Genomic DNA, 65,636 nt, shown 5'->3' with positions numbered 1-65,636 from the left:
AAATAACCTGTTCACAGCCCGTTAGATAGAAATCTAGAAAGCTCAATTTTTTGAGCAGCGAGAGGAGTGGAACATATTTGATTGGTAATGAACAAAAAATCTAACTTTAAGTGCGACGTAGAACAGCCCGACAGAGAGAAAAGGGGGAGGGGGAGGCAGAAATACAGAGAGAGAAAGGGAACATAAAGAGAAGGGGAATGACCATTTTACCTTGCGAGACGAGGTTGGAGAGCAGTTTCGGGAGCGAGCGAAGAGGGAGGGTAGGGAAGAAGAAGAACAGGGAGGGAGAGAGAGAGAGAGAGATAAAGAGGGAATGTGGAGGAGACGTGGGTGAGAACAGAGAAGGAGAGAGATAAAGATAGAATGGAGGGGAGACGTGGGTAAGTGGGAAGCTTATTGTTTGGGCGGGAAGTAAATGTATTTCTACCAATGATATATACTTAGGATTGATATAGGCCGTTGATTCAAATTGTATCTCTGATACATTTTAGATATTTTCAAAATCCGTTTTGCTTTATTATATATATATATATATATAAGATCCAATTAAGGTTTTGGGAAATATTCTAGTGCGAAATGCATACCGTATAAATCTCATTACAAAATTGTATAAGTTTTCACGAATTTAAATAAATTATCTCATAAAAATATATAAGTTGAATACAAATTCACGTAATTTTGTGAAAATTTACATAATTACACTTTGTTCAAATTTGTTTGGGAGGAGATAGTCTTAGGATTAGACTAATAATTTAACAAAATGCATAGTTCAATATATAGATAAATAAATTAAAGTCCGGACTAGTAGTCTTTCTAGAATACAACATCTCCCATATAGGAATATTGAATCTCCAGAGAGGAGGGAGATACAAAATAAAAGACTAAGAGTATGTTCAAACTAATTAGTTAAATCACAAATTTGATGAGATTTTCTCAATCTATGCTTATAATTTTGACGCATTCCAAATATGGGATCAAATACACAATTTTAAAGTATTGATAATCTCATAACTATAGTCCTATGAATATTAATCTTATACAATCCAATCTGTTCCCCAAAAAAAAATTAAAAAAAAAGAAAAAGAAAAAGAAAAAATGATATACAAACTCACTTTCTAAACTCAATAATATGCAAGTGACATGATTAGTTCATAATTAGGAAGAAAAATATGAGAAAGAGTGTTTCCTTAAATATCTTAATTAATTACCACATCATTGGGTTTGAAAAGTATAAAATTTGAACTTAGGCCCATTTTGGCAAAAAAAAAAAAAAAAAAGCCACATCTTTTTTCGAATTTTTTTGTCTTTAATGATTTTTTTTTTCAAAATTATGTCAATTTTTTACTTCCGGAAGTAAAAAAATTGACCTAATTTTGGAAAAAAAAATCACTAAAGACAAAAATAAATTAAAAAAGATTGCTTCTTTTCGTTTATTTTTGTCTTTTTTGGATTTTTTTTTAAAAAAATACAATTTTCTGATTCGTCTTGTAGAGCTGAATCTAGAAATCTAAAACTTTATGAAAAATTTTAAAAACAGTTTACTAAAGACAAAAATAAGCACAAAAAAAAAGTCAAAAAAATTTATTCCCAAAACACCCTTTAAATAGCAATGTTAAAAAAAAAGGAATAGGGAGCCACTATTCTCATTTCACTTTGTTCCAAATACACTTCATTCTTTGTTTATTTGGAACAAAGTACAGTGAAAATAATAATTATATATATATATTTAAAATAAAGTAGAGTAAGAATAGCCGCGCCTAAAAAATATCACCCTTTTAGATATGAGGGAATATAAATTTAGACAATAGACTAAGAGTTCATTATTTTAATAGCCACTTTCTCTCTTGTTTTCATATCAAGTAGTCCTATGCAGCAGCCATCACGAAGAAAACTTGGTTCCTCTATCTAACTGCAATGTTCACGGCACAGTACTGTTTCTTAACTTGCTTGGCAATGAATGTTTCTAACTTCACCACCGATCAATCTACTTTTTTAGCCTTCAAAGCCCATATCACTTTTGATCATTCTCGTCACATATTGACAAATAATTGGTCCTCAGCCACCTCAATTTGTGACTGGATTGGTGTCTCTTGCGGCAAAACACCACCACAGAGTGGTGGCCTTGAATCTCCCTGACATGGGTATTGGAGGCATCATCCCAGTGAGATGGCTTGATTGCATGATTGCATCGCCTAAAAGTGGTCACTTCAAAATCAACAACTTCAATGGAAGTGTCCCGGCATGGTTTGGAAACTTACCCAAGCTTCAGTACTTGCTTCTCGCAAACAACAGTTTCAAGGGTTGGGTTCCACCTTCTTTTGGGAAGATATCAGCATTAGAGTCTATCAATTTAAGGTACAATTTTCTAGAGGGAAGAGTTCTTGAAGAGATCGGTTATCTTTCTAAACTACAACAGTTACATATGTGATTTAACCATTTTTCGGGGTCTATACTGCCAACCATCTTCAACATGTCATCACTTCAATGGATTGATTTCACTTCTACTATGATGTCTGGTAGTCTTCCGGATGATATGTATTTTAATTCCCAAACTTGAATTTATCTATCTTTCTTGGAATGAGTTTGATGTCCAAATTCCATCAGCTCTGGTTGAATGCAAAGAGCTCCAAATCATATCATTGTCTATTAATAAATTCTGTGGGATCATACCCAGAGGAATCGGAAATTTGACCATGCTCGTGGAGTTGTATCTTGGAAAGAATAACATCACAGGTATGCAAATCCACCTACTTAATTTTAAAATTAAAGCAAAATTGTACTAAATTTAAAGCAAAGTGGATTGGACCGTGCTGATCCACCACGAGTCTCATTTCGAGATATTTGAATTGTTCATTTTTGTAGACCACAACGTGTAGATTATCTATGTAAAATATCAAGTCAATCCAATAGTTGTAGGCTATGACATTTATTTGTAAATAAAATGAACGATAAATAATATTTAAAAATTAGATCATTTATTTTTCAGAAAACAAATGTAATAAATTAATGTGCTTTCTATTATCGGATCGACTTGATTTTTTATATGGATATTAACACTTTGTACTCTATAAAATGAGTTGTTTGAATTATAAAGGTGAGATTCGTGGTAGACTCCACAGGCCCAAACAACAAGGTCTAGTCCACTTGTGGACATAATCTTATTTCTTATTTTAAGGGGGTTAATATGTTGTGTGGAAAGCCCCAAGAAAACCCAATCACACTAAGATAGTTGATAGCTTCGAATATGGAGCAGAAGAGCCATATAAATTATGCAAATTCATGAGAGACAAACGATCACAAGATACCAAGATTTATGTGATTTGGCCTAAGCCTATATCTATGGGAAAAGATCAATAGCAAAGAGAGTAATTGACCCTAAGAGCTATAATTGTGATAAAGCAACCTCTCATATCACTCACTTGGCAAACCCAAAAATATATCTTTACCTCCAAAAGACAAATTCTCATAAGGAAACACCAATAAATCTAATTAAACATAACCATAGAACTAAAATAAGGAGAAACATCCTCCAATACCTCCGAAAAGGCCAATGGCATCTTTTCAAAGAGAGATCTCAAGGAACTTCCAATAGCTTAACCAAAGGAATTAAAAATTTTAACTAAATTACTAAGACTTTCCCTCTATTTATAGCTAAAGAATCATTCTTAAACTAATCCAAAACCAAATAGGTTCCTTACAATTTAATCCAAAACCAACAGCACATCCAAAGGTTTAGGTAGGTCTCTCATTAATCCAAACCAATATGGGAGTCAAAAAAAATAAAAAAAATAAATAAGTTTAACTGACTAAGACTATCCACAAATCCTATTCCAAGTTGGAAATTGAATACCAAATCCAAATTATATTAGAAACGGACATTAAGCCAATAAGAAAACAAATAATACTTGGGAATGGTTCTCAAAAGTATATTTATTGTTACTCTTTAGTCTCTAATTTTTTAATTATTTCACTTTGAACCCTAAAATAAGTGATTTGGTACACTTTAGTTCTTGACGCTGCGTTGTACAAAATCAAAAATGGAAGGAGAGTTATTTTTCAAATTTAACATGAAGTCTCAACAAAATTAAAATAACCAAATGTACCATGGTCAAGCTATGAATTTTGTAGCATTTGGTTCCCAAATTGGGCATTTTATTCATTTTCATAATTGTCAACCAAAGTAAGGCATATCAGTTAATTTTAGAAATGTAGCAGGGATCCGTGTATTTGTCCAAAATCACTGAGGAAGTTTGTGTAATTAGCCTAAATAAAAAATCAATGGTCTATAAATGTTTCGTCAATTTAAATTTTCAAATATTTTAATTGATTTTTTATTTTTATTTTGAAAAAAAATATGTTGACGCAATTTTTTACAACCATTGATCCATCATTCAATAAATAACTCTATTTCATGATTTCATCCATACAATCCAAGGAAAATTCTATTTACACACCACTAATCCTCTCAGTATACACTATTACTTAGTACACACACAGAATAATTATTTGAATTTGAAAATATCTTAGTTCACACCATCAATTTCCATTTTTAACCCTAAGTCATCACACCACTTGAGTACACAACATATAGCGATCCCGGTTTTGACCCGACTCTTGTGGTATCCCAGACTCGGGTTTAATGCTTTCATATTGTCGTTTACCCCTTGCTTCCTTTTGTATCTCTTTGAAATTTGCTTTTGGGTTGTTGCGGTTGTGTTTGGGTAGGTTGGTCGCTTGTTTTTCAAACCTTGTGTTGTCCAAAATTTTGGTCCTCCATTCAAGCGGCACTTCTTGTACTCGAGCGGGCTTTGCAAATTCTCAGTACTATTGTAGGTTTACAAAACTACTGGGAGAGTGATTTCTATGCTCGAGCGGCGTTTCCTACGATCGAGCAGGTGGACACTCGAGCGGCCTTTCTTGCGCTCGAGTGTTGGTATGTTGTCTATAAAACTACTGGATGTTTGTTTTCTACGCTCGAGCATCACTTCTTGCGCTCAAGCGGTGAGCGTCTTGTCTATTGTGTCTTGGCACTTGAGCGGCCTTTCTTGTGCTTGAGTAGAACAATTTATTGTGACTGACACTCGAGCGTCAACTCTTGCGCTCAAGCGGACTGTGCATATATCAGATCGCGAAAATGACTTTTTACATCACTTTTTCAGATCTTTTCTCCCTAAAACTTAAAGTTGGGACCTTCTCTCTCTAAAATACTCTCACTGTCTCTGTCTCTGTCTCCATATTTTCACATAGTTCTAGTGATTTCTTCATCCTAATCTCTTTGATAAAAATGTAGACCATCTCAAGATCTTTATTTTGATCTAATTAGAGTTGGATTCAGGCATCTTTAAAGTTTCACTCTTGCTTGACTCATCCTTTCTTTTTGAGGTAGAGATTTTCTACACCTTCATATGATTTTTAGCTTAGTTATTTGTCGTTGTGTAACAATAGTGGGATTTGAAGTAATTTGAACAAACCTAGGGTTTGGGTGTGAAATAAAAAGAGGGGTTTTTGGTGAATGTGAAATAAATGGGTATGGAGTTTGAATATGAGGTTATATTGTGTCAAAATTGTTGATTTTGGTACTTGGGTTGATATTTGAAAAAAGGGAAGTTTTTCCCTAATTGGATTAAATTGTTGTTTTGTATAAATAAATGAAATTGACATTGGTAATGTGCAATTGGATGATGGTTGATGTAAATGGTGGAGTTGGATACGTGTTGTCTCTCACATATGGAAATTTGAATAATTTATCTATTGAGAAGATTGTATATCTGTTTAGAAATATCTGTATTGGGCTATTGGTGAATGATAACTATGATTGTTGTAAAAAAAAGCATGAGGACTAGGTAAATTGAAATTAATCTAATTTTGGCTGTTGTTGAATATGACTATGCTTTTAAATACATTGTATATGTATATTGTTTGGAAGGAGAAATGGGATGTACTCCATTGTAATTAAGTTGGCCGGAGTGTCCAGGATGAAAGTCCCGAAATCGTGTGTATACATGGGTGCCGATCCCGTGGACGAAATTTCTGTAAAATGGCATATTTGAAGTGTTTGCGTGGTAGTGTATTGAATTGGAAAATAATTGAGTTGTAGTCTCAGTTGAGTTGTAGAAAGATAATGAAATTGACTCATGAATAAAGAAGAACAAAGGAACTTGAAATGATTTGAAGGAATAAGAATTGAAATATGAACTTTGGTGCTTTACGGTTATATAAAATGTAGATATTTTGTCACCAGCATTGTGTATGCACATTGTACTTATATCTTTGTTAAATTTCATATATTGTGTTAGATTGTTCCTACTGGGCTTTGGCTCACCCTATTTGGGAGAAACATTTTCAGGTGCTAGTGATATGCCTCTGCCAAGGCAATAGCTTAGAGGGACTTTTGGGAGCAAGAGCTTCTTTATTTTGTTATATTCTTTTGTATAGCCAAGAGCTTAAATTGTATTGAGCTAGGCTCACTTTTGTGTAACCAAGCAATGACTTGGAAAGATGTAAGCCTATAGGGCATATGACTGTATGTTTAGTTTTAATTCTCTTAACATTGCAACACATGCTGTAGATTCAAGATGAACATTTGTAAATGTATATCACATGTGTTAATTGTTGTAAGAGAACTCTGATGAATGAAAGTATCTCATTTCTATTATTCTTCTGCTTGAAGGATTGGATTTACTGTAATAATTTGGGGGCGTTACGACTTGGTATCAGAGCATACGGGGTTTGAATAGTTTGGGTACGTGGGAAGTGGTTAGTATCACAATGGGTTTGTCTCACTTGTTTGAGACGTTAGAATGTATTATATACTTATGTGATAACATGCTTATATGATTATATGGGTATGAGATTTAGTTCTTAAGATACTGATTGGGTCTATGGGTTTCTGGAAATCCTTATTAGAAAAGCACTTGATTATTGCTGTTTCTAATTGGAACTCTAGCAACGCTGCGGGACAGTCATTATCTGGGAAGGAAATTCGTATGTGTTTATGTGATTACGTGCTTATATGGAGTGATCTACTGTTGTTCATCGCATTAGGACATGAGTGAGTAAGTTTCGGCACAATTGTAAATGTGCTAATATCCTTTTGTTACCTTTATTAGGATGTCAAGACGTGGATGTGGTGGTGGTACGCGTGGTAGGCCTAGAAGGCATGAGATGCCTCTACCGGATGATATTCCGGCACAGGAAGAAGGGGTTCGCCAGGCAATGTGGCTGAACCAGTTGGTTAACAGGCCATGGACGCCTTAGCTTGCGAAATGGCCGGAGCTTTGCAGGAATCTATGGACATTCTCAGGGTTGAGAATCAAGTCCAGGCCTAAGTTGCTGAGGCAAGGCCATCTTTTCTGAAGAGGGAGTTTTTTCGGTCGAATTCGGATGAGTTTTTGGGAGATCCCAAGGAGCCACTAAAAGTGGATGAGTGGCTAGAGCAGATAGTGAAGACATTTGAGATGCTCAACATCGAAGATGGGGGTTTGAGAGTGACCTTGGCGTCCTTCCAACTGAAGGGAGATGCGGGTTAATGGTGGAAGTATGCGCTAGGGTGCATTGGAGGGACTTGGGAGGCTTTTGTTGACGTCTTCCAGGACAAGTTTTTGCCTCCCACTGTTAGGGAGAAGTTGAGAGACCAGTTCTCTAAGTTGGCACAGCTAAACACACCAGTGGCTGAGTTTGAGGCCACGTTTACTAGTTTGTCAAGGTTTGCACCGGAACTTGTGGCAACTGAAGAGCGATGTTGTCTAGAGTTTGAGAAGCGGTTGAGGATCAGGCTTATGTTCTGAAGTGGTCGGGTCCATGATTAGAGAGTATGGACGCCTTATGCAGGTGGTGGCCCATTTTGAGACTATCATGTAGGTAGAGGAAGAGAGGATGGGGGGTTCTAGGAGGAGCCAGGACAGTCAAGGGGACAGTAAGAGGCAGAGGGGTTCTAACCCTTAGTCGTCCCAGGGAGCTCAGTTAAGGTCCACTTTTCTAGTGCCGAGTTCGGGTTCTAGGAGGTGTAGTCAAGGAGATTTTACTTGCTTCAAATGTGGTCAGTTAGGCCACAAGTCTCGAGCTTGCTCGCAGAGAGGAGGAGGGCAGCGAGCAGCATCGTCTTCGGCTCGTTCTCAGGGCTAGAATCAAGGGAGAGGCCAGCTACTCACTTGTTAACAGTGTGGGTATACGGGGCACATGAAGAGGTTTTGCCCTCAGTTGGGTGGCATATCTGGTGCGTCTGGTTCGATGCAGACACAGAGCCACTAGCTTGAGCGGTTAGCACAGGCCTTGAGGGCCAATTAGGGAGCCTCTTCGGCCCAGTCAGTGCATCAGGCTTATGCTCCGAGGGCTAAGCAGGTCAAGCAGAGACCTACAGGGCGTGTGTATGCTGTTACAGCACCAGATCTTGTATCTGCTCCTTCTGTAGTGAGAGGTATCTTCTTGTTTTGCAATTCAGTTGCTAATGTATTGATTGATACGGGTGCATCCCATTCTTTTATCTCGTCTGCATTTGTATTGGTTTTGGGGTTGGAGTTGGCACAATTAGCATCTCCTATTTGTGTAGAGTCACCTATTGGTGGTGAGGTTATCTTGAAACAGGGGTGTCGGGGTTGTGACATTGAGGTTGCCGGTCGCTGATTACTTTTTGCATTTGTTTTATTTGATATGTCTAGTTTTGATGTCATCTTGGGTATGGGCTGTTTATTGTCATACTAGGCTGTTATAGATTGCTATCGTCAGAGAGTTACTGTGTATACCTTGAGCGGTGATTGTTTTTATTTCTTGGGGGATCGGGTGGATAGAGTCTTATCACCGGTATATGATCCGCGTGGGCGGAGTGAACTTAGTTGCCTTCTTGCTAGCTTCTTGAGTGGTGAGTGTGATGAAGTTTGGGTTGAGTTGCCAAGGGTGGTTTGTGAATACCCCAATGTCTTTCCTGAGGATCTTACTAGTTTACCATCTCACCGAGAGATCGAATTATATATTGATTAGTGCCTGGCACGGTACCGATTTCTATGGCTTCGTATAGGTTTGCACTTGCTGAATTGAGTGAGTTGAAGATTCAATCCCAAGAATTGTTATATAAGGGTTTTATTCGCCTTAGTACTTCACCTTGGGGAGCACCGGCTCTCTTTGCTAAAAAGAAAGATGGAGCATTGCGACTTTGTATCGATTACTAGAAGTTGAACGGGGTGACTGTTAAAAATAAGCACCCAATGCCTTGTATAGATGATCTGTTCGATTAGTTGAAGGGGTCTTGTTGATTCTCTAAGATAGACTTGAGATCGGGTTATCACCACTTGAGGGTAAGGGAGGAGGATATCCTGAAGACGGCATTCCGTGCGCGGTATGGCCATTATGAGTTTCTAGTAATGCCTTTTGGGTTGACCGATGCACCGCCTATATTTATGGATTTGATGAATCGGATCTTCCGTGAGTTCTTTGATCATTTTGTGGTCGTCTTTGTGAACGATATTTTGATTTACTCACCCTCTAAGGAGGAGCACGAGGAACACTTGCGAGTGGTGCTTGAATTGCTTAGAGCTCACAAGCTGTATGCTAAGTTTAGGAAATGTGAGTTTTAGCTTAAAGAGGTTAAGTTCTTAGGCCATGTGGTATCCGGGGAAGGGGTGACTGTAGATTCATCCAAGATAGAGGCAGTGCGAGATTGGGTGCAACCTAAGAATGCTTTTGAGATTTGTAGTTTCCTGGGGTTGGCCGGGTATTATTGGAGATTTGTGAGGGATTTCTCTAGATTAGCTTCACCGTTAACTAGACTGACGAGGAAGGGAGTTAAGTTTATGTGGAATGAGACATGTGAGAAATCATTTCAAGAGCTTAAGGTTGGACTTACCACTGCTCTAGTCTTGATTATTTCGGAGAGGTGTTTGGGTTATTCAATTTATTGTGATGCTTCAAGAGAATGTTTAGGTTGCGTTTTGATGCAAGAGGGGAAGGTAGTAGGTAGCCTATGGCTCACGGCAGTTGAAAACACATGAGAGAAATTACTCTACTCACGACCTAGAGTTAGCGGTGGTGATCTTTGCCTTGAAAATTTGGAGACACTATCTGTATGGTGCGAGGTTTGAGGTGTTCTTCGATCACAAGAGTCTAAAATATATGTTTACACAAAAAGATTTGAATTTGAGGCAGAGGAGGTGGATGGAGTTCATTGAGAATTATGATTTTGAGTTGCATTATCACCTGGGAAAGGCCAATGTTGTAGCTGACGCATTGAGTAGGAAATCTATTAGCAGTTTGGCTAGTATTGCCATTTGGGAGTGGGAGATGTTAGGTGCTCTTGGGGAGTTTGACATGCATCTTGGCAAGTTCGTTGAATCTGCGGCTTTGTTTTCGGTAGTTGCCCAACCTACACTTGTGAACCGAGTGATGGAGGCACAGAGGGGTGACCTTGAGGTGGAATCCCTTTGGGAGAAGATCTCCAATGGGAAAGTGGAGAGGGGCTTGGATGTGTATCCCGACCAGGGTATGAGATACCGAGACCGTTTGTTTTTGCTAAAGTCTTACCGAGAGGAAGTACTCCGAGAATTTCATCATTCGCGCCTTGCGGTGCATCTGAGAGGCACAAAGATATATCATGACCTGAGTCGCCAGTTTTGGTGGGGAGGTATGAAAAAGGATGTGGCTGTGTTTGTGTCAAAGTGCCTTCCTTGTCAACAAGTGAAGGCCGCATACCAGAGGCCAGTGGGTTTGTTGCAACCCTTGCCTATAGCCGAGTGGAAGTGGGAACATGTCACAATGGATTTTGCTGTGGGTCTTTCGAGGACTCAATGGAGTAGTGATGCCATTTGGGTGGTAGTTGGCCGGTTAATCAAGTCTACGCATTTTATACCAAGTCTGGTAGATGGAATAGTTCATTGTTTGGTTCAGAAATTTTGCATCGGACTGTGAGTCCATCCGGACTAATAGTCCCCCATATATGGGACAACTCTATCCCAAGGGGGTGGGACAGAAAGCTCAGGATAAGCTCAGGATTGAGATTATCCTGAGTTTATTAAAATAAAATTAAAATCTCAATTAAAATAAAAAATAAAATTAAAATTTTTATAATTTTAGTAAATTAAAAATAAAAATAAAATTTTAATTTATTTAATTAAAAATAAAATTAAAAGTTCAATTTATCTAATTAAAAATAAAATTAAAAGTTCAATTTATTTAATTAAAAATAAAATTAAAAGTTCAATTTATTTAAAAGTTCAAATTAAAATAAAACTAAAAAATCTCAACTAAAAATTAAAATAAATTTATATAACTTTTATTGATGCTCCATTTATTTAATTTTTTAAAAGTTCTAGTAAAAAAATTAAATAAAATAGGATGCACATCAGATTCAATAGAATAATCCAATTCAAACATCTAATTCTATGACTAAACAAATAAATGATTCAATAGAATAGCTCAATCCCGACATCTAATCCCATGACTAAACAAATATAGGATATAAATCTAATCCAACAAAATAGTCCGGGGACAATATATCTTAGTACTAACAATCCGATAGATTAAAAAAAAAAAAGTTATAACTAAACATCATATGAGGTATAACTAAACAATTCTTGAATCATACTCAAAATTTTATCATAATCAACATCACAATATATTATAAAATTTTCTCAATTTCAATATTTCTTATGGTATTAACATTTGGGGATAATTACATTTAACTGAGAAGCGGAGAAATTTTTTTTTTTTTTATACTACAAACCATTGGACAATCCACTTTAAATGTAATAGGGGCGAGAGGAATGAAGCGGATTACAAATCAGTCAAATTTACCCATTGAATTGACCGAACTACCCCCTCAATAGCGTCCCCGCCACTACCAAGCCCTCCCCTTCATTCTCATGCCCTGGTCTCCCAATCACTTCTGCCACCCCCAACCTTTCTCTAATCCTTCCTCGCCTTCCACATTGACCACTGAAGATGCTCTCGTTTATTTTCAAAAGTAGAATGAAAATGATTCATTGTGAGAGAATTAATAGTAAGAGAATTGTTAGTAAGAAGATTAAGTAAAATTGTGTTTGTTTTGATAATAGTTGTTAATGTAAAGATTGATAAATTATTTTTATATAAAATAATAAAACAAATAAAAAATTACAAAAACATTAAAACATTAATGTTAAAAAAAATGCCAAATATGTAAAAAAAAAATTAAAAAATTTCTAGAAAAAAATAAAACAAATAAAATAATAATTTTTACCTAACAAAAAATAAAAAAAATTAAACATTAATGTAAAAAAAAATGCCCAACACGTAAAAAATAAAAAATTAAAAAATAGACTGGCAGACTAATTGCTAATACCAAATCCCACGAGCCCATCCTAATCCCCTCCTCAAAGGGATTCGTAGTCCGGAGGGGATTACGAATCCCCTTTCCATCTCTCAAAACAAACATAATATTAGTGGGTCCCACCTCACTATGAATCCCAATTCTCTTCTTATAACCCAAAACAAACGGACCTAAAAGTGTTGGTTACTAAAACTTTTGACCAGTTTTTCACACCTATTTTATTAGATAAAATACACACTTCAATTGGTATGCATCATGCCATTTTCCCCCCCCATTAATTCCCATTTTCATTTAGTAATGGTCACATCTAATAACTTTAATAACTATTAAATAATTTTTCTTATTCATCAAAATATTTAAATTGTTAATTAATTTTCTTCATTCATCAAACTATTCAACAATTTTAATATAAAATTGCAAATGTGATGTGCCTAACCATATTGCTATTATATACATATAGAATGGATTGGGTTAGTCTCTAGTCCACGGCTCAATCCAAACCGTTGGACCCATCAAAATTTTTAATGATTATCCGATCTATTCATTTTGTAAGTTTGTGTTAAATTATTTAAAAAAAAATAAAATAAAACAAATTGATCCATAAAACGTAACCACACGATTTTACCACATTTATGTTATTTTGAAATAAATTGTTTTTATTTTTAAACAAACATGATGAAACCACGTGATTACATTTATCAAATCAATATGATTTTTGTATAAATTATACTTTACCCTCTTAAGTTTTAAAATTTTTCACTTTAGCCCTAAAAATATTTTTTTCTCAACGTTGGCTCTTACATTTGAATTTTTTCTCAATTTACTCCCACACCAAACTTCATTCTAATTTTGGATGGAATTCCACATTAGCAACCATGTGTCGCCATGTGAACAGCCATGTGGCACTAAATGGATAGTGTCATGATCTGAACCCGTCCCTATGGATTAAGGTCATAACCGGCCAATAATCATTGGATTACCTACGACCTCATTCCTTTTTAAACATGTTTCAGAAGAAATAAAGGGACCAAAACGGAAGCAGACTTAAAAATTTTGTCCAATGAGCTGTGCTTATATGGCATAGCAAGATTATTCCAAAAACATTTTATAATAACTCACACATATAGGCAGACTTAACATTTTGCACATGCAGAAACTTCAAACATGTAGTCAGCCAAACAAAAGCTTATATACATGGGTGATCCAACATATTCAAAAAAGTAGCAAGAACAGTAAACAAAAGAACAAAAATAAAGTCTCGTGCGTGAGATGTTCGGGCTGACTCCACAAAACTTGACTTCCTCTCACATTCTTCACTGAGGTTGGGTTTGGACATCTCTTTGCTCACCTACATACATATAAGTGAGAGTGAGCGAAAGCCCAGTGAATAATATCAAAATAAAGAAGTCACATGAATGAAATTCGTAACAGATATATCAAACGGCCTTAGGCCCATTCATATTTCTATCTAATACATCAAACGGCCTCAATCCTAAACATATCAAATGGCCTTTGGCCCATTATATCAAACGGCCTTGGGCCCAATTTGTAACGCCCCAAAAAATATTGATATCTGACATATCTAGATTAACTCATAGGCATAATCTAAATCTCAGTACTTTCCATTATTACATACAAGAACATTGAATAATATGGACATTTCAATAGTCAACATTCATACTAAATCACCATTTTTCTATTGACAATATCCAACATGAAATTTCACAAAAGAGAGACCACTAGCATTAATACATTCATCATCCTTAAGATATGAGTTTATAGCATGTGATAATAACAAATTAAAGCAACAAAATACAAATTTATACCTTAACGGCTACAAGTTCCAAGGCTTTGCCCGGTTACAACAAAATGGTTTTCAAACCCATACATAGATAGCCCTTGGCTTGCAAAGAAAGAAAACAAATAAATAATTGAGCCATATGCTCCAAAAGATCCTCCACGCCTTCACTTTGGTGGAGGCACACCACAATCACCTGAAAAATGGTTTCCACTAAGGAATGAGCATAAAGCCCAGCAGAGATAATCTAAATAAAGTGCACGCCATTTAATAATATCATGAGGTGCAATGCATATGAGATGCTAATGCCAAAAATCATAGGTTTTCTCATTTCGAAATGCTCATGCCATGCACTTGGTCAAAAACATAACCAATTCAATTATCCATTTCATAGAACAAGAGGCGGTAAATACGGCACTGGTAATCCCTAGGCTGGTGTCTGCAAGTAGGCATAACTAGCACTACCAAAACCCCACTTTACCAGTGACTAACCGGAAGGGACGTGGTCCTCATTCGCGCGTGTTTTCGGTCTTTCACCCCCCGGACACTTAGGCCAACTTAATCAATTCCAAACATATTTACCCCATAATTCAACACATTTCAAATATTCCCAATGAATCAATTTGAAACAAAACCAATTTCTCAAATCCAATGCGAGAATTTAATCATCAGATTATGTAATGTTCAATGCCATGCATGAATTTGAAAATATTTCAATTTACCTATTCCACATGCAACTTCTATAATAGTCGATACAACCTTCCACGGTTGCCTAAACAATTGTCTCTATACAAAATATAAATTTCAAGAGATAAATATAATTCATAATCTCATATTTTCAATCATTTCAACATAGGAGTAACAATCACATGTTCAATCTCCTCTTTTCCAACTCCGTCAAGAATCATAATATTCTTAAAAAAAAAAAAAAAAAAAAAATCATTAATCTTCTATTTTTATTCAAACTCAAGAATTCATCAAAATTTTTTGTAATGCCAAAAATAACATACGTTTCTTTCAACAATTCTCAATACCTCAACATAATAATATTTTCATCTTTCTCAAAAGTTCAATATTTTCAAATTTAACAATTTTCATAAGAAACCTCAATGGTTTTCAATATTCCCAACAACATTCTCATAAATCCCATCCCTATAAACATCCATTTTCAAATTCTCATTTGTTTAAATGAACATATATTTTTAACTCTTGTAAGCTTTTCACAAACTCATCCCAAAAATCTAAATCTCAACATTTAAATTTCTAGGTTTTATGAAAATTTGGGGATTTCTCAAAAATAAAATAAAATACATTCCTTAACATCCATGAGTCATAAAAAAAAAAAAAAACATCAACTAGCAATTGATTTTCAAAAAAAGTTGAGAACTTCCCAATTTTTATACATTTAATATACCATTAATAAAACCCTAATCTTTTCAAATATCACACTATCAAAATAACACATAATAAAGCTAAAATACAGACACAATGTTTAGAAAATCCCTACCTCAAAACTTAGGAGAGAAAATGAATTGAAACTCCAAAATTCGACGTTGCTGAAATTCAATCTCCACCGATCAAAACAAAATCCTTGAAGTGTTCTTCAATTTGACCTTAAGAACTACGGTCAAATACTCAATGGATCTTGCTAGATCAAGAAAAAAATTAAGGGTTTGTGGTAGTGTTTAGAGAAAGATGAGAGAAATGAGGGAGCAGAAAGAAAGAGAGAGAGAGAGAGAGAGAGAGAGAGAGAGAGAGAGAGAGAGAGAGAGAGAGACATGTTCTCTGCCAAAAAAAAGAAACAAATAAAAGTAAGGGAAGGGGGAGCTCCCCCCCCACCCCCCCACCCCCACGTGGCTGCTCCAACTTTTTTTTTTTAATTTTTAAAATCAATACATTTCTATCTATGCATATACATCTAGATATATATATATATATATATCAATTAAAAATACATTTCAACATCATTATAATATTTTGTAATATAAATGACAACATTGATGTAGTATTTTATCACCACAAAATATATTTCGTTTGATGATACACACTATAAATATTTGTAACTCTCTTAAGATTATAAAATAAATAATAATAATAACAACAATAATACATGGTCACAAACGGGTCATGATTCAATCAATTGGGTCCAAAATGAATGGAGTTTAATAATTTAAAATAAATCTCCAACTAAGATTAAAGTATAAATCAATTTTAAAAGACTTAAAATGGTCCCCACCATTCACATAATTAAGTATGAACAAAAATGATTAAGTATGGGCTAATCGAATGAATCCCAAAAATTAAATTTATATCTCATTTATTACTCAAGACCCAAGAATTACTGTAACTAAATCTAAAAATATTTGCCAAACGAGCCTTACAAAGTCGAAATCAAGAAATAATATAATTTATTTTCACCAATTTAAATAGAGTGGTTCACGACAACACAACTATAATAATAATAACTAAACAATCAAACGATTTGGAAATCCATACCAATCCAACTCCAATCAATACCCGAACCCATAAACATATTAAAAAAAAATTTACTAAACAGATATTGAAAGGAATAATAAACAAATAAATTCAATTGATTCAACTCGTTACACAATTCATTCTCATCAAACGGCCTTGGGCCCAATTCATTCATGTCAAATGGCCTCGGGCCCAATTCATTCATGTCAAACGATCTTTGGCCCAATCATTCATGTTAAACGGCCTTGGGGCCTAATTCATTCATCTCAAACGGCCTTTGGCCCAATCATTCATGTCAAACGGCCTCGGGCCCAATTCATTCATGTCAAACGATCTTTGGCTCAATCATTCATGTTAAACGGCCTCGGGGCCTAATTCATTCATCTCAAACGGCCTTTGGCCTAATCATTCATGTCAAACGGCCTTGGGCCCAATTCATTCATTTTAGATGGCCTTTGGCCCAATCATTCATCTCAAACGGCCTTAGGCCCCATTCATTCATGTCATATGGCCTCAGGCACAATTCATTCATGTTTATGCGTATTTCATACTTGAGATCATAATTATATCACAATCGCCAATGACTTTATTCAATCATTGGCATAACGAATATTCGTTCAAAATTCAAATTAACAAATCTGTGAACCTTATACAGAAGTGAGCATTTGGAAAGTAGCATACTTAAAATATCCTTACTAAGATATTACTCATAGTGTCCTGCTGATGGATTTGCCCTTGCGCTTGACCCTACACATTTCATAACATATTGGGTCACAAGCGATTCAATCCGTTCTTAACTTATTTATTTCTCTTAGGCCTCTTTCTTATCCTTGAGTTCATTTATATTACTCAATGCATGTTTAAGAGTGCTTAGAAATGAAAGAGAACGAAAAACAAAACATAAAACAACTTTGCAAGATTTATAAAACAAGACTCTCCACTCGAGCGTAGCTTTGGTTGCTTGAGCGGCCTACAAAGCTCTGTAAAAGTACTGGTTTCATGAATTTTACGCTCGAGCGAGATTTTTGATGCTTGAGCGAGGAGTCTTGCAAAACAGGGTTCGCTCGAGCGTAAGGTCTGCCGTTCGAGCCACTGTGCACATCTCTGCAAAACTTTTTGGAGCTAAATTTTCACGCTCGAGCGAGACTTTCCTCGCTCGAGCTGACTGGTCGAATTCTGGGTTTTCCAGCAAGCTATTTGAGCTTCAAAACACAACCCCAAATGCTCCAAAGTTTGCAAATTAATGCCAAAACATAGAAAAACATTGAGTACCATAAAAACTTAGGTAATTTGAAACCAATTATCCAAAATCGTGGTCCATCTCCAAAATCATTCCAAATTCTTCTTTGCCAATTTCAAAACTTATGCATTCAAGCTTCATACCTTCATGAATCATGCATGCATGTTAATTATTGACAACAATTCTACTTCGAATGGCACAAATGATGTTCAAAATCATGAAGCTCATCAAAATTATGCATGCATGTAAACTTTGGTGCACAAATCTTCATGTTTAACATGCCTTATGCTAGATCATGCAATTTCATGGAAATTCATGGCAATTCTATACATGCACGAACATATGGACCTCAAATTCTTCATATCGTCCTTGAATTCACTCAACTATAGATTTACACTCATGGTTTTGAGTTCAATTACTCAGTTAGAAGCTCCAATCTTCCAAATTCTAGCTAGTTCTTGAGTGAATCTTCTCAATCTCCAAGCTTCCTATTAAATTCTCATACTTTACCTCTACTCTCTCTCTGGAACCATCCCTTCCTCTCTCTAGAGTGTATTTCATATTTTGAGCTCAAAAATGGTGAGCTTAAGTGTAAATAGGCCCATATATATGCTTGCCTAATCAACCTTGATTAAGGCTAATTAATTGTGCCTATTTCAATCAATTTAATCTCATTATTTCGGTCCGAATCAATTTTTAATTAAATTTCACCATAGGCTCTAAAAATCACGCTAATCACAATGGTGCAGACAATTTCAGTTTTTTGTAACCTCTACGGTCTTCAATTTTCAAATTATAGCAGTAAGTTGAATAGATTTTCCTACGGTGAACAAGTAGAAATTCAAAAACACATATACTCATATAAATGGCACTCAAAATCATATTAAGCACCTAATCATGATCATAAGTAAGATTAATTAACATAACACAGGACATGGTTATCACAATCTTCTCCCCTTTAGGAAGTTTGGTCCTCCAAACTTATTTTACCTCCGTCCAGAAATAAATGTGGATAGTTTAGCCGTATCTCATCATCCTTTTCCCATGTAGTGTCCTTCCCATAGTGTTCTTTCCATTCTACCTTCACTATTGGGATGGCCTTCTTTCTCAATTGTTTCACTTGCCAGTTAATGATTCGTTCTGGCCATTCTTCATATTCCATATTCTCATCAAGTGCTATCTGGTGGTAGTCAATCACATGAAACGGATCTCGAAGAAAACCCCTCTACATCGATATGTGGAACACATTGTGCATTTGTTTGAATCTCGGTGGCAAAGCAACTCTATAAGCAATTAGACCAAGCCTTTCCAGAATTTGAAACGGCCCAATATAGTAGGGTGACAATTTGTCCTTTTACCAAACTCAACTGGCCTTTTATTGGAATCACACGAATAAATATGTGATCGTGAAGCTCATATTCAAGAGGTCATCTTCGAACATCCGCATAATTCTTTTGCCGGCTCTGTGCTGTCTTGAGCCTTTGTTGGATGATTTTAATTTTCTCCGAAGTGTTTTGCACAATTTCGGGCCCAAGTAAAGCTCTATCTCTGACTTCTGTCTAACAAATTGGCAATCTACACTTCCTTTCATACAACGCTTCGTATGGTGCCATACTGATGCTGGAAACTGTTATTGTAGGCAAATTTAGCTAGTGGCAAATAATCTTCCCAGCTCCCTTGAAAATCTAAAGCACACATTCTGAGCATGCCTTCCAAGGTCTGTATGGTCCGTTCTGATTGCCCGTCTGTTTGTGGATGGTATGTGGTACTGAATCTCAGTTCTGTTCCCATTGCCCTTTGTAGGATTTTCCACAATCTAGATACAAATTTCAGATCTTTATCTGATACAATAGATACCGGAACTCCGTGTAAACAAACAATCTCGTCAACATATATAGTGGCTAATCGATAAGCATCAAATGTAGTTCTAACAAGCAAAAAATGTGTAGATTTAGTCAATCTATCAATTACAATCCAAATAGAATCCATACATCTAGGAGTTTGAGGTAGACTGATAATGAAGTCTATGGTCACATGCTCCCACTTCCATTTTGGAATAGGGAGAGGTTAAAGTAGATCGCCTGGTTTCTGATGCTTAGCTTTAACTTGTTGACATTGAAGGCACTTAGACACATACTCCATGATTTCCTTCTTCGTTTTGGGCCACCAATAGCTTTGCTTCAAGTCCCAATACATTTTGTTGTTACCCGAATGCATAGCAAACATCGACTTGTGACCTTCATCTAGGATTATCGTCTTTAATTCAGGAATGTTTGGGACACACATTCGGTTTTGAAATCTCAACACTTCACCATCAATGTTGAATTCTGATTTCGGATTTGCCTCAAACTCATCAATTATTTCCTTGAGGAACTCATCCTCTTTTTGCCTTTGCTTAACTTCATTAACTATTGCTGGCTCAGCTGAAATGGCGGCTATCAACCCAGTTTGTCCGTGTAACACAACTTCAATGTTGGTTCTCTCAAAATCTTACAAGATTTCATTCTGTTCAGTAAGTAAGCAAGCTAAACTCCCTGTCGATTTTTTGCTCAAGGCATCAGCAACAGTATTGGCTTTCCTGGAGTGATACTGAATCTGAAGATCATAATCTTTTATTAGTTCAAGCCATCTTCTTTGCCGCATATTCAACTCTTTCTGAGTAAAAAAGTACTTAAAACTTTTGTGATCCATGTAGACTTCGCATTTTTCCCCATACAAGTAATGCTGCCAGATTTTCAAGGCAAATACAACTGCGGCCAGTTCCAGGTCATGTGTTGGGTAGTTCTTCTCATGTGGTCTTAATTGTCGGGAAGCATAAGCAATTACCCGTCCTTCTTGCATGAATACACATCATAGACCTTTATAAGATGCATCGCTATAAATCACAGAGTTTTCCGTACCTGTGGGCAATGTTAGCACTGGTGTAAAAGTCAATCTCGTCTTCAGTTCTTAGAAGGCAGATTGTTTTTCATTATTCCATTCAAATGGTTGTCCTTTGCGTGTCAGCTGGGTAAGAGGTACAACTATTTTTGAAAAGTCCTTCACAAACCTTCTGTAGTGCCCAGCTAAGCCCATGAAACTGTGGACTTCTGTTACATTTGTTGGTGTAGGCCAACTTACAACAACCCTTATCTTCTGTGGGTCTACCGAAATCCCATCTTTGTTGATGACATGCCCTAAGAAAACAACTTCATCCAACTAGAACTCACATTTCTTTAATTTAGCAAATAATTTCTTTCCTTAAGTGTTTGCAAGACGGTTCTCAGATGTTGTTCGTGTTCAAGTCTACTATTTGAATATATCAGAATATCATTAATAAAAATCATAACAAATTCATGGAGGTAAGGTTTAAAAATTTGATTCATAAGATCCATAAATGCTGCAGGGGCATTAGTCACTCCAAACGGCATAACAAGAAATTCATAGTGACCATACCTCGTTTTGAATGCGGTTTTCTCAACATCTTTTGCCTTTACCTTCAACTGGTGGTACTCGGATCTCAAATCAATTTTAGAAAGTACTTGTGAGCCCTGTAACTAATCAAATAGGTCGTCAATATGGGGTAAAGGGTATTTATTCTTTATCGTTACCTTGTTCAATTCACGGTAATCAATACACAAGCATAAGGTTTCATTTTTTTTTTTCACAAATAATACTAGTGCACCCCATGGTGAATTACTTGGTCGAATAAATCCTTTGTCAAGTAAGTCTTGCAATTGTTCTTTCAGTTCTTTCATTTCAGCAGTAGCCATTCTGTAGCGGGTTTTTGAGATAGGCTGAGTACCTGGTACAATATCAATGGTAAACTCTATCTCCCTGTCAACCAATTCTCCTGGCAATTCATCTGGGAATACCTTTGGAAACTTACTAACAATAGGGATACTGCTCAATTCAACATTCAGAGATTGTTTAGACAATACACAACACAAGTAACCTTGGCACCATTTCCTGATTAATTTACATGCTTTTATTGCAGATATCAAATAAGGTGGGGGCATTACCCCGTTACCCTCAAACACAATTTCTTCCTGCCTTGGTGGTCTAAATACAACTTGTTTCATTACACAATCGATGGTGGCACAGTATTTAGATAACCAGTCCATGCCCAGAATTACATCAAAATGTCTAAAGTGCAAGGGTAACAGATCTACATACAAAGTAGCATTCCCAATACGTATATCACAAAATTGACACATAGATGTACACAACACAGATTCCCCGGATCGAGCAGATACATATAACAAATATGGCAATAATTGTAGGGGTCTACTCAATCTAGATGCAAATGCATAAGTTACAAAGGAGTGCGTTGATCTGGAGTCAATTAACACAAATGCATCCTGATTACATATAGAGATAGTACCTGAGATGATGGCTTTTGCATTGCGTGTATCACCTGGAGCCAGTGCAAAGACTCTCCCCTGCCTCATGGTGTCTCCGGTGGTAGTAGCCTCGTAGTTTTCTGGGTTTTGGGATCGACGTAGTTGAGCTAGTAGCTAACTTCCCATTGTTTTGTTTACAATCCCTGGCCATATGCCCTGCTTTTTACCACACTCAAAGCAGGCCCTTGAAACACGATAGCAAATTCTGTGATGTCTTTTGCCACATTGGTTGCACATTGGACACGTATCTTTGGAAGAATTTGAAGTGCTTGAGGAGCCCATATTCTGTTTCTTTGAAAGTCTTTTCTTTGAAAAGATGCCTTGCCTCTTACTTTTCCAATCAGTTGATGATTTGCTCTGTCTGGCTATGTTAGCTTCTGATATTATGGCCCAGTCTAACACATCAATATAGGTTTCCAGCTTAAGGACATTCATCTTCTCTAAGATATCACCTCGAATACCTTCTTTAAAGTGTCTCGTTTTCTTATGGTCGGTATTGACCTTGTGTGGTGCAAATCTGGCCAATTCAGTAAACTTGGCTTCATACTCAGCTACTATCATGCTGTTTTGCTTAAGTTCCATGAATTCTGACACTTTCCTGTCACGAACACATTGTGGAAAGTATTTGTTGTAGAAAATTTCCAAGAATCATGCCCAGCCAATATCTTTATTGCTTTCACGCATCAACATCCACAACCTTCTTGCTTCATCTTTTAGTGTAGAGGTGGCTAGCAATACTTTATGCGTTTTCAGACAAGGAAACACTCCAAACAATTTCTCTACACCAAGGACCCACGCTTTAGCCTTCAATGGATCCAATCCCCCATGAAACTGTGGCAGTTTCATTTTCTTAAACTCTTTGGTGAGAGCTATTGTTTGGTTATCAGTCTGCAGATCTTGTACAGGCGGTACTGGAGGTGGAGGCGGAGGATGTGGCTATTGCCACTGTTGCTGCCACTGTTGTTGTTGCCTCAATGTTTCTGTCATATCCTGTATTAATCTTTCCATCTTATCCATTCTGGCAGCAAAGGACTTCTCTAATTCATCACCTCTTGTTCTCATCATTATCTGATTAAACTTGCATTATTCTTTGTACAAAAATGTTCACAAGTATGCATATATAAGAGAGCATACATATTCAAATAATTCACAATGCAAGCAAATCACAAAACATATAGCACATAGTCATTCATTTCGAAACATTTAAGCATATTTTTGACGTCTTCATGTTCATACTTATCACATGAATGCATCCCAGATCTTTTTCTAGGTGCTTATTGCTCATTTGGACAAGTGTGTGAGTTATTAACTCATACTCTGACACCACTCTATCATGACCTGAACCCGCCCCTATGGATTAAGGTCATAACTGGCTAGTAATCATTGGATTACCTATGGCCTCATTCCTTTTTAAACATGTTTCAGAAGAAATAAAGGGGCCAAAATGGAAGTAGACTTAAAAATTTTGTCCAATGAGCTGTGCTTATATGGTATAGCAAGATTATTCCAAAAACATTTTATAATAACTCACATATATAGGCAGACTTAACATTTTGCACATCCAGGAACTTCAAGCATGTAGTCAGCCAAACAAAAACTTATATACATGGGTGATCCAACATATTCACCAAAGTAGCAAAAAGAGTAAACAAAAGAACCAAAAAAAAAAAAAAAAAGTCTCTTGTGTGAGACGCTTGGGCTGACTCCACAAAACTTGACTTCCTCTCACATTCTTCACTGAGGTTGGGTTTGAACATCTCTTTGCTCACCTACATATATATGAGTGAGAGTGAGAGAAAGCCTAGTGAATAATATCAAAATAAAGAAATCACATGAATGAAATTCGTAACAGACATATCAAACGGCCTTAGGCCCATTCATATTTCTATCTAATACATCAAATGGCCTCAAGCTCAAACATATCAAACGGTCTTTGGCCCATCATATCAAACGATTTCGGGCCCAATTCATTCATGTCAAACGGCCTCGGGCCCAATTCATTCATGTCAAACGGCCTTTGGTCAATCATTCATGTCAAATGGCCTCGGGCCCAATTCAATCATGTCAAATGACCTTTGGCCCAATCATTCATGTCAACCAGCCTCAGGCCCAATTCATTCATGTCAAACGGCCTCTGGCCCAATTCATTCATGTTTATGCGCATTTCATGCTTGAGATCATAATTATATCATAATCGCCAACGGCTTTATTCAATCATTGCCATAATGAATATTCGTTCACAATTCAAATTGACAAATCCGTGAAACTTATACAGAAGTGAGCATTTGGAAAGTAGCATACTTTAAAATATCCTTACTAAGATATTACTCACAGTGTCCTGCCAATGGATTTGCCCTTGCACTTAACACTACACATTTCATAACATATTCAGTCACAAGCGATTCAATCCGTTTTTAATTTATTTATTTCTCTTAGGTCTCTTTCTTATCCTTGAGTTCATTTACAATCCTCAACGCATGCCTAAGAGTGCTTAGAAATGAAAGAGAACGGAAAAAGAAACATAAAACAACTTTGCAAAATTTCTGAAACATGGCTTTCCACTCAAGCGCAGCTTTGGTTGCTTGAGTGGCCTGCAAAGCTTTGTAAAAGTACTGGTTGCATGAATTTTACGCTCAAGCGAGATTTCTAATGCTCGAGCGAGGAGTCTTGCAAAATAGGGTTCGCTTGAGCCACTGTGCAAATCTCTGGAAAACCTCTAAAAGCAAAATTTTAACGCTCGAGCGAGACTTTCCTCACCTGAGTGGACTGGTGGAATTTTGGGTTTTCTAGCAAGCTATTTGAGCTTCAAAACACAACCCCAAAGGCTCCAAAGTTTGCAAATTGATGCCAAAACATAGAAAAACATTGAGTAACATAAAAACTTAGGTAATTTGAAACCAATTATCCAAAATCGTGGTCCATCTCCAAAATCATTCCAAATTCTTCTTTGCCAATTTCAAAACTTATGCATTCAAGCTTCATACCTTCATGAATCATGCATGCATGTTAATTATTGACAGCAATTCTACTTCAAATGGCACAAATGATGTTCAAAATCATGAAGCTCATCAAAATTATGCATGCATGTAAACTTTGGTGCACAAATCTTCATGTTTAACATGCCTTATGCTTGATCATTCAATTTCATGGAAATTTATGGCAATTCTATACATGCATGAACATATGGACCTCAAATTCTTCATATTTTCCTTGAATTCACTCAACTATAGATTTACACTCATGGTTTTGAGTTCAATTACTCACTCAGAAGCTCCAATCTTCCAAATTCTAGCTAGTTCTTGAGTGAATCTTCTCAATATCCAAACTTCCTACTCGATTCTCACACTTTGCCTCTACTCTCTTTCTAGAACCGTCCCTTTCTCTCTCTCTCTCTCTCTCTAGAGTGTATTTCAGATTTTGAGCTAAAAACTGGTGAGCTTAAGTGTAAATAGGCCCATATATATGCTTGCCTAATCAACCTTGATTAAGGCTAATTAATTGTGCCTATTTCAATCAATTTAATCTCATTATTTCGATCCGAATCAATTTTTAATTAAATTTCACCATATGCTCTAAAAATCACGCTAATCACAATGGTGCAGACAATTTCAATTTTCTGTAACCTCTATGGTCTTCAATTTTCAAATTATAGTAGTAAGTTGAACATATTTTCCTGCAGTGAATAGATGAAAATTCAAAAACACATATACTCATATAAATGGCACTCAAAATCATATTAAGCACATAATCACGATCATAAGTAAGATTAATTAACATAACACAGGACAGGGTTATCACAGATAGATTGCACTTTTCCTTTAAGTTTCACAATATCTTACTTTGGCCCTTAAAATATTTTTCCTACCAACTTTGGCCTTAATGTTTATAATTTTTTTCATTTTACTTCCGAAACAAAGCACTGCCCAATTTTCGATGGAAAAATGACACTTTAGTAGCCATGTACATCAAAATAAATTATATTGAAATTTAGTTGAGTTTTTAGAACTAAATTTTGGATTTTTTTTTTTGAATAATTAGAAACAAGTTTAACCAAAAAAAAAATATATATATTTTTGAATTTTCAAAAAATATTCACCCCAAAAAGAGAAAGCCATGTGAAAATAATTAGTCTTTTTATAATTTTTTTTTTAATTTTTTCAACAAACTATTTTTTAAAAATTTGGCAAAAAACAAATTATAAAAGCTCAACTAAATAGAGTGGTGAGTATATATAAAAAGCAATCATGGTACGGGGTAGGATGATAAAGGAAAAGGACAGAGGGGAACAATAGAGGTAGAGAAATTGTGGAGGTTAGGGTAGAGGGAAGACTGAAAGAGTAGTGAAAGTTTAGGGGTGAATTTATAGCCTGTTTGGATTAGGTGATTTGGGAAGGAAAGAAAAGAAATGCATTTCTCTTAGTCTATATCACTTATTTGAATAAGTAAAAAATAGAAAAATGGAGTGAAATGGGAAGAAATGAAGAGAAATTCATTTCTCTCATAACCTTTATTTTAAATCTCTCTAAAAAGTAGTGAGATTGGAAGAAAAAAGAAACCATGGGCCTCATTTGGGAACAGACTATTTTAGTAACTTTTTGGCTTTTTACGAAAAGATGTGTAGAAAAGTAGAGAGAGTGTTGTGACAACTTATAGTGACTTTTTGACTTTTTAGCCAAAACTAAAGGTTGCCAAATGAGGCCAGTTATTGTACTGGAGAGATATAGTCCTTCAATTTCTAGACGTTTACCAATCTCCTCTGGTATTGAACCTGACAAAATTTTAAACAATAATTAAACTTGTAGAAAATGTCATTATGAATACATTGAAAAAACTAATCAAGTGTGTTGTCGGTGTTTTTCTTTAAAATCTGCAAAAGTATTGTATTTAGGATGTGGATGTGCAACTAGATTTGCACCAAACTTAAAATCAAGTGTGTCGTCGGTGTTACTCTTATCGATATCCATTTTTAATAATTTAACAAAGACAATACATATTTCTTAAAATCATAAATAAATACTACTATTTTTACAAAAAAAAAGAAACATACAAATACATAAACTTCATCATTGCTATTGACGAGTTTTTTGTATTTTGAAATCATTTCATTATTGTCACATTACGATGCTATCAAATGCCTCATTTTGCAATGTATGTGATTGAAAAATTAGTCATCCATTACTTTTGTATTCGACTTTGTGATCAAATCTTTATGAATTTCATTGTTAAAAATGCTCTTTCCATAATTTTAGTTGTTACTGGTAAAAGTAATGAGATAGATAGATTCTTTATATCCAATGTCCTCTATCAACTTGTTCTAAACATTCTCTCTATCACATGATCAATCTTTCCTACATTGATTATGGGGTGGGAAAGAGTTTTAAAATAGAAACAATGGAGAGAATAGGATATAGATGGTTGAATAATGTTAGGTTTCATGAAAGAAATATAATGAAAAGTTTCATGAAGATTTTTCATCGCTTGATTAGTTTGTGATGTTTTATTGTAAGTGTAATCTAAGGTTTGAGAATATTCATGGAGCTTTTTATGATGTTTTTTTCATGAAGACCAATATTACTTTAGATGATTTATACCTTAAAAGAAGAAGAAGAAGAAGAAGAAGAAACAGTTATTTCATAAACAACTTTGCTTTGACTCTTTGCAATGGGTTCAATTTTTGTAACTAAACGGGCTCAATTTTACTATAAAATATAGATAATATATATTTTTTCCAAAACCTAGTGGGGTCAATTGACACCACAACTTTCCACACTCGAAGAGATAGCTATTTTTTCATTTTGGGAGAGAATCGTCTCCAGTCTAGATCTGGAATGGAGAGGTGTTATTGGGGCCTGTTATGGGCCCCGTTTCGATAATCTGAACTGTTCATTTTTTAAGCCTCTTTGTATATATCATCCACATGAAAATTAGGTTATTGTAACATATTCATTTTATTGTGTTTGTCTCTTAAAAAATAAATAGTAAGTGTGTTTTTCTTTTTATTTTTTTTTTAAAGACAAACACGATAAAATAAATGTTACAATTCTTATATCGATATATTTTTTTGTGTGAATAATATACACGACGAGGTCAAAAAAAGTGAACGATTCGAATAATCAAAACGGGATCCGGACATCGCCTCTTTTGTCTAGATTTGGACTGGAGAGAATCCTCTTCTTTTTAGTTTTTAATGCTGGAGAACTCCAATCGACCCACCCAGTCATCCAATAAAAGGTTTGATATTTCTTTTTCCCGTAATTTGTATCTAATCCGTTTTGTACATATCCTTTTTTGGTATTGTTTTTTATTATGGCTTTCTAAATTGAACATTTCTGAGCAATCTAGATTTAGCATGTTTGGTTGCTAGTCTAAATAGCTCCATTGGTCACACTTCTAGCTAAAACGTGTGATTCTGCTGCTTTTTGTCTCTAAACTTTTTTGGTAGTTTTAGAATAAGAATTTTCTATTACCTTTTGTGGTTGTTGAAATGGTGGATTATTTGATTGCTTTAGAAATTCTGGCATTTTGGTCAAGCGGGTGTTAGTAAAAATTCAAGAATATGAGGTTTTTTTTTTTTTTTTTGATTCAGTTTGAATTTCTGTGTCAAACTAATTTGTAATAGTTCTAATATGTAACCAATAAAATATTAAGAAAAATGCCAAATTTTGAAGGTATGGTGATCTTGGGCCACACTCAGGATGAATTCACCTGCATGTTTGAAATTTTGAACTCTTTTCTAAGTACGTAACATTGTTGGTTGTATTAAGGATTGAGCATTTTGATGTAAATTCAGGAATATGAGGTTTTTTATGGATTTTGTTTGAATTTTTGTGTCAAACTAATTTGTAATAGTTCTAATATGTAACCAATAAAATATTAAGAAAAATGCCAAATTTTGAAGGTACGTTGATCTTGGGCCATACCCAGGATGAATTCATCTACATGTTTGAAATTTTGAACTCTTTTCTATATACGTAACATTGTTGTTTGTATTAAGGATTGAGCATTTTGATGTTCAATGGATTTTGATCGTCTCTATTCCATGTATGTAATGGAAGATTTTTATAGCAGCCCGGGTTAAGACCTGATCCTTATATACTCTTTGGTATTGAGTTTGCATTTGTTAGTGTTGTTTGGCATCTTTTAGTTATTTAATTGTTACAGGGAGTCTTGGTTTACACTTAGCACCTTGGCAATTTTTCCCTCTGTTTGCAAGGTCGCGCCCGTGATCATTTCTATCATGCTCGCAAGGGTGCTAGGTCGCTCCTGCTATGGGCTACAACCAGATAAGGCCTTCAGGTGGCCATGATCCGTGTGATTGCACCCACGATGGGCAAGTCGCACTTGTGATATCGCCCGCGACTAAAACACACCTTCAGGTCCTTGGCATGAGAGAAGTTGTGTGGCTCATAAGGGTAGGCCTCAGTTTTGGGATTGTGCTCGTAGCATAGGAATTCGCATCCGTGATTGTGTCTTTTGTGCCACGATGTGACTGTCTATACATATCACCCAAAAGTTGAAAATATCTACCTTTTGGTTCTTATCTCATTCTCTTCCCCTTAGGTCACCATTTTTGCTCTTTTAAGCTGTAAATCCTTGGTTTTCATCTAGTTCTACATATTTTCTACCCCTAGTGCTTGTGTTAAAAAAGTAGAGTGCGTTAAGGGCTATGGTTTAATCTGAAAAGTTTGAATTTCCTTCACCGTTGATTTTTGGGAGTTGTTCATCTTCTTTTCGTACTTTGAGGTTGGAATTTGTTTAATGATTTGCAAGTTATTTAGTCTTGTTATGTGTTAACTGGATAAACTAACACTTTGGAAGATTTTGGGTTTGATTAATGTATGTTTAATGCATAAAGAGGCGGTTTTCTTGAAAGTTTCTTCAAATCTCATTAGGTTGTTGATATTTATAAATAATGTTGGAAATTTGAGGGGAAATGTCTTTAATAGAGAAGCCTCAATATTTTACCAAAAACCTTGAGTTGTTGTGCTCAAGGTTGAGAAGTGGATTATGTGGTTGGATTTATTATAAACTCATGATTTTTGAATTATATGAAGATTGATAAGGTTTGAGAAATGTGAGGCAGGACAATGATAGTATAAAAATGTAGTTGGAATTATTGGTTTTGCTCTTAATTTATATATCATCCATTTTGAAATATATTAAATATAGATAACTGTTTTGACTATCAGTGGATGATAGCATTGTTTGTTATAGAAATTGAATAAGAGCTAGGTTAATTGAAACCAATTCACTCATGCATTTCATTTATTTAACTATTTCATGCCTATGCATTTGAAAAGTATTGCTTTAAAAAAATGGGTGAATACCATGGTGAATCTGATTAGGGGATGTGGTTGTGTTTAATTAAGTTGGCCTTTGTGTTCTTGGTGAAAGTCTAGAAATCCACGTGGTTAGGATGCCTCATTTCGGTTAGTTGCCGGTAAAGTGGTTTTGGTAGTGTTTTTTATGTCCTACTGGTAGACACGTACCTAGAGGCTACCAATGTGTGTATTTACTACCTTGTTTTCAGTTTTGAAGCAAATATATAAATTGTAATTTGAACTTTGGCATAGCATTGTTTGAAAATGAGAAAAACTCATGTTTGTAATGGCATTTCATATGCATTCACCATATGACTTTGTTAAATATCATACATGTCATTAAACTTGTCTCTACTAGGTTTTAGCTCACCTTATATGGTAAAACATTTGAGGTGTTGATGGTATGCCTCCACCAAGAGGATAGCTTGGGAGGAAGTTGGAGCTGAACACTCGTTTTGTATTTTATTTTGTGTAAACCTAGGACATTTGGTTTATTGGGCATAAGATCCCTTTCATTTTAACCCAGTAAAATCTTGGAAACTTGTAACCACTAAGGGATGAAATTGTAATAGCTTAGATATAAATCTTTATCACTTATATGCTATAGATTCAGGTTATAGAATCATTGAACAACTAGGGTTGGTTAATTCCCCCCCCCCCCCCCCCCAAAAAAAAAAAGAAAAAAAAACCATGGTTGATTATTGCAGGAGTTTGTAGGTGGATGGATGATGATTATTTTTAATTGTTATAGGCAACGAAATGCTGCATCACTAATAATTTTTAGAGTTATTTTTTAGTGTTTTATGGAGAAATTAATTGTCTCTTAAAGGTTTTGTTTTTTTTACTTTGACTATTAATATTTTAATTTTTTTAATTTACTCCAAAAATCAATTTCTGTCATATTTCAGGACCCAGAACACAAACCTCAAATTCCAAACCTAAATTTTAACACCCATCTCTTTCTCCTTTTTAATACTGTATTTGGTTACTTACAAGAGAAAAGAAAATAGTAATTATATAAGTTAAGAGAGAAAAGAAAAGAAAAGAAAAGAAAAGATTGTGATTTTTCTCCCTCTTATTTGGATGAATAGAAGAGAAAATATTGATTATCTCCTATATTGTTTGTATAGCGATCCCGATTTTGCCACCATTGGTTATTGTAATCCGGACTCAGTTCCGTAGATGTTAGTTGTTGTATTTGTTTCGTTCCATCCTTTAATTCTTTGTATTGGAGTTTTAGGATGTGTTGGGTAGGTTTGTCACAGGTAGGTAGTGAGTTTGAACATATAGTTGCTGCCCAGAATTTTGTTCCTTCGCTCGAGCGAGGCTTTTGTCGCTCGTGCGAGATCTGTGTTTTAGATCCTTCGCTCGAGCCAGGGTTCCTTTGCTCGAGCGAGAGTTGGGTGATGTGTCTAGTGGCTCGAGCGAGAAGTCTTGCGCTCGAGCGTGCGTCTGGTTCTGGTTCTGGACCTGAAGGTTGTGATTCTTGGCTCGAGCGAGCTTTCCTTCGCTCGAGCGAGCGAACGAGCTGTTTGTTTTGGATTTCTTCGCTCGAGCGTGCTTCTGGGTTGCAAACCTAATGCTTCGAATTATTGGCTCGAGCGAGGCTTTCTACGCTCGAGCGAGGGTTCCTTATGTCTGGTCGCTCGAGCGACCACTCCTTCGCTCGAGCGAGCCTCGAATATATCAGTAGACAACAGTAGCCATCTCCCTCACTTTTGATACACATTTCATTCCAAACCCTAGATCCAGCTCGCTCTCTCTCTATACACACCTTGTCTCTAGGGTTCATCTAGTTTTTGAGTGTTTCTACCCTAGTCTCTTTGTAAGAAAGGTAGAGGGTGGCGTGGGCTTCATTTTAATCTGAAGAATAGTGGATTTGGAGCACTTTGGGTTTTCACCATCTTCTCCGTTTGGTCTCTCACTTCGAGGTAGGGATATCCTACTCCTTCTTATGGGTTTTGACTTAAATATTTGTCATTTTGATTAGTTGGTGTTGTTGGGTAATTTTGGAGAAAGTTAGGGTTTGGTTTGTAATTTATAAAAGAGGGGTTTTGTGTTTAATAACTCCATGTGTATTTAAGGCCTTGGAAATATGAGTTTGAGAGTTAAATTGGTGGAATTTGGTCTTAGGATCAATATTTGAGAAAAAGAGAGAATGCCCTAATTTTTGTAATAAATTAATTTGTATAATTAATTTGGGAAAATGCAGAAATATGAAATTGAGTTGATATTCATGAAATTGGAAAATTATGAGATTGAAAGGTGTAGTTGGATAATTTAATCACTCACCTATAAAAATGTCGATATTTTATCTGTTAGATAAATTTACTATCTGTTTAGAGATAACTACTTTGGGCTATCGGTGGAGGATAGTCTTGATTGTTGTAGACATTGTATGTTGATTAGGGAAAAACTGAAACTAATTACATTGAATATGTCATTAAGTATGACGGTTGGAATAATACATCGAATATACGTATTGATTGATCATTGTCTATGATAATTGTCTAAGTACATTATTTATGTATCGTTGATTGGGAGGACATGGGGGATGTACTCCATATGTGCTCATATGCATAAATACTTTGCATATGCATCTTTGTTTGGGAGGAGATAGGGGATGTACTCCATATGTGTTCATATATTTTAACACATTGATTATGTATCTTTGTTTGGGAGGAGATGAGGGATGTACTCCATATGTGTTCATATACTTTAACACATTGATTATGTATCTTTGTTTAGGAGGAGATGGGGGATGTACTCCATATGTGGTCATATACTTTAACACATTGTTTATGTATCTTTGTTTGGGAGGAGATGGGAGATGTACTCCACATTGTATATGTATCCTTGTTTGGGGGAAGATGAGGGATGGACTCCATAGATAATTAAGCTGGCTAGAATGTCCGGGGTGAAAGTCCCGAAACCTTATGAATTGAAGCGCATGAATAGAGTTATTAATTGGAGTATTAATTACATGAGTTGTAGTCTCATTTTGAATCGTGGATAGCGGAAGTATTAATGAGTCGAGCTGTAGTCTCACCTAAATTGTTTGGTTAGCTAATGAACCATATTGAGGAATTGAATTGGATAAATAAGGGAAGTGGGTGGTAGCATGGATGTAATTATTGTCGGGTGATGAGAAGGGTATGAATTGGTCTGCACGTATTAATCATTTGTCGAATGATAATGTTTTAGTTATTTCTCATATTGCGCTTAGTTTATCTCTACTGGGCTTTGGCTCACCCTTTTTGGGACACCATTTTAAGGTACATGAGACGTGTCAAGTTCAAGACCTTTGCTTAGGAAGTTGTCGGAGTTGAAAACTTTATTTTGTTATTTGTTTTATTGATTTCATGTAAATGCAAGCCAAGGGCTTTACCTATGAAAGAGTTCAAACTCTTCTTTTGTGTAACCAAGTAACAACTTGGAAAGATGTAAGCCCGCATGGCATTCTATTATTGTTGTAAACATTTGTTACTTATATGAAATTCTCTTTTGTAACATTAACTCTGATGTATGTATGGAAAAGTAATCTATCTATCATGTATATAGAACTGTTGGATGTTGCGTTTATGTATTATTTGAGGGCGTTACAGTTTGGTTAAACTATATAAAAGAAAAAAAGAAAAAGAAAAAAAGTAATGATATCATTTTATATTACCAAATTAACTTGTTATAAGTGTCAGTCTTTTTATTTTTTCAGTATCTAAAAGGATAGTTATGGTATTATAATAAAATAATATTTAGGCCTCGTTTGGAAACAAGCTTTTTTAGTAACTTTTTGACTTTGTGGCTAAAATATGAGGTAAAAAAACTAGTATGTTTGGAATGACTTTTTGATTTTTTATGAAAAGATGTGTAAAAAATAGAGAGAAAAGAGAATCTTTGACTTTTAGGTATAGGTTATAGGCTTTTTGGTTTTTTTTAGTAACTTTTTGAATTTTAAGCTAAAAATGTTGCATGCCAAACGAGGTTCCAATCACAATAAAAAATTTAAGCAAGCTTCAAATACTAACTCTTTATGACAACTGAATACAAGGATTCATACTAGTTAATCTATGCTATTTAAAATAACCTGGGGCATTACACTTGGGAAAAAATAACCTTTCTGGATTGATACTGGCAAGCCTAGGGAATATTACTTCCCTAAGATATCTAGATCTAGATTCAAACAAATTAATTTCTAGCATACCCACAAGTTTGTGTAGCCTTAAGGACCTCTTGGAACTTAAATTAACCTTGAATTATTTAAGTGGATATTTACCACTAGAACTTGGCAATTTAAAGGTTGCAATTAGCATTGATCTATCGATGAACCAATTCTGAGGGCAAATCCCAAGCACCATCGGAGGTCTACAAGGTGTGATTAATCTTTCTTTGGCACATAACAGATTACAAGGACCAATTCCTCATTCAATAGGTAGTTTGGTAGACTTGGAATTTTGTGATCTATCTCGTAACAATCTATCTAGTGTAATTCCAGCTAAGGTACTTCAATGTATCTTTCAATAGATTAAGAGAAGAAATTCCAAGTAGAAGGTCTTTTGTAAACTTCACATATCAATCTTTCATGTTGAATGAAGCATTGTGTGGTGCTCCTTAGTTGCAAATCCCACCATGCCATGCCGACTCTTATCGTAATCGAGGACAAAACAAATGCTGCTAATTGTATAAATTTTGTTGTCGATTGCGTCCATATTGCTTGCCATGACCTTTATATTTACGTTTATAAGATGCTGCCAAAAAAGAAACCAAAATCCAATTCAAACTGATTTGCTACCTGCAAGAATAAGACATGGAAGAATTACATACCATGAACTTTCACGAGCAACCGATATGTTTAGTGAAAGCAACTTGCTTGGAACAGGGAGTTTCAGTTCTACTTATAAAGGAATGTTTCCTGGTAAGACGATTTTTGCTACGAAGGTGTTCAAATTGGAACTAGATGGCGCGTTCAAAAGCTTAGAGATAGAATGTGAAATATTGTGCAACATTCGTCACCGAAATCTCACCAAAGTCATTAGCAGTTTCTCAACCCTTGATTTTAAAGCCCTCGTACTTGAGTACATGCCTAATGGCACTCTGGAAAAATAGTTATATTCTCACAAGTATTTCTTAGATATGCTGCAGAGGATCGACATAATGATAGATGTGGCTTGTGCCATGGAGTATCTTCACCATGGTTATTCAATGCCTATGGCTCATTGTGATTTGAAACCAAGCAATGTGTTACTGGATGATGATATGGTTGCACATGTGAGTGATTTCAGCTTTGCAAAGTTGTTAGGTGGTGGGGAGAGCATTGCACAAACAAGGACAATAGCAACATTTGGATATATTGCACTAGGTGATGCTTCTATCTTGCAATTCCTTTTCATGTCTATGCTTTCATTATTTTTAATTCATTTATTTTTTCGACAAAAAATATACATTTTTTTTTTCCAATAGAAAATGCTTTCTTGTTTTTGGTTGTGTCCTTGAAACCAATGTATTAGTTGTTGGAAAATAACAGTTTTTTGACAACTTTAATTTGAAATTAAAGTGGGATCCATCCTCCGGTTGAAGTGGACTCGAGCGGGGTTGTATTCTTTTAAGTGAGAAGGTTGCAATACAAAAATAATGAACCGAACCCATTAGTTTACAAATGAGAATTGTCTCATAAAGTGGGCATCAATAAAAGTTGGGTTTAGATTTAGACTTAGTCTTTTTTGGACTGAGCCTAGACTTGTGCTTGTGCATGTGCTGGGTTTGGTCTTGGTCTTGATCTTGGACTTGGGCCTAGTCATGAGCTTGGTCTAAACTGTGCTGTGTTAGGGTTAGCATGTGCATGTGTTTGAGATTAGGCATGGATCGGCTTGTGACCCAACATCCATATCCGTTTTACGACCCATCTAGTTGGTTTATTCAGATATCATTATGTACGTATTTATTTATATATATTAAGCACATTAAAGGTTTAGACTTTTGTAACTCTCATCTTTTGATGATGGAGTTGATGACCATATTAGTGGCCATACAACTCTAGCCCTAATGACTAGAGTTGACGGCCTTGGTTAATGGCATTTGACAGCCCTCATAATAATAGCCTTCATGGCTAAGAACTTCCCTATTTGTATAAATAGAGGCATTTTCCCCTTGAACTTAGTAGGATGATTTTGGAGAGATATTTTAGATGGAAAATGAGATGTTGTTTTGAGATAATAAAGTTGGAGATGGTTTTTATACCGAAGAAAATTTTTCTTATCTTCTTTGTTAGCCCCTTCTTTGGTTCTTGTTAGAGAGAGAGAGTATTGCCATTGTCAAGTTTTCCGAAACTATTCAAAAGGTGCTTTTGCTCTAACTAGTTTCGACCGTCGTATCTTGGGAGACAAACGCGAGCATAACTCTAGCACCCATCAAGGAGGCGGCGAATCTATTTTAAGGAAACTATCTGTATTACAGGCTTCGGTACATCCTTTATCTTTTGTTCTTCAAAGTTTTAAACTTATTAAAACTATCTTTGGTATATTATTTTGTATGTCCATGTGAATCTATCTTGAAATATGTTCCATGATGTGATCTATTTCATTCTTATATTTTTAGTTCTGTAGTTTATTCTATATTTCTTATTTAATAATAAAAAAAATTATTTTTTCATTTCTATTTAATTTAATAATATATATTTACAATATTATTATAAAAAATACCAACAATAGTGGTGGTGTTGCTGGAGGTAGTAGGGTGATATGGTGGTAACAGTGGCAGTGAAAGTGTGGTGCCATTGATAAAACTTTAGTTTGCAAAACGTTTTTTGCCCAAATAACCTTGTTTCTTTGTTGACTAGGAAACGATTGTATTGCCTTTTGTGTTCCGTCATACCATGCGCCAAAAAATGCATACACTGTTTTCAGTCGACACAAGTGGAGAATTAAGTTTCAATTTAAGTTTATGATAAATTATTTTACTTTTCTCACCATGTTACTTCTCATGAATGTAATGTAGAGTATAGACTGGAAGGATTAGTTTAGACAAAATGTGATGTTTACAATTATGACGTCATGTTGATGGAAACATTTACAAGATCAAAGCCCATTGATGCGAGATTTGATGGAGCTTTGAGTTTGAAGTGTTGGGTGGCTAATGCATTGCCTAATGCAATAGTTCAAGTTCTAGATGTCAACTTGTTCATGCAAGACATTGAACACAACAATGCAAAGGTGCAATGTGTGTCATCTCTTATGCAATTGGCTTTGAATTGCTCTGCAGACTCACCTAAGGAGAGGATGATCATAAAGGATGTTCTAGTAGCAATTAAGAAGATCACACTTCGGTATGTTGAAATTTGTAAATAAACTTATGAGGAAAACATCTCTTCCACATTATTATGTTCCTTATTTTCAAAATTAATAAGGGCATCATTGGATGTTGATTTAACTTCAATGTTATTTATATATATAGAGTCCTAAATCTTTAATCAAATTATTGGGCTTGCTTTATTGAGATGATAATCATAGTTAATTTAGTTTTGAAGTATATGTTAGATTAACCATTAAACTTGACTTTGTGAATCCATGGACTTGGTTATCGCGGGGGGATATAGTTCCATTTCTGTGCATTTTGCAAGAGATTCTTCCATATTGGAAGCATAGTAGAATATACGAAATATATAAATAATTTATGAAAAGAAAATCTATATAATAAGGTAAGAAGGTTTTTGAAAATATATCAAAATGTTTAAGAGATACATTTTGTATCAATGACTGAGATGAATCTGAATGTATATCAATGGTTCCGATCCATAGATGATTCCCACCCAAACGCTTCTCCTACCTTCCCATCTACCTACTTCTCCTTCCCACATTCCCTCCCTCTCTCTCTCTGTTTAAACATTTTTTCTCCTCTATCAGCTTTTGCCTCCCATTTCTCTTTCTACCCATTTCTTTCTCTACCTTCAGACCTCACTCTGGTAACTTAGTCATCATTCCAACCACTTCGGCTGCTCGGTTGTAAGGTTGGTCTCTGTTCTCTGTGTAAAAATAGCTTCAGAGCATTTTTTTTTCTCTTTTTGTTTCACTCAAACATGCAAATCTATAATATATAGCCCCCATGTTCAATGTTTCATGCATAATATTTGTTTTGTTTCTACTCAATATATAGCCCCCATTTCTTTTTGTTTCATGAAACTTTGCTTCAGAAACATGAAACATGAAACATGAAACATTGCTTTGTCCATACATAACCCTTATTTCATCCCCATTGTGTCCCTCTCTCTCTCTCTCTCTCTTCATAAAACACTCTTCTATCACTGGATCCAACCTCTCCGAACGAATTAGGATCCTCTACTTGCACTCTCTCCTTGTTTTCGTACTTGCAATGGTGGAGATGCATCCTATGATGATCCAACGGTTCAAAATTGATTATTTTTATAACAAAAAAAAATTATATATATATATATATATATTTTAAAATAGTTAGATCCAGACGTTGGATTATCCTAAGATGCATCTCCACCATTGCAAGTAGGGAGGCAAGGAGAGAAAGCAATTAGAGGATCTGGACAGCACTCCCCTCCATAGCTGCCACTGTCGCCTTCGTTGAAATTCCGACTTCCTAGCCACGAAATTTAACATCTCATCCCTCTCCCCAACCTCTCTTCTAAGCTCTTTAATGCTCTGCCTCATCTCCGCCTCCGATTTCTCGATCTCCTCTGCCCAACATCGATTTGGTGAAACAACTACTTCTCCTCCTACTGCCAAGCATGGTGTTGGCTTTGGAGTCCTTCTTCGTTGTGAGCGAAGCTGCCTTGGAGTCCTCATTTAGAGCATTCTTTTTGTTTTCTTTTTGTTTCACTCACATATGACCAAGTGAAGGTTCAAAGAGTTGTTATATAAATATTTGTATTGTTTGTACTCAACAGTCAAATTTGTTTTTGTTTCTATGCTACAGTTTGATTTGTGTTAAAACAGTGTCGGTCATATTATATAGATATTTGTTTTTCTTTCTTTTTTTTTCTTTTTTCTTTAAAAATTAGCCCACATTATCATCTTCGCTTTGTTTAATTTTAATTTTAAAATTTAATAAAAAAAAATTTCTAAGATTTTCTAAAAATTTGAAAAAATTTGTTTGAGCTTTATTTTTATCAATTTAAAAATAAATAAAATCTAAAAATGAAATTAAACAGTGTTTACTTGTTTGGTTGGTGAGATAATAATGCATAATATTTATGACCGATAGTTTGTTTCAGTCTATAAATCAGTAGTTTTTATCATTTTTTTTTTGGTTGGTGAGATAGTGGGGGAATAGTAAAGAAAGTGAAATTTGGGTAACTGTCGTAAATATTTATCAGCCTCACATATTTATTTATTTTTTGGGTTTCCTTTAGCTAATCATTAATTTAGGGTATCCTCTTTTTGTAATTTTGGAATTCTATAATTTTTTAGTTTTTAGGCCTATGTTCTTTAAGGCTGTTAAAAAAAAAGAGGGAAGTTACCCATAAATCCCAAATGTTGATCTTGTGTTCCATTTGGTCCCAAATTTATTTATTTATTTATTTTTTGTGATCCATTTGATACTCTCTATTTTGGAAAAGACATAAGTGCCATTGGGTTAATCACAGGCTACTTTATGTAAGGTTTTTATTCAGTATATGCTTAAAACTCGCCACGCTATGCACATGGTTGGGTGACACACAACACAAAAGTACACTAAGGCTTTTTGTACTTTTTTCTTTGTGGGTTGATACATTGCACGTAACACACATACCACTCTCCCCCCTTATTACCCGACACGTCACGTTAGAATGTCACATTTGGGAAAAGTACATTAAAGAGTTTTTAATTTTTTTAAAGTGTCACATCATACCCGCCACGTTGGAGTATCACATGTCACGTTTGAGAAAAGTACACTAAAGAGTTTCTAATTTTTTTAGAGTATCACATCATACCCGCCACATTGTCACGTTTGAGAAAAGTACAGTAAGGAGTTTATTTCTTAAGTGTCATATCATATTTGCTACGTTTTCACATTAGGGAAAAGAATACTAAAGAGTTATGATTTTTTTTAAGTGTCACATCATACCTGCTACGTTGTCACATTAGGGAAAAGTACTATAGCGATTCTGGTTTTAGGCTCGACCCATTTGAAATTCTGGACTCGGGTTTCATGGCTCTGTATTATTGTTCATGTCTTATTTCCCTTATAATTTCTTGGCTTTGGCTATTGGATTGTTGTGGTTGCGTATGGGACAGGTTGGTTGCTTAGTTTCTAAATTTTTTGTTGCCTAGATTTTTGCTCCTCTACTCGAGCGACACTTCTTGTGCTCGACCGAGCTTTGCAAACTCTCAGTACTTTGGTAGGTCTACAAAACTATTGGGAGAGTGTATTCTACGCTCAAGCGGGCTCAACTCGAGCAGCCTTTATTACGCTCGAGCGGGTTCAACTCGAGCAGCCTTTATTATGCTCGAGCGTTGGTCTATTGTCTGCAAAATGTTCCAGGTGTGGCCAGTTAGGACACGTTAGCAGTTCTTGTCCATGGCATGTGAGTTCTCAAGGTATCTTGAGTTTGAGAATAACCAACTTTAGCGGTCCAATGAGGGACGGTAACGGTGGTAGTACCAACGGGGTAATTTTGTTTTGGCTATTCTGTTTTGTAACCCGTGGGTTATTATTTTGTAATCATTAGGTTCTGTTGTGTGACCAATGTGTTTTGGGGATGTTGAGACGTCATAATTGCTTGTTTATATATATGTACCTTTGCTTGTTTATTTCCATGGATTGGGCGGATTGGAGCATGTAATGACTCTAAAATTTTATTAATATGACAAGTTGTTGTGGAATCGGAAAATTTTCATATTGATGCATATATACGCTTGTGATTTGGTTTGGGAAGGTGATGGATGGTGAGCCATTTTTGAAATTAAAAAGAGTTGTTGAAGGATGTGTGTTTTTGGTGGGGTTACCATGGGACAAGAACAGTTATACTTGCCGGGTGTGTGCAATTTCGTGAGCGTTTCTTATTTGGTCTTATATGCGTGGTGAAGGTTTTGGTCTACTATCGTGAGAATTCCTCGAAAGGATGTGAAGTGTGCGATTGACACTAGGTTTTGTACATATAGTGCGTTGTTTTCAAGGATGAATCGCGTATAGTTTCGTTAGGTATAGACTTGTACCTTAATGGTAGGTTATGGTAGCGGATCTTCGTGTTATCTAGTTAGCTATTTCTTGTGGAGGGATGTTAGTCCCTTATCGTAGTAGTGGTTGTTGGCGTTGATGGGTGGTGTGTTCTGAGTAATTGGTATTATATTTCGAATAGTGGTATAATGGGCGTTTGCTAAGTTCTAGGATTCCTTTATGGTATTTGGATGTGAGAGGTGTGTATCTCAATTCTGGTTAAGTTAAGAGATGTTGTTGGAAGGGTTGGTCGGGTATATAACCCATAGTTAGTGTGTGACCTATGTGTAGGGTCACAATGGTTTTGTGTTTATGAGTCGAGGTTTGGAATGACGGTTAGGAGGTTAAGAACTTGTTTTGTTCTTCTATAGAGTTAGGATGGTAAGACTTTGAGAGCCTTGTAGGTGTCGTGTGTGTGTGCTCAGGGCTTGGTTTAGGGCAATTATTCAATGAGTATCAACAGCTGGTGGATTGACTAGGAGACTTAGTATTTTGGTTGTATACATGTATTAAGTGACGGGTAGAATGTGGATTAAAGGGTTGACCTTATTGGTTACTGAGAGATGGAGGTGTTGTGTTTACTTGTTGTTCGATTTGGGTGGTTACGTGGTAACGATGACGTAACTTTCTTTTCATGCTCCTTTCAGATACGACTAGCCCTACAGTTCGGACTCCCCTGGTTCTAAATCTGATTCCACAAGTGCAATGTGAAATAGATAAACACAAATGAGTCCAAATCCAGCAATTCTTTTGGAAAATCGATTTTGAATCAAAATACCAAAAATGGACTGCTTTGCCAGATTACAGCACTGCCATCTAAATGTTTTGGGAAATTTAGAAAACCCGAGACTCGTGCCAAAGGCCACTTATCCGTCAATAACAAAGTATCTCTGTAGACACCCCATTTTTGACCGCCCTTAAGACTTGGGCGTCTCAAGTTGATCACTTGATGATGAAAGTTATGCTGTACAAACGTTCGATTTCTTCAGTAAGAAGTGCTTCTAAATCCCAACCTTACACCCCATTTTGACCAAAACTATTTTAGACCTTCAAACCCTCTTTTTCAAAATATTTTTCCAAATGTTTCTACGATGTTCCAAGGCTCGCATTTTGTTTAAAAATACTGCACTTTTCGGTAAACTGAGATTGGACAAAGTCGAGATAAATGTAAGAGAGGTGAACTCTTTGAAAAATCTTTAAAAACTTCTTATTTATTGGTTTGGAGTTGAAAAAAATTGGAGGGGAGGGAAGAAAACTTGTTGAGAAAGAAGTTAGGCATCAATCCTTTATGATAGAAATGAGAAGCCTTCCCTAAAATAGGCTTATCTCTTTGCACACTTAGAATTTAGATGTGAGGCCACATTCATTGGAAATTAGACTTTCGGGGCTTCAATTTAGGCCCAAGAATGACCTAAAACCAAGTCCAGATTAGGGAGATATGCCTGTTTGAAGTCAGGCTTAGAAGCAGATTTTTGTAGCCAGCCACCCACTTTTAGTGGCCTGCCAGCCAGTTGTGAACCACCCACTATTAGTGGCCTGCTAGCCACTTGTGTCAAAACCCAAATAGTTTTGGCGAACTGTCTCCACAAATGCATGCACCACTCCCGCTGTCTGTATACAGATATTTTTGAGATAGGCATATGTTTTTCTATATATAGATGACTGTAGACACCCCATTTTTGACGGCCCTTCAAGACTTGGATGTTCTTGCAGGTACATCTGATGACAAGTGTAATTGCTCGCCAAGCGCTGAAAGTCCCCGGCGGAATGCCACAACTTTGAGCCTTTCAAACCCTGCATCATTTTTGTCCCATTTTTGGACCGTGCCTTGGTCTTTCCAGCTTGCATTCTCTGGTGGCCTGCCGGCCATCCATGGAGGCTGCCAGCCAGAGCTTCTGGTCTGTCGGCCATTGATGTGGCTTGCCGGCCATCGTTGATGGTCGGCCGGCCACCAATGTTTTATGCAGATATTTTGTGCCAACTATGCCAGCTATTTGCACAGATACTTGCATCTGTCCACACGTGGAGGGCTGGATCTCCATGTAGAGAATTCATGTTTTGTATATATAGGGAGGCCCTCTCTCATGTTTTAAGGTTAGAAGATTTAAAACTCAAAATTTTCTCTCTCTCTCTAGATTTCTCTCTCTCTCTCTCTCTCTCTCTCTCTCTCTTGCAAATTTGTGCAAATTAGCCTACTTACACTACACTCTTGCCTTGACTTCCTTAACCAAACTTGCTCACCTTTGAGTTAAGGATCTTTGAGGCCCTCTTGGAGCTCTACAAGTTGCATTTGGCTTGAATTGTTGCCTAGAATCACTCTTCTCTTCAAGAGGTATAATATTTGCTTTGTTAGCTTACTTTGCATACTTATTTTCCTATCTCTTTTTTTTTTTTTTTTTTTTTGGGCTATAAAAACTCTGCCAAAATGGGCTGAAATTTGTGGTTTGAAGCCATTTTAAGGTAAGGGGTGGTTCACCCTTCTTTGTACATTGTTTGTCACTTGTGTTTCCCATCTTTAAATAATCTTTTTGGGGCTTTTAACCACCGAATTTCAGAGTATTTTCAGTGGAAAAAAAACATGTTTTGAAGTCCAAAATTGGAGGGGTTAGCCTCCCATCCTTGTGTCTTGTTTGCTAGCCTAGTTAACTCCATGTGCTAGCATGATTTTCTATCTTTTTGTAGCTTTATTCCAGCATGTTTTTGCCTCTGTTTTGAATTGCTTTAGCTCTGTTTTGGGCTGTTTGGGTCAGTTGAGTCTTGTTTTGCATGGTTGTAATGCAATAGTCCTCACATGCTTGGTGTTTTAGGCTCTAGACACCTTCTTGTTTGAGTTAATAGTATTTGTTTATGCTTTTATCACTCATTTTAAGCACTTAATCATCTCTGCAACCTCTCTCATTTCTTGGTTCTATTTTTGCTTTGAAAGTGGTTCAAACCATTTGCTTGTTTAAAGCATGAAATTGAGGTTTTGTGCTTAATGGTTTAATCCCTTTGGGGGTTCATTACAATGGCATGAGCTCTCTTTCATGCCTAAAACAACCTTTGGTTTGAGCTTTCTTTCCATTTAGAGGACTTAATTTACCATTTGGACTTAATTTGATTAAAGGATGGTTGGTATGTAAAATGGTGTAAATAAAAACTTGAGACAAGTAAAAGTGAGCCAAGATAATAATTTGGTTGTGTTGTGTGTTTAATAGGACATTAATTGAACACATGGAACTTGGACCATTTCATACTTGTTAGTAATGAAATGATCCAAGTTTCCAACGTCGACTTCTTCCCTTGATCTTTCATGAAAGGGAAGAGGTTTGTGTCTCATTTTGCATTTATTGAATTCGCACCTCTTGAATCACAAGCCATCATGCAATGAAATTGCTTGAATTGGGGGTTTGTGGCTTAAGTTCATCAATCCTTGGATTTGTTCAAGAAAAGGAAGGGTGAGTTGTGCAAACAATTTGCGGGAATACCCTCTTTTTGCTCTGTTTGTACTCTGTTGCAGAAGGGTGAACCAATGCATCAGTGGTTGGCAGGCCACCTTCATGGCTTGCAGATGGCCGGTAGCATTTACCAGTGGCCGGCTAGCCACTGATGTAAACCTCAGTAGAATTTTGGTAAGTTGGAGCAGAAAGGTTCTGGAAATGTTCAACTCTGCAAATAGAGGCTTTCGAGAGGAAAACAGAGGTCTTTTCGGGTGGAAACTGAGCATGCGCATCTTTCATTTCCCGAGGCGGGGTAGTGATTAGTTTAGTCTAGTTACTTAGTTAAATTATTAGTTGCAATTGTTTTGTAATTATGTAATTAGTTAGTTAGCTAATTAATTCAAGTGTTGTAATAATAATTAGTTAATTAGTTTAGCTAGTTATTTATTTCTGGTTTGTAATAATTAGCTTAATTAGCTTTAATTAGCTTTGTTTAGTTAGCTAGTTAGCTTATTCATTCGGACTCTCCTTCGTGAGAGCAAAATGTAATAATGTGTATGTCTTTCAACCCCACGTCTTTCTCCCTTTTATTTAATCGCTTTTAATGGTTAGATTAGGGGACATGTCTCAATTTAGCATACCTTATGCTTACATCCATTCATTCGTATTGCATGCACTAAGGCTCGGCACATCATTCAAACTGCATTGTTGTTTGTGGAGTGGTTTGGAAATAGTCTTGGATCTTGAAGGACATTCTTGATCCTCTGATTGCCACTTGAAAATGGAATTAACACTCCGGTCGGGGGTGCTGGAATTAGCACTCCGACGGACAAGTTAGTATTCGTCTCTCGTTTGCTTGTGTCTTAAGTTTCTTTAGTCTGTTCTCACATACCTCTCTTTAGTTGATGCTCTTCTCTTTTATACTCGTCCTTGGTCTCGGGGGTCAGGCCCACTTTTAATCCAGCGCATAACTGCCTACTCGGTCATTTTGTCGTGTGCCTATTCGTATTTAGCTTCTTGTACGTCTGATTCTATGGCCAAGTTAACTATTCAGCTTCAGGGTCCCTTAGGACAGAGCCGAATAGTATATATCCTGATTTCCTTTAGATTCATTTGATTTTTCTACGTATACTATTATCCGACTCCCACAATTACCCCTTGAACATCCTACTAATGCTAGTTAGTCTGCATGTTTGGTCTTGAACTTGGAGAGTGCAAAATACGGTGGCTTCCCTCATCCCAACACAAGTGTCAGAACATTTACGCTTTTTAAGAATCATTACAATTTCCCGCCCTTTTGAACGCTTCATTCATTTAATGCGATTTGAAACTATGTTGTCCCTTCGAATGTATGTTTTTTTTGAAAATGCAAAGCTTCTTGGTTGCCTGCCAGTTTGCCTCCTTCACTTCATGACCTCTGCAACTTTTTCTCGTTCCTTACTGTCTTTCCTACTTTTTGTAAGTTCTCCGCTTTTCCCTTTCGACTCCCATTTCCTTGTTTTTTAGTTTAGCGTACTTTCTATACTGGTTAGGATGGGGAAACATTTGAAAGCCCTTCTTTCTGCAGACCGAATTTCTGGTTTTCGACTCCATTTTTCCATTCTTGACGACGTCCATCTGTCACTCATGGCAGAGAGCGTAATTGACATGGCGAGGACCGATGAGAGTACAATTATCTTTCCTCTCCTGTCAATCGCTTAGGGCGAAGTCTGTTTCCCCCTTCACCCATTTTTGAGGGCCGTCCTTCGTCACTGGGGTCTAATCCCTTCTCAGCCTAACGTAAACTTTTTTCGAATCATAATGGGAATTGTAGAATTAAACCGGCACCTTAGGCTCAATCTTGGAATCCCTACTATTCGACATTGCTATGCCTTGGCCAAATCCTCTGGCCAGTAGGGGCACTACTTTCTCAAGACCAAGGACATCGACCATCATTTGGAGACTATGCTTGCCAGCTCTGGCAAGCGTGTTGACGATGTCATGGTTGTTATCCGAGGCAATTGAAAATTTGGCGAGGGTGAAGATCGTCTAGATCCTGTGCCCAGACGAAAAGGTGAACCAAGTGGCCGCATAGTCCTCCATATGTAATTGTTATATATTTACCCGGCTTAGATTCTATGTACTTATCATTTTATTTACACAAGTAAGGATTTGAAGAAAGTTCTGGTCTCGGCCGATGAAGTTGTACTTGCACAAATCAAAGCCGCGCTTTAGTTCTTCGGCCGTCCAAACCTCCAAAAACAAGGGAGGGTGACCCACATACTTCTGAGATATGAGCCAACTTACACTACGTTTTCAGCCATAGATAACATTCCAATTCCAAGTGGCGAACAACAGCTTACAGTGCTTGTTTTCCCGAACTTCAAAAATCTTAGGGAGATTGGTCTTGATGCTTCAGATTCAGCGCAGGCGAACGAATAAATAACCGAAGAAGTCACTGAGTAGCTGAATCAGTCCACCTTGGACAGATCCGATAGTCTTGGGGAGGAGGTTGACGTGGCTCTAAATTTGACTTTTGAGGAAGCTGGCCTCAATCCATCCAACCCTCCATCCACTTCAGGCCGAGTAGACATCTCCTTTGAAGATATTTTTACCAACTTAGGGGACCTTCCCGGTGCATATCCTGAGAATATGGCTGGGGAGGCGCTCACGCAGATGGCCAGGAAGAAAAATGCTGAGAGGCTGGCCGCCCGGAGGAAAGCCGAAGCCAACCGATCTGAACCTCCAATCGTTGCTGGGGCAGAGTCTTCTCTGCCTGCTCTTGTGGAAGAAACGACTCATATTGACACAGCCAAAACGGAGCACATTGTCGATCAACAAGGCAATCAGGAGGCCGAGCATCTGGGGGAAAGACGCCCTGCCTAGCATGAAGCAGACTCTGTAGAAAATCTAACCGATAAACGGCCGTGCATAGAGGAGTCAGACTTGGTTGTGTCGTTTATCATACAACCGAGGATAAAGAACGTGCCGATTACTTCTGATGCATCGGCTATGAAAGACCCTGCTGTGGCCTTAAGCATGGCCTTTTCAATTTCGCTGCCGGTTGACAGAGCAACCTTTCGGGCGGAGACGGATTTGCTGTCAATAGCATTAGCCGTTCAACTGGCCATATTGGGACATGACTTGAGCCTCATCTACAATCTTGGGCCTATATTTTTTATTTTTATTTTCTATTTAACTCTAATTCCTTGTTTTGCAGACGACGGGCAAGACAACTAAGATTGGCCGCCGTCAACATGATGCTATTGAACAAATCGACTTTCTCACTGCCGAAATTGAAAATGAAAAGAGCAAGGCCATGGAGGCCTCTCTCAAAGCCAAGTCCGAAGCAATGAAAGTGGCGGAAGAACGCGTGAGTGCCGATGCCGAGGCAGAAAAGGCCAAGAGTTTCGACCAACTCAGGTTGGCCGCCGAAGAGAGGGCAAACGTGAGCGACGATGCGCTCAAGTTAGCCCAGGAGGTGATTGCCAAATTGGAGGCTGATTTGGAAGCATCGAAGAAGGCAAAAGAGATAGCTGACTCTGAGATTTCCAAAGCATTCCAAGTTAGATGGACGCTACTTTGGAAAATTACGTAGAGGAAGTACCCAAGTTCAAGAATCGGGGCTTCAAACCCGGCTGGCTCAAAGCCCTCACTGCCGCTAATGACATTGGCACAGCCGATTCCATACGAGCAGATGGATGTTGAGCTGCTGGAGTCTGACCCTGAAGATTGACTAGGGAGTAATTTTGATTTTTGTTAGGCATCTTGTGTGCGTAGTTTTTGTAGATTTTTGTTTATTTATTTAAGTTAGAAGTTAAATGTGGGGTAATTTTCATGTGTAAAATGGCTACTATTTGTTCTCAATTTATTAATGAAAATTTCATTTGCCTTTCTGTCTCTTTGCTGCATGTGCTAGTTAATAACTAAGTAGGATGTAAAATCATGAAATGAGTAAATTAATTCGGCGATAAAATAACTGCGTATCTTTGCAATTTAGGCCAATATATTAATGAATCTGCCATTGCCTCAGCTAATGAATGAACTGGATCGCTGAATATTGGTAGTTCATGGATTGGCTGGGGCACATCCACTTAGTGGCGCAAAGCTTTGAAATTTAGCCAAGTGGATTGAAGAATCTGCCGTTGGCCTAGCCAATGAATGAACTGGATCGCCGAATATCGGCAGTTCATGGATTGGCTGGGGCACATCAACTTAGCGGCGCAAAGCTTTGATATTTAGCCGAGTAGATTGATGAATCTACCCTTGCTCCAGCTAATGAATGAACTGGACCGCCGAATATCGGTAGTTCATGGATTGGATGGGGCACATCCACTTAGCGGTGCAAAGCTTTTAAATTTAGCCAAGTGGATTGAAGAATCTGCCCTTGGCCCAGCTAATGAATGAACTGGACCGCTAAATATCGATAGTTCATGGATTGGCTGGGGCACATCAACTTAGCAGCACAAAGCTTTGACATTTAGCCAAGTAGATTGATGAATCTGCCATTGCCCCAACTAATGAATGAACGGGACCGCCGAATATCGACACTTCATGGATTGGCTAGGGCACATTCACTTAGCGGTGCAAAGCTTTGTAATTTAGCTGAGTAGATTGATGAATTTGCTCTTGCCCCAGCTAATGAATGAACAGGACCGCCGAATATCGGCAGTTCATGGATTGGCTGGGGTACATCCACTTAGTGGCGCAAAGCTTTGAAATTTAGCCGAGTAGATTGAAGAATCTGCCCTTGGCCCAGCTAGTGAATGAACGAGACCGTCGAATATCGGCAGTTCATGGATTGGCTGGGGCATATCCACTTAGCGGCGCAAAGCTTTGAAATTTAGCTGAGTAGATTCTTGAATCTACCCTTGGCCCAGCTAATGAATGAACTGGACTGCCGAATATCGACAGTTCATGGATTGGCTGGGGCACATCAACTTAGCGACGCAAAGCTTTGAGGTTTTGGCATGGAGTATTAAAGAGGTCGCCTCGGGAATGCTACACCCGTAGTTAATAAATGGGGTGGGGGCTGTGTGCGCATAGGTGCCACGTTTGTGAGAGGGAAAAAAGCACTGTGTCGAACCAAGCTAGACGACTGTGGATGGGAAGAAAACTATTCTTTAACAGTAGAGGGGAGGGTAGGACACTGGTAGAATTGTACACAGAAGTGAACCGAGATGGTGAACCTATGTGCACGGGGAGTAGGTTATCGGGGGAGCGTGAGAGGCGTCGCTCCCCACGTTGTCGAAGTAGGTCACCTAGGAAGGAGAAGTAGCAGCTAGGTAACTCCCCTTGTTCTAGAGGAGAAACCAGTAGGCCATCGTGCCCATTGAGTTTTTTGGTCTTCGTTGGGAACAAACTGATGACAGAAGCGGATTTGATTATCCGCGACCCAAATGTGGTAGTCGAGTTCACTTGATAGATTTTTTCGCCAGAAGTCTAGCAGTCGATGGTCGGCCGGGCTGATTTTGAAGTTTTTCGGGAGGGCATCCATAGAGTAGTAAAGGGGTTATACACCGCCTATGAAATCAGCATGCGTCTTCGTGTCTTGTGAAGAAATAGAGCAAAAGGACGGTTGCATTCGGAGCTTGCAATCTGATGCAGAGAAGGCCAAAAATGTGCTGAAGAAGGCTAACACCTCTAAAACTCAGTCGATGAGTCAAGTGAACCTGATTGTCGCGGAATGAGTAAACTGGCGAATTTTGGATCATGCGATTGCCAACTGAGAAATGACGAGCATGTTCGCAATAGAAGCTACGAAGACCAAGTCCTATGAACAAGGCTTCCATGATGGCCAAAAAATTGGAATAGACAAGACGAAGGAAAAACTAGCCGAGGAAGTCTGTCGATGAGAAAATTGTGGATTTAAGTATGGATGGATAAGGGCTCTCCACCCCGCATGTGTTGATCCGGCGTCACCTTTGTATCAGAACTATAGTTTTCCATTTGAGGCTTTCGACGCCGAGAAGACTGACGATGAAGATGGAGCCGAATCATAATATATATATATATATATATATATTTTTACATTGTTCCGTTTTCATGTAAATCATGTATTCACGATGAATTTAATGAAACATTTTATTTGAATGTCTGTATGTTGTTTCAATTAATGTTTGTAAATTAAGTCATGACCATCTACGACTTTACGTCAATCGCATTTGCGCTTGTCAATCGTAATATCCACAAAGGGCACTCCGAATTCGGAGGCTTTTATCTTGGCCACTCGTGATATCCACGAAGGGCGCTCCGAATTCGAAGGCTTATTCGGCCCAAACGTGTCATTCACAGATGGGGCTCCGAATTCGAAGGCTTTTTGTGTTGGCCAATTGTGATATCCACGAAGGACGCTTCGAATTCGGAGGCTTATTCGGCCCAAACGTGTCATTCACAGATGGGGCTTCGAATTCAGAGGCTTTTTGTGTTGGCCAATCATGATATCCACGAAGGGCGCTCCGAATTCGGTGGCTTATTCGGCCCAAACGTGTCATTCACGCATGGGGCTCCGAATTTGGAGGCTTTTTGAGTTGGCCAATCGTTATATCCACGAAGGGCGCTTTGAATTTGGAGGATTATTTGTCCCAACCGTGTCATTCACGCATGGGGCTCCGAATTCGGAGGCTTTTTGAGTTGGCCAATCATCATATCAACGAAGGGCACTTCGAATTCGGAGGCTTATTCGGCCCAAATACATCATTTACGCATGGGGCTCCAAATTCGGAGCCTTTTTGAGTGGACCAATCATCATATCAACGAAGGGCGCTTCGAATTCGGAGGCTTTTTTGTGTTGGCCAATTGTGATATCCATGAAGGGCGCTCCGAATTCGAAGCCTTATTCGGCCCAAACGTGTTATTTACGCATGGGGCTCTGAATTCGGAGGCTTTTTGTGTTGGCCAATCGTGATATCCATGAAGGGTGCTCCGAATTCGGAGGCTTATTGTCACAGAACCATAACTCGCTAGGCAAGAAAGAAAAAGCATTATATTGGAAAAGAGAAAGATGTACACGGCGAAAAATCAAAACAAGCTGTCATGCCGTACAAGTTTGCTTAATGATAAAATTTGTGCAAGTGTGTGGAATTCCAGGGACACGGCAAACTTCTTCCATCCATGTCTTCGAGCCGATATTCCCCTATTCCTGCGATTGAGTCAATCTGATAGGGGTCGTCCCAGTTGGGACCTAACTTTCTGTCAGCGGGATTCCTAGCAGCGGGAAGCACTTTTTGGAGAACAAATTCTCCTGGTGTATAACGACGTAGCTGTACACATTGATTATACAATTTAGCGAGCTGTTGCTGGTACCGTGCCATGGATGCAAGGGCATGGTCTCGGCGTTCTTCAATCAGAATCAAGTCCAAGGCCAACATCATGTCATTTCAGCCCATGTCAAAAACCTTCGATTTCAAAGTTGGAAGGCTAATCTCTAGAGGGATGATTGCTTGGGTTCCAAAGCAAAGAGAAAACGACGTTTTCCCAGTGGATCACCTTGGAGTAGTGCAGTGGGCCCATAATACGCTGGGTAGCTCTTCGACCCACTTGCCTTTTGCTTTCTCTAGCCTTTTCTTAATGCCGTGCAGAATGACTTTGTTTGTGGCCTCCGCTTGACCGTTGCTTTGTGGATAAGCCGACGAAGAAAAGTAGGGTCGGATGCCATACGTGTTGCACAACTCTCGATATACGCCACAGTCAAACTAGGTACTGTTATCTAAGACAAGGGCTCTTGGGATGCCGAATCTCGTTATGATGTTTTTCCATACAAAACTCTTAATGTCGGAATCTCAAATATGTGTTAGTGCCTCCGCTTCGACCCATTTTGTAAAATAATCCGTTGCAACAATTAAGAATCACTTGTTGCCTGGGGCTGTGGTAATGGTTCGACGATATCAAGCCCCCATTGAGCGAACGGCCAAGGACTAGTGATAGAGTTTAACTCCTCGGCAAGCAGATGAGTTAAGGGGGAAAACTTCTGGCATTGCTCACATTTCTTGACATAACACTCAGCATCGGTCAACCAATAGTACCCTTGCTTTACTGCTCGATGGGCCAGAGAACGTCCACCTGAATGGGCACCACAACTGCCTTCATGTATTTCAAACAAAAGTTCCTTGACTTTATTCGGGTGAACACATTCTAAGTACGGCCTGGAGAGAGATTTTTTTTGTAGAGCTTCCCCTGCGGATCCAAGTAGTATCGGAAGGCTTTGTTTTGCAGTTTGTGTGCTTCTTTCTTTTCCATCGGGGAGCTGCTCTGAGGATAGGAATGCGGCGATAGGGTCTATCCAACTTGGACCCGGCTCGATAACGTTGATCTGAACTGATTCTGAAGAGGCAATGCTCGGCTCAAGGATAAACCTACTTCGATTGTCCGCTTAATTTTTGAGTTGATGGCAGAGGCTAAGCAAGCTAGGGCATCCGCATGCGTGTTCTGATCCCGGGTTGTTTGATTCAGTTCATGGTAATCAAATTTCGCGAGGAAAGAATTTTCTGTTTTCATATAGGCTGCCATGCGGTCATTTTTGGCTGCATATTCTCCTTTCAACTAATTGATTGCTAGCTTTGAGTCATAGAAAACAAGCAGACGCCACGCATCGAGGTGAAGTGCATTCCATAGGTCGGTTAATGGGGCTTCGTATTCGGCCTCATTGTTTGATGCATCGAAGCCTAGTTTGATGGCCTGTTCAATTATTGCCCCTTCGGGGGTCATGATTACTATGGCAGCCCCACTGCCACGTTGGTTGGATGACCCGTCACAATACATCTGCCAAACGTCTCCAAGATACATTCTCCAGTTGGGTTTATTTTGCACTTGACCAGACTTAAAGTCAGCGAGGGATCCTGTGAATTCGGCTACAAAATTGGCGAGCACTTGCCTCTTTATGGAAGTTCTGGGTAAAAACTGGATACCATATTGGCCGAGTTCCAGAGCCCATTTTGAAATGCGCCGTAATGCTTCTGCGCTGCGGAGCATTGACCGAAGGGGATAGTCCGTTAGTACCCCAATGGTATGGCCCTGAAAGTAATGCATCAGTTTTCTTCCAGCCATGATGATAGTAAGGATAAGCTTTTCCAATGGAAGGTAACGTGTTTCGGTGTCAGCCATTGTTTTGCTCACATAGTAAACTAGTCGCTGCTCCCTAAGTTCTTCCCTTAACAATACGGCGCTGACCACCTGGTCGGATACCGCCAGATACAAAATGAGCGGATAGCCTGCTGCAGGTGTTACCAAGAGTGGTACTGATCGAAGATAAGGCTTCAGTCCGTTTAAAGTGGCCTGGCATTCAGGGGTCCATTCAAATGCTCTGCCTTACCGAAGCGTGTGAAAGAATTGTCGGTAGCGATCTGTGGAACAGCTAATAAACCTATTGACTGCGGTGGCCATTCTCATCAGCTTCTGAACCTCTTTGACTGACCGAGGGGAGCCAAGCTCTAGAATTGCCGTTATTTTCCTCGGGTTGGCTTCGATTCCACGGTGGTTAACGATGTAGCCAAGGAATTTGCCGGATCCGATGCCGAATGCACATTTCAAGGCGTTCAATTTCATCTTATACTTTCGAAGGATGCCAAATGTCTCTGCCAAATTAGCTAGATGGGAGTGCTTTTCCTTGGATTTGACCACCATATCATCGATGTATACATCCATGGTACGGCCAAGTTGTTCCTTGAACATGACAGTCACTAGTCTTTGATAAGTTGCCCTTGCATTCTTTAGCCCAAAAAGCATGACCTTGTAGCAATAGGTTCCTCTTGGGGTGAGGAATGCGATTTTTTCTTGATCCTCCAGATGAATGGCAATTTAATGATAGCCCCTGTAGGCTTCCAAGAAACTCATGTGTTGATGATGTGCCATTGCATCTACGAGTTGGTCTATTCTGGGTAGGGAAAAACAGTCCTTGGGATAAGCTTTGTTTAAGTCTGTGAAATCCACACAAACACGCCAAGAGCCATTCTTTTTCTTTACCACCACAATATTGGATAACCATGTAGGATATGTTACTTCACAAATTGCCCCGGCATCAAGTAACTGATCTACCTCTTCAACAATGGCCGAAGTATGCTCCACGACTGACCGCCGATTTCTCTGAATAATTGGCCTACATTTCGGATCAACGTTTAAGTGGTGCTAGGCCACAGATGGATCCACTCCTGGCATCTCGTATGGTGACCATGCAAACTTATCGATATTGCCGATTAAGAAGGATATAAACTCTTTCCTTTCAGCTTTATCCAGGGGACCGCCAATTATGAAGAACTTGTTAGGATTCCCGTCAATTTTGACCCGATCCAGGGCTTCGGTTGCCTTTTCACTTGGAGTCTTGCCAATGTCTTCGAGGCTCTCCCTATTCGGTACCTCAATTGAATGCACTTCCAACTCCTTTGGTCTCTTTGCAGCAAGAAGATAGCATGCTTGTGTCAATTTCTGAGAACCTCGAATTTGTTCAATACCATACTTAGTCGAAAAACAAAGTAGTTGATGGTAGGTGCTTGGCACGGCTTGCATGTTATGCAACCAAGTTCTTTCCATTATGAGATTATACGGCTAAAGAAGCTTGACAACCAGAAATTCTACATCTACTGATCTGGTGCCCGCCCGAACTGGTAGTGTGATTTTTCCCAAAGGATACTCCGGGTTACCATTACAGGCGAATGACGGGTACTCAGCCGGAGACAGATTCGAGTCGGTGAATCCAAGTTTGACAAAAGTTTTGTAGCACATTATTTCTGAAGTGCTACCCTGGTCAATGAGAACATGCTCAATGGTAAATCGGTTTATGCATAGCTCGATGATGAGGGGATCAATGTGGGGGTGAGTTACTCCAATTAAGTCACTATCATCGAAACTAATCCTTCCAGTTTCATGGGGCCATTTCGCTGGTGTGATTGGGCTATAGGGGCTAGATTGCAATTGAATTGTATGCACCTCGGATGACGTCGGGAAGTTGTATATCATATGAACAACACCAAGAGGAGGTTAGTCCGGCCATAGAGCTACTATATTTGATGGACTGTTCTTTCGGACGTGTTGTATAAGACGATCGTCTTGTACCAACTCCTCCAGGTGATCCTTTAGTGCATAACAGCTATCAGTGTCGTGACCGTGGTCTTTATGATACTCACACAGTTTATCTCGTCTTCTTGTATCAGGAGGTCCCGTCATCTTGGGCGGCCACTTGAAGAACGGAAGGTGTTGAACTTTCGACAGAATCTTATTGATCGGCTCTGTTAACTCCGTGTATTTCTTGCTTGAGCACCTTGTGCGCCTGCTATCCACTTGATACTGTTCATTAGCTCGATGTGAACATTGATCATTTGATCGGCGTGAGTTATGCCATTTATCTCGTTCAGCTCGATTCTATGGCTCGGGGCTTCTGGATGGCACGACACTAATCGACTGAATGATTCTCGACGTGGCTGTCTCAACGGCTTTATGTCCGGCTTTGACCCGCAGGGCATCGTCTTCCATTTTGTAATATTCTTCGACTTTCTTCATTAACACCCAGACTGTTTTAGGGGGCCGTCTGGTTAACGAACTGCAGAGAGGACTATCAAGATGCAATCCTATCTTAAAGGCAGTGATGGCCATGGAGTCATTGCAAGCATCATCTACCATGTTGAAGCATTCCCAATAGCGCGCCAAATATTAACAAAAGATTTCGCCTGTTTTAATTTGCATCGCCCAAACGGAATCGGCTTGCTTTAGCTGGATCTCATTAGTGATGAATCTAGCCTTGAAGGACTTCTAGAGTTGATGAAAACTCTTACTCGACGTTGACTCCAGTTTATAATACCATCTGACGGCCAGCGGTCCCAGACTGCTTTGAAATATTCGACACATAAGGGCTTCGTCGTCAGCATGAATGTCATTGCTTGCTTATAATGGCGAATGTGATCGGTAGAGTCTGATTTTCCATCGAAGAGGGTGAATGACAGTGCTTTGAACTTTTTAGGTAGTATAGCCCTTGCAATTCGTCGCACAAAGGGGCCATGCTTGTCTTCTGCATCCAAGTCATCGCTCCTCCCTCGTTTATGACGTTCATACGGACTTCCTTCAGATGAGCTGGATACATCAACTCGTCTTTTTTTTTGGGCTCTGGGGATGGTGAGTTAGAATCATTGTCATTATTGCGTTTCCGAAGTCGACCATCCTTCTTTCCCGAAGGTTGACCCCGGTCTTGGCATGCGGCTTGTTAGGATTTATCCACCTCCAAGGCCAAATCCTGGCACAGGTGCTCGTTCTCAGCCATCATGTTCTCTAGCCGCTGTTCATTTTGCTTTGCTTGATCCATAATCGTCTGCATTGTCCCATGCATTGAGGTTGAGGGTGAGGTCTGAGCTACTAAATCGAAGTTCAAGGCCCGTCGTGCGGCGATACTCTCCGGTCCAAGCATGTTTCTTGGAGTGAAGTCGTCTCTTGGTGTAGTTTCATCAGCGACTATCGGAGGATCCTCTGTGACGCCCGCCATGGATATGCTTGAGTATTCCCATAGACGGCACCAATTGTGGAGAAGTGGTTTGGAAATACTCTTTGATCCTGAAGGACGTTCCTGATCCTCTGATTGCCACCTGAAAAAGGGATTAACACATCGGTCGGGGGTACCAGAATTAGCACTCTGACAGATAAGTTAGTATATGTCTCTCGTTTGCTTGTGTCTTAAGTTTCTTTAGTCTGTTCTCACATACCTCTCTTTAGTTGATGCTCCTCTCTTTTATACTCGTCCTTGTCTCGGGGGTCGGGCACACTTTTAATCCAATGCATAACTACCTACTCGGCCATTTTGTTGTGTGCCTATTCGTATTCGGCTTCTTATACGTCTGATGCTATGGCCGATTTAACTATTCGACTTCAGCCCCCCCAGGACAGAGCCGAATAGTATATGTCCTGATTTCCTTCAGATTCATTTGATTTTCCTACGTATACTATTATCCGGCTCCCACATTGTTTCAATACTTCTTTGAATATGTTTTAGCTGCATCTATCAGATTGCTTCATATGCCATGTTTAGTAGCCGAGCCTATTAGTTGAATTATTGTATGTGTTGCATTAGAGCATCTTGCATAGTTAGGAATCATGCATTTTCTAGCTTATTTCCTTCTTAGCTTAGAGTACTAGGTTAGTTTTAATGCTTTAGCATACTTGCATGAGTGTGAGTGTTGCCATGACTAGCATGCTTACCATGAGGCTATGTGCTTACTTGATAAACTGTTTGAATGCTTGTGGATGAAGGCTTGTTGCTTGAATTGGAATGATTCAACGATTGTGCGTTTTAAGCCCACTTTGTTGAGTGGAAAATTGGTTTTAAGCCCACCATGTTTGGTGGCAAATTCGCAAACTTTAAGCCCACTTGAGGTGGCAAATTCAAACCATTTTCACAAAACAAACATAAATTGAATTGTTCCAAGTCTTGCAATTTTAGTCTATATTTGCTTGTGCGCATCACATAGTAAAGCTAGCCTAATAATCAGAACAAGATCACATAATGTTGATAAAAATCATATCATGATTAGTAGAGGCCGATCTTTGATTGGGTGAGCGGGGGTGCTCAATTCATGACCTTCCCCTCTCGTACCTAAGGTCCCGAGCTAAGGCAACTTTGGTGATGACGAACACATGGCCTTTGGCACGAGTCATGGGTTTCTTAAATTTCACAAAAAAAAAATATTTAGGTGGTGACTCTGTATCTGGCAAAGCAGTCCAATTTTGGCATTTTTGATCCTAAAATCAATTTTTCCAAAAGATTTGCCGGATTTGGACTCTTTGGTGATTTTTAATTTGACATTGGACTTGTGAGATTAGATTTAGAACCGCGGGAGTCCAAACTGTTGGGCTTTCTTTCAAACTTCCGAAAGGGGGTGCGAAAAAGGCGAGCTACAGTTTCTGGCGACTCTGTTGGGGATTTTTTTAGAGAACTTGACTCGAACTCATGATATGTTATTTTATTTACACTTATATGTTTCTTTGCATTTGCATTAGCATTGGTGTGCCTAAGTTACTGTGTTTGCCATCTGCTATTCCTGAATAGTTTACCGGAGGCTTTCTTGGAAAAGCTTGCCAAAAGACTGACTGGTTGGGGGCTTTGCTACGATGGGAACACAACCCTTGGGTCTGGACTACCGCTGTATCATTTGATCCACATTTCATTTCTTGGTGTTAGCTGTGAGAGGTATATTAGGTAGTCTTGCTGAGGTACCCTTTTTGACCAATCGGCCTAGTTGCATATCGAAGGCTATAGAGATTGTTCCAAACTAGGATAGGTTGCTTACCTAAAAATTCAGAATTGTGTGAAACACTTTGCTTGAGTAGCGAACCCTAGTTCCTGATGAAACTAGGACAAGGTAACCCTACCCCATCATAGGGGTGTTTTGGCTCTCACTTAACTATTATGTGCATTTAGGGTGAAATTCTACAGGAATGTATGTATCAGTTGCAAGTTTGGGTATCAGTTTTGGGGTAGAAATCAGTGTTGAGTATAGTTCTACAGCTTATGATTGCAACTGCGTGTTATTAGTATCTGAGCCGAGGTACTGTGCGATTTCTAATTTTTGTTTCCTTTTGCTTTATTTCTTTTTGCAAGGTAGTTTTTCACAATTACTTCGGACGATTCTGTTACCCCCCAAGCACTCTGGACCCGTGTAAGAAGGCTTTACCGATCAGGGGATCTTTTTAGGGAACACTAGTGTTTGCTTCACTCCTATCAGTTACGAAATTGAGGAGGGTTAGGCATAACTCACCAGTCCAGCAGTCACTTACTTCGCCTGCGACCAGCCAGGCTCGGTTTTCTACTTCTAATCCAATGAGAGAGTATTTGCCAGTTCTGATGGCTCAACATCCTCCAGTTAGCATGGAAGACATGTTTCGTCAGCTCTAGCAGACCATAGAAACTATGCAGCTAGATGCTGCCCGCCAAGCTGAGGTCACAGCCCACCAAGCGGAAGTGATAAATAGGCTTCAGCAATAGCAGCCACAACCGGCAGTAGCCTCTGCATCCCATGCACCTCCAGTGGGTATTCCAGTGCTCGGAGTCACTATCAATGTCTAAGAGAATTTGGGCACCTTGTAGACTTGATCCCACCACAAACCTCCAAGGTATCGGTATACCAAACTGAAGCGCAATTTGAATTCGAGGTTAACCCCACTGCCTTGAAGGTCAATAAGCTAGAAAAGCTCTTTAAGTGAGCATAGGGTGTGAATTCAATCCCTGACATTGAGGATCGATACACAGACTCCATAGTAACTTTGCCAGACAGATTCAAGATGCCGCACATAGACCGGTTCGACGGCTCCGGGGATCCCATGGTCCATTTGTGCTTATTCTCTAATATCCTACGACCAATGGGTCTTACTTGACTTCAGAAGTTGTCACTTTTTGGCCAGACCCTGTCGGGTATAATGGCCACTTGGTATGCAAAACTTGAGGACTCTGTGAAAAGTAGTTGGGAGGAAATAGCTGAGGCCTTCATCGCGCAATACTCCTACAATACCCAGATCGAGGTCACAACCCATGATCTTGAAATGACACGTCAGGAGCCAAATGAGGGCTTCTCGGACTTTGTAACCTAGTGGAGGGCCAAGGCCTCAATGATGACTATCAGGCCGTCTGAAAATGATCAAATCTGAATAGTGGTCTGCAATCTGCAAGGGAAACTATTGTAGAAGATGATAGTCTTGCCGTTGTTTACATTCACTGAGCTCCATGAGATATGAGTTCAATTGAAGATGCAATGAAACAGGGGTTGATCTCCGATGAGAAGGAACATCCCAAGAGGCCTTTTACACGCAATTCCAATGCAACCACGAGTGGTAGCACTTCTGCACTGCCCTCAGATGTGAGTATGGTCACCACCACACCCAAGACTGCCAACCCTTTTGCCAATACATCCAACACAAATCCACAAACCTCAACCAGTTAGGCCTAATCTCAAAGGGTCTTTACCCCGCTCTATATGTCTTTATCCAAAGCCCTAGGGGTGCTGATCAGAAAGGGGCACCTTAAACCATTGGAACAACGCCCACTGCCTGATCCTCTCCCCCCGAAACACAACCCGACCAAATACTGTTCTTTTCACCAGCAGCACGGTCATGACACTAATCAATATTATAGTCTGCGTTGTGAGATTCAAGATCTCATCGACAATAAGGTGATAGCACCTCTTGAAAAACCCAACGTCACTACAAATCCTCTCCCACCACATAATCAAGTCCATCCACCGCGGCATATAAACCTCATCCACACATTGGTCGTCCCTTATGACCCCAGTATATATATCACCCTTTCCCACTTACCTAAACTGGCGTTGTTCATCCCTGAGAGCACAACTTGTGCATGATAAACACGTTTACACTCCAACCTAGACCAGTGGTGGTGATAGTGGTAGATGAAGGGAGATAAGCTTTGGGGAGAATATCGGTCCGTTGCCCGAGGGCTCTGAGGACTTATTTGAAGAAGCGTACAACCCGAACTGCAATATAGTGCCAATCACTCAAACTAAGCCAGAAGTGGTGTTACCAGCTAGGATGAAGGTCAGTGTAGTTCGAGAGGGTGGCCCAAGTCAGGGATTAGATGATCTGGTAGACAATTTACATATCTTTGATGAGCAGGATCAAGGGGACATGGATATTGATTGGTTTGATCTGAACGGGTCGACAAACAATTCTGGGTGGCTAAGTGATGAACCCGATATAGATGAGGGAACTGAATTGAAGCTGGAAGAAAAGGAAGCGAGAACCGCTATAGTGGCCGGAATGGTCGAGGACAAGGGGAAATTGCTGGAGAGACCGGTATCAAGAATTTAGCACAAGAACTGGGCGCCGTGAGCACCGCTGATACAGATCAAGAGGCCTCATTAAAGTGGTTTGAAAAAGAAAGAGATCAAAACCAACAGGAAGCTGGAATAGCTCAACACCCTACGGGGAATGTTTCTACTGAGAGAATAATTAGATCGAAACCAGACAATTGCTTGTTGGTTGCCGGAGGTATATGGTGGGAAGATGATGATCTACATCTTGCCTACACTGACGAGGATTGGGGTAAAGACTTGCAAGACAATACCTGGTATTCTAAAGAAGTGGACCACATGGCTTGAAGTGGGTAGTACTTCAAGCCCTCACATTTGGACCAACCGAGGCATCCAGGAAGAACTAAGAGGTTGAGAAGTAGAGGGAAAGACAGTTGGAAGAAGAAGCTGTGTTGAAACAATTGAAGAAGATTCAAGCTGATATATCTATCTGGGGTCTGCTTATGGATTCACAAGTGCACAGACAGTCTGTACTGTCGGCAATAGATAAAGTTAAATTGTCTATTGAAACTACTCCTGAATAGCTGGTAGGATTAGTCTTCCCGGGAGGCACTGTGCCAACTCTAACCTTCTCGGACAAGGAACTGCCGCCGGAAGGCTCTGCCCACAACAAGCCTCTATACATATTGGTGGAGTGTTAAGAAAAGTGGGTGCCAGTGGCACTGGTTGATACTGGGTCAGCAATCAACATCTACCCAACTCGTACAACATATGCCATTGGTCTGAAACCAACAGATTTCGTGTCTATAGTCCAGTTGATCAGGGCATATGACAATACCAGTAGAGAGGTAATGGAAATGGTACAAATCAGAGTACAGGTCGGCCCAGCTCAACAGGATATTGAGTTCCATATCCTGGATGTTCCGGCCACTTTCAACTTACTACTTGGGTAACGTTGGCTGCACCAAGTAAAAGCTATCTCATCTATCCTTCACCAAATGCTGAAATACCCCCATGGGAAAGGGGTGGCCATAGTCTTTAGGAATTCATCTATACATCCTCTGCCAGAGGTCACTACAACTGTACTAGAAATTGTGCATGGTGAAAAGGATGTTTTCCTTTTAGGGTTTACCTTGGCTGAGGCCCGGGTGGTGCAGAATATCCTAGCTGTTGATGAGGGCATGTATGTCAGTGCCCAATCAATCTACTTCATGAACAAGCTTCAACACTTGCTAGGAATGGGTTTGGGAATAAGTGGTCGAAAGGGCGTTACTGCATTGGCCGATGTGCCACATAACCTGCATGCCTTTGGTCTTAGCTATACACCCACCAAAGAGGATTAGGTTAGGAAAGGGAAAGAGATGGCAGGAAGAGCTAGAGCTAAGCAGATCGAAAAGCGCTATGAACTTGTGCATAGACCTATTCGGGGAACCCTGAATGGTCATTTTGTTTAGGAAGGTGAAGACTTCTTATTCTGTGGTTTTCCCGAACCCTGGTTCAACTTTGGGAGGAAGCGGGTTCCCGGTTTTAAGATTTTCTTTGACTTGCAGCTACAAGACACTGATATGAAAGAAATGGCTGAATCAACTGCTGAAGCTGCGAAAAGTACAGAAAGTGATTCCAATAGCAGCACGCTTGAAGTGGGAGCAACACTGGCATGTCTCATTTTGGATCCTCTGATCAACTCATAGAGCTTGGGGGATAACCTTACCGTTTCCAGTATCTTGGATGCATCTGACGCACCATCCCTCATTTGGCAGCTGGAGGATGGCTACATGTCTAGTAGTTCTGAGTTGGGTAGTGAACCAGAATCTGATTGCACGAAGTCTGTGGAGTCGGAATCAGATTTCGATTCTTCTGAGACGCAGTCTGGTATTTCTGAGGTTGATAACCCGGATGCCGTGGTTTTGTCCAGGTCATCCTTTTCTTTTTCCTTTGAGTTGGTTGTAACCGTGGAATTGGATGGGCTAGACTTTTTGAATGAGAATGTTACTGTAGATTCTGAATATTTCTCTATGCATCTTGTTTATTTCATTTATCACGATTTTCAAAACTTTGATGAAAACGATGAGGAAGGAATTCCTATAGTTTTGAAAAATTTGATTAATCAGGAGGAGGAGAGGTTTGCAAAACCCCTCTTTGATGAAATCATTGCTTTTAATGTGGGTACTAAGAAGGATCCGCTTCTGGTCCAGATCAGGTCCACGTTGTCTTCGGAGGAGCGTGAGCGCTTAGTCTATTTATTAGAAGATTTCAAAGATGTTTTTGCGTGGTCCTACAAAGACATGCCTGGAATCAATCCTGAGATTGTACAACATTGGATCCCTCTTGACCCCGAGGCTCAACCCGTCAAACAGAAGTTGCGGAGAATATGCCCGGATTGGGCTTTGAAGATTAAGTAGGAGGTCACCAAGAAAATAGACGCAGGGTTTTTGCTAGTATCTGAGTACCCAACTTGGTTGGCCAACATTGTTCTAGTGCCAAAGAAAGATGGCAGAATTCGAGTGTGTGCCGATTTCAGAGATCTGAACAAGGCCAGTCCGAAGGACGACTTTCCTCTTCCGCGCATTGATGAATTGGTGGACTTCACAATAGGTGATGCATTGCTCTCCTTCATGGTTGGATTTTCCAGGTATAACCAGATTCTGATGGCACCCGAGGACAGAGAGAAAACTGCCGTCACTATGCCATGGGGAAGCTACTACTACAGAGTGATGCCGTTTGGGCTGAAGAATGCCAGGGCTACCTATCAATGAGTTGCAACCACAATTCTGCATGATATGATCCATAAAGAGGTTGAGGTGTATGTGGACGCCATGATTGTCAAGTCCAAGGAAAGAGAGGGCCACTATACCATCTTGAAGAAATTCTTTCGACGGATCAAAGAATACAGACTGAGGTTGAATCTATAGAAGTGTACTTTCAGCGTAACGGCAGGAAAAATGCTGGGATTCTTAATTACACAGAGGGGCATCGAAGTGGATCCTTCTAAAATCAGGGCCATCTTAGAAATGCCACCACTAAGGACTGAAAAAGAGGTGCAAGGCTTTCTGGGTAAAGTGCAATTCATAAGATGGTTTATTTCAAAATTAAACTTGACTTGTGAACCACTATTTGGTCTTCTGAAGAAAGGAAAAAGTTCTGATGGGATGATCGATGTCAATTCGCTTTTGAGAAGATCAAGTAGTACCTTCAGAATCCACCAGTGTTATCGCCGCCAGAGCTGGGGAAGCCTTTGATTCTGTATCTGTTAGTAATGAACACAACGATGGGATGCATGCTAGCTTAAGAATCTAAGGATAGGGTGGAGAAAGCCACCTATTATTTGACTAAGAAACTGCTGGATTATGAGACCCGTTACACCTCGCTGGAGAAAGCTTGCCTAGCCTTGGTATGGGCTACCAGGAAGTTGAGGCACTACTTGTTTGCTAACTCCGTAATTCTAGTTTCGAGATTAGATCCCATAAAATATCCCTTTGAGAAACTAGCATTTACGGGTAGGCTAGGCCGTTGGTTGCTTCTCCTTTCTGAATTCGATTTGAGGTATGTTACTCGCAATTTTGTCAAAGGAAGAGCAGTAGCGGAGTTCTTGGCAGATCACCCAGTAGAAGGGGATGAAGCGGTATAATACTTGTACCCAGACGAAGCTATTATGCAAGTCGAGGAAGAAATTTGGACAATGTACTTTGATGGAGCGTCTAATCAGTATGGTTATGGGATAGGGGTGTTGTTGATAGCACCCGACAATTCCCATATACCATTAGCCTTCAAACTTCGGTTCAAGGTATCTAATAACAAAGCAAAATACAAGGCGTGTATCGCTAGTTTGGAAGTCGC

The 65,636-nt window shown here is 38.6% G+C and overlaps 1 protein-coding gene and 1 long non-coding RNA gene across 2 annotated transcripts; both read right to left on the bottom strand.

The window, feature by feature from the left end:
- Positions 1-13,346: 13,346 nt before the first annotated feature.
- On the bottom strand, positions 13,347-15,994 carry LOC114296155 (uncharacterized). Its single transcript, XR_003641122.2, has 3 exons — positions 15,601-15,994; positions 14,122-14,289; positions 13,347-13,643 (listed from the first exon to the last, which is right to left on the bottom strand). It is a non-coding gene; the product is annotated as an uncharacterized LOC114296155 (long non-coding RNA).
- A 37,613-nt stretch (positions 15,995-53,607) lies between these two features.
- LOC145800486 (uncharacterized) lies at positions 53,608-54,168 on the bottom strand. Its single transcript, XM_082890172.1, has one exon. It carries the CDS (start codon positions 54,166-54,168, stop codon positions 53,608-53,610), a length of 561 nt encoding a protein of 186 aa, XP_082746298.1.
- Positions 54,169-65,636: the final 11,468 nt, after the last annotated feature.

Source organism: Camellia sinensis, chromosome 10 (genome assembly GCF_055761805.1).
Source record: "Camellia sinensis isolate YWXY chromosome 10, ASM5576180v1, whole genome shotgun sequence".
NCBI lineage: Eukaryota > Viridiplantae > Streptophyta > Magnoliopsida > Ericales > Theaceae > Camellia > Camellia sinensis.
Note: the sequence above shows the minus strand (reverse complement) of the source record. Positions and strands in the feature narration are given on the sequence as shown.

Coding starts and splice junctions, on each gene's coding strand:
- LOC145800486 (XM_082890172.1), bottom strand. CDS start 54,168: ATGGCTGACACCGAAACACGTTACCTTCCATTGGAAAAGCTTATCCTT.